The sequence below is a fragment of the Adiantum capillus-veneris genome, chromosome 9, assembly GCF_014529385.1.
Source record: "Adiantum capillus-veneris isolate H3 chromosome 9, ASM1452938v2, whole genome shotgun sequence".
NCBI lineage: Eukaryota > Viridiplantae > Streptophyta > Polypodiopsida > Polypodiales > Pteridaceae > Adiantum > Adiantum capillus-veneris.
Window position 1 is genome coordinate 89542286 of NC_140939.1, and position 72089 is coordinate 89614374.

Genomic DNA, 72089 nt, shown 5'->3' on the forward strand with positions numbered 1-72089 from the left:
TCTGCCAAGTTTTGCGCGGCTATCGGCTGTTCCTGGCTACACACCACTAGCTACTCCTCCGGGAGTCACCCTAGTCGACACTCCTCGCTTCAGGGCCCAGACTCCAGTTGAGACACCAGGCATTCGTACCCCCATCGAGACGCCACTAGAGACACCACTTGAGACCCCTATTGAGACATGCAGGTTCATGAGTCACAAGCGACGGGACTTACCGTACTCGATTGACATCAGCGGCGGCATCATCTTGGATGATGAAGGCAAGAAGGTGATCTTGCACATGCGTGGTCTTTGCTCTCAGGTGTTTTGACACTACATACTAAACACCTGGAGTGAAGTGCCAAATGAATTAAAAGACAGAGTCATTAACATGCTGCATGACGAGTTTCCCATGTCAAGTGAGCATGAGCGCTTCAATGAAGACCTGATGAAGGTTCAAAATGCGTGAATACTGCAAGCACAATCGTTCTAAAGTACAAAAAGCAATAAAGCATGGATCAGATTGTCTGGCCAGAGAAGATTGGAAGAATGCAAAGCGCACAGCACGCGAGAATCTTGACAAGTGGAAGCAACAAAAGGAGGCAGCCAAAGCGCAAGTAGAGGCAGGGAGCTCGCACCACTTGGGGAGCGGCGGGTGGGCATCATTTGATGCCGATTTTGTAAGTGTTTTTGCATTGACCTTTAGGTTTGGTAGTTACACCTATTTGTACTTTTAAATTCTAACATAATGTATTCTTTGTATGTTTTAGACAATGGTCGATGACATGACGTGACCCATCCTGTATGAGCGCGAGTACGAGGGCAGACGGGGCTTAAATGCCCTGATGAACATTCTCAATTCTCGCGGCGGCATGGTTAGTATTTCACTTTACTCTTTTACATTTGCTATATTTTAATGATAACCTAAGATAATATATTTTTTTGTAATTAAATGTTTGTACTTACACAAAGTCTTATTGTTTTTTTCTGTAGAATCCGACAGATACGCCACTTGGACGCGATGAGACGTCTGATTAAATGACATCAGTCTAGCTGTAGCCAGATAGCACTAGTTTTCTTTTGTCATAGCATGTATAATGAGATGACATGTGTCATAATAATCAATATCTAATTCTCCTAAATGATTTTCTCATGTTAAACTGATAATTTAATATGGGGAAGTGCTAGGGGAGAAAAAGCTAGAATATTGGTTAAGCTAGCGGACCGGCCACAATAGGGATCCAAAGGAGGGAAAATAGGGATCCAAAGGGGGGGGCCATCTTCAGAAGAACCATGTGCAACAATGGTCTAAAAAGACCCTAAGGTTCAGCCCATTAAGACTTCCAAAATGCTAAGGTTCCAAAATTCAAAGGTTGTGTCCAAAGGTCAACCTTAAGGGAATTGGATGCTTTGTGTGTGACCAAAAAAGTCTTTGAATATCCCTACATAGGAGGGGGTGAGCCTAGCAAGTAGGGGATGAGAGAGAAGGCCACACACACACACACACACAAGCTCCCTTTACACAAAGGGAATGAGGGACACATGTCAGCTCCCTAGGCCAGATGCCCACAAGGTGTACCCAATTCCTATTGGATGACCCTTGAAGTGGACCAATGAGAATTAGGCTAGAGTAAATTTAGCCTAATTAATTTTAAAACACTTAATAAAAAGAACCAATGAAAATTAAGTCTCCTGGGTGATTATTGGACAGCTCGTGAAGGGGTCCAATAGGAATTGAGCAGCCCAATGGGCTACTTAATTCCTATTGGTCAGAATGGGGAAAGGTCCAATGGGGATTTAATTCATTGAAATCAATTAAGTTTAATTGATTAAGCTCTCACAAAAGGGGAAAGGGGGACACATGTCAGAAGCCTATCACTTATGCTGCTTAATAGCCATTGGCTTGACTTGGGGAGGTCCAATGGGGAGCCTGCAAGAGCAAATAGCAAGAGGGCTCGCCCAAGAGAGAGAGGGGGCTGATTTTTGCAAGGCATCACAATCTCATGTGTGAAGAAAGAGAAGTCTATCTCTTCCCAAGCTTTAATGGAGAGCTCATCACCTACTCCAAGCTTGTGAGATAGAAGCCTACATCGACGCACTCTTGACTTGTGGATGCAAATCCAACCAAGAGCCAAGATTCAATGCATGCTCATCTCCTCTACCAAGCTAATTACTAAGCTAAAGCTATGCTAATATGAGTGATCATGTGAGGATATGTACATCTTTCTCGTAAGATACTCCTTCTTCCTCTCAATCTACTCGCATACCCTGCTAGCTCTCACCATCTTCGAAGGTGTGTGAGGTCTTGGGTCTGAGAACGGGGATAATTAAAGTTGTGTTTACTAAGTGTTTTGCTTAGTGCATGAATCTTTCATCTTCATTGAACTAGATAGTCTTGAAGGAACACAAAGAATCATATTGTACAATGTCTCTCTTGATGGGAGAAACCATAATACAAAGCCTTTTGGAGGGGGGACTGGCTCCATGCAAGCTCCATGAAAATCCGGTCCTCAACTGTTGTCAATAGCTTAATTTCTCTCTCTTTTGAAAGTATTTTTGATGCTATCTAACTAGGTGTTATGCTTTTTGTTGCTCTCTCCACCCAAGCACTCTTGTAATTCTCATTAGGAATCTATTCTAATGAAATGCCCACTATGTTCATGCTAATTTCCACTACACATAAGTTTCTAGGCCATTAAATGTTACATTGGTATCAGAGCACAAGGTTTCTCTTTTCTTGCTCAAGAAGGGAGGTCCTCAAGCTAGCTATAAATGGTTGGTATTATTAATTGCCTTTGAGTAAGTAGAATAGGGATTTTTCAGCCTTGCAGTGCGCCTGCCTTCGTGCAGTTAACGGGGCATCACCATCGAGAGCTATGGTCTTAATAGTGAAGTCCTACGGGGCTTGCCTACGGCTTAACCAACCACTATTGAGCTATTAGAAGCTTGATAGGAGCCGGTGCCGTTTTGGTGTCGAAAGACCCTCTCTTCTATTCCTTGCAATTAATGGTATTCGATCCGTGGGTATAGTATCTTGAGTGCTTTTTCTAAAGGGGTAAAGAGGAGTAGCAACTAGGGCTTGAAGTGCCAAAGTACACCTAAAAAGTTTAGACCTAAAAGTTGTTAGAATGGCTGACAATAGTAAAGAGAGTGAAATTAATGTTGATAACTTTGATTTTGCTCATGAGCAAGCCACTAATTATGCTTCAATGCTTGTTAACTATCTTGTTTCTAGGCTTCAACAAGCCATGGGAAATCCATCTCTCTAAAGTGAAGTGCAACGGCAGCTCCGTGCTCACGGGATTCTCCAAGCTCATCACCATGACGAGAGAACACCTAGGAAGCCTCCTTGTGAGACTCCCAAAAGAGGTCTCTCTCCGATTCGGGAAGAAGAAGAGAATCCGTACGAAGGGCTCAAGAATTTACTTCTTGATGATCATCTCCTTCCCAAAGGAGAACTCAAGAGCCTCCATCGAAGGAACGAGAAAGAAGTGAGTCTCCCGCCACCTCGGCGGAGACGGTTCCACGAAGACAGCGGGCTAAACACTCTCCATCACCACCAAAGCGGAGAAGACCATCACACTCTTCTCCACGCCATAATTCAAAGAGGGATGATAAAAAGCAAGAGAAGAAAAAGGCAAGAAAGAGGACACCCTCTTCTCCATCTTCTTCATCCTCTTCCTCTTATGAAAGTGATGGTGAAGACGACGAAGATCAAGACAAGAAAAAGGCGAGAAAGAGGTCACCCTCTTCCCCACCTTCTTCAAATTCTTCACCTTCTGAAAGAAGTGATGGTGCAACCTTTGAACCATCAAAAAGAAGAGGCCATAGGAAATCCTATGCCACATGGAAGAGGTCGTCCAAGTTGAAGAAATTCAAAGAGGGAGGGAAGAGCATCTCTTTCCTTACCTACGATGGTACCTTTGGTGCTACGGACAAAGTCTTGGCCTTTATCCAACAGTTTGATGCGGCGTTTGGAGATGAGGGCTTCACGGAGTCCTCTAAGATACGCCATGTAGCTATGCACTTTCAAAAGTCCGCCAGGCAATGGTGGTCTAGCCTACCAGCCAATGGTGAAGCTCCACGAACATGGAAAGCTTTAAGAGCTTCCATTATGAAGCAGTTTTTGTCCACCGATGCCAAAGACAAAGTACTCACCGAATGGCGAAGCTTAAAGATTTCTCCCGATGAATCCATCCACAAATATGTAGACAAGTTTTGGGACCTACAACTCAAAGCCACTTTCTTTAAAAAGTTGGATTTTGGAGAGCCAAAGCAACAATTTTGTGCGGGCTTAACCAAAGAAATGGCGGAGTATGTCAACTCCCAAAGGCCACGTACCATATCGGTGTTAATACACCATACTATGGTGGACTCTCGAATCAATTTCCAAACGAGGGCTAAAAGAAATAATAAGCCCCCGGAAAACAAGGGTTCCAACGAGCCTGAGGGGAAGGAAAATGTCCAAAAGTCTCTTAAGGGCAACTCCAACAAAGCTAAAGAGAAGGGAGTTTACAAAGGTAAAACCAAACTCTCTCCTGAAGAGCTTGAGTGTTATCGCAAGAATAACCGGTGTTTCAAGTGCCGCGAACAAGGGCATGCGTACCACGCTTGTCCCCAAAAGAACAACCGCCAAGATCCTCCTAGAGATTCCTTGGTTGAAATCCAAGAGGAGGAGACTCACCAAACTCACCACAAAGGATCTCCTCTATGCCATGCTTGGGGAAAGGTAAGAGAACATGATGCTTTTATTCTCTTTGACCCTGGTTCTACTCACAATTTTATATCTATAGAGTTGGCCACCAAGCTAGGCATACAATCCTACGAGATGGGAGATGTCCTACCCGCAGACAGTGCCTTCAAGGGGCAAGAAGCTTCAGTCACTCCCTTAATCGGGAAATTGAGGCTTCATGTAAAAGGCTATGTGGACAAAGAGTACTTCTTTATCTCTCTTCTCAAGCATGAGGACGTAATCCTAGGGGCACCATGGTTTGACCTTCTGGCTGCCGATGTTAAATTTCTTGAAAGGAGAAGCTCCTTTAAGTTCAAGGAAAAAGACATGTATATAGATGCTAAGGAAATGGGTAACACTATCCCCATTGTACATACACCAGCTTTCAACAAGTCAATAATGAGCTCTATTTTCGTGTACATGATTTTTGTTAAAGATTCTCAAAATGAACCTAATGCTTTAACAAAAGAAAATAAAAGCAACCAAAAGGAATTAGAGTTATCCAATTTTCTCAAGGGGTTTCATGACGTTTTTATTGACGAAATCCCTTGTGAGCTACCTCCTAAACGAGGTAATGATGACCATGCAATTGAACTTCTTCCGGGACGTTCACCACCTAACAAACCTCCTTATAGAGTTTCTCAAGCTCAACAAGAGGAGATTATGCGGCAAGTTCATGAGTTAGTTGAGAAGGGCATGGTTAGGCCTAGCTCATCTCCATATTGCTCACCTGTGCTATTAGTGCAAAAGAAAGACGGAACATATCGTATGTGTGTTGACTATAGAGCACTAAATAGGATCACCATCAAGAATAGGTTTCCCGTTCCACGGGTAGAAGACCTATTTGATAAGCTACAAGGATCGAACTACTTCAGTAGGATTGACCTAAAAAGTGGCTATCATCAAATAAGGATAGTTGATCAAGACATTGTAAAGACCGCATTTCGCACCACATTTGGTCTTTATGAATACATTGTCATGCCTTTTCGCTTGACCAATGCACCAGCCACATTCAACCGCTTGATGGAGAAGCTGTTCCGGCCTCATCGAACCTTCACTGGAGTGTTCTTTGATGATATTATCATCTACTCTAATTCATTAGAAGAACGCAAGCAACACCTCCAGGTAATATTTCAAGTTTTGAGAGAGAATAAACTTTATGAAAAGTGAATTTTTCTTGCAAGAGATTCAGTATTTAGGTCACATTATCTCTCAAGATGGCATCCAAATGGATCCATCAAAGTTAGAGGGTATGTTTGCATACTATAGACGCTTAATAGAAAAGTTCTCACAAATTGCGGGACCATTACATGACCTAACAAAGAAAATCATTAGGTATACATGGTCTGCTAATGAGAACAATGCTTTCGAAAAGCTTATCTCTCAACCTGTGCTTACACTACCGGATCTCTCGAAACCATTTGAGGTCCAATGTGATGCTTGTGGTGATTGCCTTGGAGCTGTTTTGCTCCAAGAAGGGCACGCCATAGGCTATGAGAGTCGAAGGATCGACCCTGTTGAGCAAGCTCTAGGCATATACGAAAAGGAACTCCTTGCAGTTCTACATGCCTTAGACTCATGGAAGCACTATTTATTGGGGACTCCTTTTATTCTGCGAACGGATCACCAAAGTCTTAAGTACTTCATGACGCAGACCAAGCTCTCCGACAAACAAATGAGGTGGGAAAATTTCCTTTCGCAATTTCATTTTCATATTGCTCACATTGCTGGCAAGCATAATCAAGTAGCTGATGCACTCTCAAGACGGCCGAGAGTGAATGTGGTTTCCATAGCAACTCACAATGATCTATCTTCAATGATAGATGAGTATGCTATTGATCCCGATTTTAGAGATGTGATTTCAGCCCTTGCATTAGGGAAGAAAGAAGAACCATTTACTTTACAAGATGGTTATCTTCTCTACGGCAATAGAATATGTGTTACTAACTCACTACGTGAGAAAGTAATGTATGAATCTCATGCTCCACCTTATGCGGGGCATAGAGGGATTCAGTCTACCTTAAAGGGAATTGAAACATATTTCTATTGGCCTACCATGAAAGTGAACATACAAGAGTATGTTTCTAAATATGTGGTATGCCAAAAGACAAAATTTGCTAGAGGGAAGCAACTTGGATTGCTTCAACCCTTGCCAATCCCTAATTCACCATGGAAGAGCATATCCATGGATTTTATCTTTGGATTTCCTAAGTCTATCCATGGGAATACGGGAATATGGATTATAGTAGACAAGTTCAGTAAACAAGCTCATTTTATGCCTGTCAAAAAGACTATCAAAGCCCATCAAATGGCAACCCTCTTCATTTCACAAATTTTCAAGTACCATGGCTTGCCAATGTCCATAGTGTCGGATAGAGATCCTAGAATGACCAGTAATTTCTGGAAGGGTCTCTTTGAGAATTTAGGGACAAGGCTAAACTTCTCTTTGGCCTATCATCCACAAACGGATGGCCAAAGTGAAATAGCTAACCTAACAATTCTCGATCTACTAAAAGTCTATGTAACGGAAGTAGATCAAAGATCCCAATGGGAGAAGTACTTACCCTTAGCGGAGTATGCTTACAATAACACTGTACATACTTCCACGGTAAAAGCACCTTTTGAGGTATTAGAGGGGAGATCAAAAAGTCCCTTGCTACTTAAGGTACATGGGAAGATCTTCGCTGCAAATGAGTATAGCCGAGACCTACAAGAATCTTTTCAAAAGATTAAGGATGCTATCTCTATCTCACAACAAAGGAAAAAGGCTGCTGCTGACAAGTGCAGAAGAGCCCAAACCTTTAAAGAAAATGATAGGGTCTTATTAAAGTTTCCCAAGGCTCAATTAAGGCACACGACGGGCAAGAATCCTACGGGCCACCAAAAGTACTATGCTAAACTAGAAAAAAGGTACTATGGTCCCTTCCAGATTCTTAGGCCAATCAATGAGATGGCCTATCAACTCAAGTTTCCCAATCATTGGCTCATACACAACGCTTTCCATGTGAGCCTATTAAATCCTTACAAAGGAGAGCCACCTCAAGAACCAACTATTGAAGTCCCACCGCAGATCGAGGACCAAGAGGAGGTGCTGCAGGCTGAGTCCATTCTCCGACATGAAGACAAGGTATTAAGAAGCGGTAAGACTATCTGACGATATCTTATTAAGTTTAAGAATTATCCTTTTGAAGATGCTAGATGGATGCAAGGCATACAATTAAAGGATAACCTAAACCTTGTCAATGCTTACAATGCTTCCCAAGAGTAAGCAAATGTAAAAATGTTAAAAATGAACAAAGATTTTGTCTTATAAGACTCTCTTTTTCTTTATTGCGCACAAAAATGAAGTAGTATGCATGCTTAGATCAAGTTTGCGGAGACGACGTCTCCCAAACACCAAGTAGAGCTTGTCACTCTACTATGAAAGATTGATAGTACTAATGTGCAGACATGCTTGCGGTAGCCTCAGGCTCTCAAGCGCCAAATGGACTAGTCATCCATTGTGGAATGATGTCGTAGGGGAACATAGGAATCCTCTACCTGCTAAGAAAAGGACTCATGAATATGCTTTATCTTCTCTACACCATAGTCCAGGATGACTATGATTTCAAGAGAGAGGTAATGTCATAATAATCAATATCTAATTCTCCTAAATGATTTTCTCATGTTAAACTGATCATTTAATATGGGGAAGTTCCAGGGGAGAAAAAGCTAGAATATTGGTTAAGCTAGCAGACCGGCCACAATAGGGATCCAAAGGAGGGAAAATAGGGATCCAAAGGGGGGTGGCCATCTGCAAAAGAACCATGTGCAACAATGTGCTAAAAAGACCCTAAGGTTCAGCCCATTAAGACTTCCAAAATGCTAAGGTTCCAAAATTCAAAGGTTGTGTCCAAAGGTCAACCTTAAGGGAATTGGATGCTTTGTGTGTGACCAAAAAAGTCTTTGAATATCCCTACATAGGAGGGGGCGAGCCTAGCAAGTAGGGGATGAGAGAGAAGGCCGCACACACACACACAAGTTCCCTTTACACAAAGGGAATGAGGGACACATGTCAGCTCCCTAGGCTAGATGCCCACAAGGTGTACCCAATTCCTATTGGATGACCCTTGAAGTGGACCAATGAGAATTAGGCTAGAGTAAATTTAGCCTAATTAATTTTAAAACACTTAATAAAAAGAACCAATGAAAATTAAGTCTCCTGGATGATTATTGGACAGCCTGTGAAGGGGTCCAATAGGAATTGAGGAGCCCAATGGGCTACTTAATTCCTATTGGTCAGAATGGGGAAAGTTCCAATGGGGATTTAATTATTTTAAATCAATTAAGTTTAATTGATTAAGCTTTCACAAAAGGGGAAAGGGGGACACATGCCAGAAGGCTATCACTTATGCTGCTTAATAGCCATTGGCTTGACTTGGGGAGGTCCAATGGGGAGCCTGCAAGAGCAAATAGCAAGAGGGCTTGCCCAAGAGAGAGAGAGGGGGATGATTTTTGCAAGGCATCACAATCTCATGTGTGAAGAAAGAGAAGGCTTTCTCTTCCCAAGCTTTAATGGAGAGCTCATCACCTACTCCAAGCTTGTGAGATAGAAGCCTACATCGACGCACTCTTGACTTGTGGATGCAAATCCAACCAAGAGCCAAGCTTCAATGCATGCTCATCTCCTCTACCAAGCTAATTACTATATAAGCTAAAGCTATGCTAATATGAGTGATTATGTGAGGAGATGTACATCTTTCTCGTAAGATACTCCTTCTTCCTCTCAATCTACTCTCATACCCTGCTAGCTCTCACCATCTTCGAAGGTGTGTGAGGTATTGGGTTTGAGAACGGAGATAATTAAAGTTGTGTTTACTAAGTTTTTTGCTTAGTGCATGAAGCTTTCATCTTCATTGCACTAGCTAGTCTTGAAGGAACACAAAGAATTGTATTGTACAATTTCTCTCTTGATGGGAGAAACCATAATACAAAGCCTTTTGGAGGGGGGACCGGCTCCATGCAAATGCGGTCCTCAACTGTTGTCAATAGCTTAATTTCTCTCTCTTTTGAAAGTATTGTTGATGCTATCTAACCAGGTGTTATGCTTTTTGTTGCTCTCTCCACCCAAGCACTCTTGTAATTCTCATTAGGAATCTATTCTAATGAAATGTCCACTATGTTCATGCTAATTTCCGCTACACATAAGTTTCTAGGCCATTAAATGTTACAACATGTATACGTCTTTTTGTAACTATTGAAAAATGATGTATTTTCTCAAATCAATGACAATTGTGTTGTAACTATTACATTTGCAAAGCTTAACAATCAAGTGATTTTTCCTATGATGTGTATCATTTTTTCATTGATTTACTTTCATCAATTCACTTCTCTCCAGTTACTTTTGTCAGTTTTGTATCATTATTCTGCAAACAATACTATGCGTGATGGAGTTAATGGTTATATTTTCTTGTGGGTGACTACTTTGGATCTATACCTTGCACTTTCTTTCAAAGGTGAATCTGTTTTTATCTTGGATTTATTTAGGTGTACTTTATTCTAGAAACACTCAATATGGTTGATGGGTGGCAAGGCATTCAATGCTCTGTCACCCAAATAATTTGTACTCTTGGGTGTCACTATAAGTGTCTCTATATAAGGTTCTGCAACGTTGCTATGAGCATCACTATAGAAGAACTGCAATCGTTGCTATAGGCGTCGCTATATGCGGCGATGCCTACAGAGACGTACGCCTATAGCGATGTTCTCATAGTGAGGCTTTTAGCAACGTCGGGGAGTAAAAAAACCCAATGTATTTTCGTCACTAAAAGCGTCACAAGTGCACATAACCTCTTGTAGTGTGAAACATTTTTGGTTATTGCTAACTTATGAGAATATCACTCTGAGACATCCTACTAAAGAGATGATCATATCAAGAGAGACACACAAATTTCAATACTTGGCAATGGTTGTTAGAAATCCATCATATCTCTCGTGAGAAATTCGATTCAATAATTGAAACTCTACAAGCGTTAAGTGTAGACAATGAAGATTGTATTAATAGTTAATTTGGGTTATTGATTTATTGAATTTGTTTTTAGTTGGGGTAGAGTCAAAGCAAGCCAACGTATGTAGCTAAGGATGAAGATGAGGAGGACAATCAAGACGTTTAGTATAGATGGATGTTTTTATATACTCCTCTTCTAGAAGTGCAGATGTGGCAGACAAAACCCTCATGTTTTGTAAATAAAACTCATTTGAAAATTTTGGTCTTATTTGTAATTTTATTAAAGTATTTTTCCTTTTCACCTCAATTTATAAAGGTAAGGTATGAGTATGAGTTGTAATTTTAAAGTTTATTATTATATTTATGTACACTTTTCAAAATGCAGTTGATATTTCATATGTTTTATGTAGGTAAAAAATACAAATGCTCATCATTTGGACCACCCAACTTTGGGTGGCCCAAATGAGCATTTTGATTTTTGAAAAAGCCGTATGGCGGTAATATAAGCGGTAATGAGCACGATAATAAGCACGATAACTATTGCAGATATATTACCACAACTATTATCACATATATTATTGATAAACCATTATCGCGTACATTCTTGCACTGCCCACACCAAATTTACTCTTTCTAATTTCCTTTGTTAAATCGTGGCAATGATGGCGGTTCTAGAGTTTTCCTCTTATAGTAAGAGAAATGCTTTTCAAATGGGAAATTGTTTCCTGATGATGTCGCAACATGGGTCCGTGCGCTCATTGGGGCCGGGAGAGCAGGGTCCACTAGTGCTAAGAGTGTGAGGGTCGGCGGGGCAACACTCCACAAAACGATTCCAACTACACAAGAGCAGGTAGGCATAGTTTGCAACAAAGGACAATTTGTTGTGCACAGTTTGATAATGAAAAATCTTCAAGATTGTTGGCGGCTTATGCAGCCAAAACAAGTTTACTGATTGAGATTTTGTGGACGAGCGGATCACAATTAAAACGTCGTAGGTTTTGTTGAGAAAACGACAATAGCAGAGAGAATAATCTGGTTGGATAGAGCACACGATAGCTCACTAGTAGTTGGAAGCGCCCACGCCCCCTTTTCTTTGCTATTCTAATAAAGCAATCCCTATAAACATAAGAAAAGACTCCTGCCTATTTTAGTGAAACAAGATGTCAATTGACCTACCTCCAACAAATGCTTGTTGAGTTGTAAAAGCTTTAAAACCTCCAAATAAGGTGCACACACACACACACACACACACACTAATGTCTTTCTCTTGCTGATTTGTAAAATTCTTTAAATCCTCCAAACAGGATGTGTACACACACACACACTTCGAAATTGAGATAAGGGATTGCAATGAGATCCAACTCTGGTAATGTAATAACTAGAGAACTCTTGGTGAGCACAATAAAAGCATGCATTCAAACAATTGAAATGGACTCTGATTGAACTTAAAATCGGAGATATTTTTGACACACCCACACACAAATGGCAGCACAATGAGTAACTTGATCTCTACTTAATTAAGAAGCTTGAGGGCTTTTGCTTTCAATGAGCGCACACACTTGAGCAGTCAAAATGAGTTCTCAAATTTGCAATAGAGCCAAGCCAAATAGGCACACAAAATATGTAAAATTGATACAGTTATTGATACTCATTATGCACCAATTACATATCATCAAAATGTGAACAATTATTAAATTTTCATTTTAATCAATAGTATGGGTAGTGACACTGATAGTACATATCCCATTACTAAATAGCTTCAAAAGAAGAAAAATAAATATGTGATTAACACAATGTGATTAATGCAATGGATAATTAGAGGAGGTGCAATACAATTTAGCATAGGGGAATTGCACATGCCTAACATCTACTTTGATCAAAAGATCCTAATCTAAATATTAGCTCTGATACCAGTTGAAGACTAAGGTGGAGCCATTCATGGCTGATACATGTAATTAGTAAACCTAATGAGAGTTCATAGGATTGAGGGAAATAGAGAGTGCTAATGCAAAGTAGACTTAATCAATGCTTGGTTCAAATTCTGTGTATAAGGTTGCTCTTAAGTAGAGTCAAACAGGTATCCACACACACACACACACACACACACACACACACACACACACACACACACACACACACACACACACACACACACACACACACACACACACACACACACACACACATACACACACATGGGTGACATCACTAGATGCCTTATCTTACACATATCCTATGACTAGGCTTGTCCACGTCACTATCACATGATTGACACATAGGAATGCTTACATGAATAGGGGCTTCACATAGATGAGGTGCTACAATGCGTGCACCCAACATTACCGGCATATCAAACAATCTATAAGACTACCAATAGTATGACTCCTTTTAGAATGGTTTATGGAGCAAAGGTGCTATTTCCAATCTAAAACTAGCAACTGATCATGGCATGTAATAAAATTCCAATCAGAAAAAGTGATTAGAAGACCTTCTGAATTGGACGAGATGAGATAGAGAGAAATACTATAACAAGAGGTAGTGCAACAGTGGAGGATACACTGGCATGACAATGAGTTCTAGAAAAGAAATTGAGTTATGTTATACAAGTTTAATTTAGGATCAAAGAAACCCAACCTAGAAAAAACATGGTATGGATGTTATGAAACTGATTGGATATTCTCCAATGGAATAATTTGTTTGAAGGATTTATCTGAATTGTTGCTACTAGTGTGGACAATGGGTCTAAGACAAAGTTATACTATTCAACACCAAGTGAACCGCCAACGCAACCTAATATGTTATGAGACATATCTAATTCTGAAGATAACACATCGGACTTGCTTTAGCTCACAGTTGATCTACATCAAGGCATTGAGGATACCTTGGAACTCCATATGATGATGTGTCAACAAGCCACACCCTCTAGCGGACAAATGATCTAGATTTGATTAGGAATATCCAGATGGCATTTAAAGTGACAACTGGCGATTCATCAATGATAGAATCTTGGAAATCAAATCATAATCACTATAAAGATTGACCAATGCATGCTCAACATGTTAATAATGGATCACCCCGATGCATGAAATTAGTGGGTCATTTATGGCTCAAATTATGTTAAAATCACATTCTACGTCCATTTTATTTTCCTCTACACACACAAAACCCTCTGCGTGAATGCCATTACTTGTACACACTCAACATGCACAAGATATTGCAAGATGTTTGTGCACTCTTTTCGTTGCCAAATAGCTCAAGCACGGTCATAATAATCAATATCTAATTCTCCTAAATGATTTTCTCATATTAAACTGATCGTTTAATGTGGGGAGGTACCAGGGGAGAAAAAGCTAGAATATTGGTTAAGCTAGCAGACCGGCCACAGTAGGGATCCAAAGGAGGGAAAATAGGGATCAAAAGGGGGGGGGGACATTTGCAAAAGAGCCATGTGCAACAATGGGCTAAAAAGACCCTAAGGTTCAGCCCATTAAGACTTCCAAAATGCTAAGGTTCCAAAATTCAAAGGTTGTGTCCAAAGGTCAACCCTAGGGAAAATTGGATGCTTAGTGTGTGTACAAAAGTCTTCTTCAAAGCCTACAAAGGAGGGGGCGAGCCCATTTAGTAGGGGATGAGAGAGAAATCCACACACACACACACACAGGCTCCCTTTACACAAAGGGAATTAGGGACACATGTCAGCTCCCTAGGCCAGATGTCCACAAGGTGTGCCCAATTTCTATTGGAAGACCCTTGAAGTGGACCAATGAGAATTAAGCTAGAGTAAATCTAGTTTAATTAATTTAAAAACATTTAATAAAAGAAACCAATGAGAATTAAGTCTCCTAGAAGACTATTGGGCAGTCTCCCAAGGGGTCCAATGAGCATTCAGGAGCCCAATGGCTTGCCTGATTCCTATTGGCCAGGAGGCAAAGGGGTCCAATGAGAGTTTAGTTTAATTATTTAATTACCTAAAGCTCTCACAAAAGGGGAAAGGGGGACACATGTCAGAAGGCTATCACTTATGCTGCTTAACACCCATTGGCGTGACTTGGGGAGGTCCAATGAGGAAAAAGCCAGACAAATTTAGCAGGAAGGGCTCGCCCAAGAGAGAGAGGGGGCTGATTTTTGCAAGGCATTATCACACACACACTCACAGAAGCTCATGTGTGAAGAAAGAATACTCTATCTCCTCCCAAGCTTTAATGGAGATCTCATCACCTACTCCAAGCTTGTGAGATAGAAGCCTACATCAACACTCTCTTGGCATGTGGATGCAAATCCAACCAAGAGCCAAGCTTCAATGCATGCTCATCTTCTCTACCAAGCTAATTACTAAGCTAATCTATGCTAATATGAGTGATTATGTGAGGAGATGTACATCTTTCTAGTAAGATACTCCTTCTTCCTCTCAATCTACTCTCATACCCTGCTAGCTCTCACCATCTTCGAAGGTGTGTGAGGTCTTGGGTCTGAGAACGGGGATAATTCAAGTTGTGTTTGTTAAGTGTTTTGCTTAGTGCATGAAGTTTCCATCTTCATTGCACTAGCTAGTCTTGAAGGAACACAAAGAATTGTATTGTACAATGTCTCTCTTGATGGGAGAAACCATAATACAAAGCCTTTTGGAGGGGGGACCGGCTCCATGAAAATCCGGTCCTCAACTGTTGTCAATAGCTTAATTTCTCTCTCTTTTGAAAGTATTGTTGATGCTATCTAACTAGGTGTTATGCTTTTTGTTGCTCTCTCCACCCAAGCACTCTTGTAATTCTCATTAGGAATCTATTCTGATGAAATGCCCACTATGTTCATGCTAATTTCCGCTACACATAAGTTATTAGGCCATTAAATGCTACAAGCACATTATCATTCTCAACCCAAGGCACGTCCTAGACTATAGATATGGGGAAAACAAAGACCTGTAAAGTAATGTAGGAAGTATTAGAAGCATAACAATTGGAATTGGGATCAATAGAACAAGATGCAACAGAAAAGGAACTACAGACTACTATGTCTCATCAAGCCATAGGTAATTACATGTTCAAGGATGAAGAAAAGGAGTTGATCAACAACCTGGGCATGGTACTAGACACAAAAACACAACATCTCTTCAAAGCCTGGTGTATATCTTCTTGAATGTGCCACTTGGAATGTTTTTCATTCTGGGAAATACACACAGTTGAGGATCCATGATACATATTTCTGATTGAATTTGTGCAGGTAACTGACTCTTGATCAAACTTTGGTTCTCCTCCCCTAGATTATTCACATCTCTCTCTCTCTCTCTCTATCTATCTATCTATCTATCTATCTATCTATCTATCTATCTATCTATCTATATATATATATATATATATATATATATATATATATCTGTTCTCTCTCTCCCACATACTTTCTTAAAAGAGAGATAACACTATGGAGTGTGGGTGGTTTCCTGCCATCGATAGAGTTTTCGCAACATGCCGTAGTGCTACTTCCCCCCCTCCCCCTTCCAAACTCTGCTTCTCCTCCCATAGATCATCCACATTTCTCTCTCTCTCTCTCTCTCTCTCTCTCTCTCTCTCTCTCTCTCTCTCTCTCATACCTACAAGTATTTGTAGCTTCTGAGTTATTGTGAAGGATAGCAAGACCTTCCTCTGAATAGTCTAATGTCACCGAATGAAGTTCTTACCTTCTTTGGGATGGAATTGTGGTCTGTGAGACACTTAATCTCTCTCTCTCTCTCTCTCTCTCTCTCTCTCTCTCTCACACACACACACACACACACACACACACACACTCATTAAGGAAAATTTGGATTCTCAAAGTGGCCCTATAAGGACTTTGACTTTCTCTCTCTTGTCCAACAAGGGTGCACGGGAAGGTTTTTACAATTTTTTTTCAAAACTCGTCGGACCTTTTGGGTTTAGAATGTACTCATTGAGATCTATCCATTGATATATAGCATGCCATCAGATTACTTATATGCTAGAAGATTCTACTTTTTAAGGTGGCAACCTTGTCTTATAAATGGAATCTCTCCCCACATTTTAGCTTCAGTGGGGAGGTCAGTTTTTGAGAGGTTCCTTAAAGAGAAATGAGGACTTTGCAGAGCCCATGGATATTTCCTTGCGAGGATATTATGGAAACTGTCCGGGGTACACAGGTGGTCGTGCGGCTTATTATTACACATATATAGCAATGGCACTCCTTTTAGGGAAACAAAACCCAAATGAACTCTTGGATTATGGAAAACATTTAATGCCCTGGTGATGTGCCAAAAGATATCCCTAAACAATCATCAAGTTGAGACACTTGTGACTTGTACAGGATGTGTTAAATCATTAGGCATCTCTTATACATGTTGTGACCTAAAATCAAATTCTCTTGGTCCATCACATATTCCATTGTCTCTCTCCACTTTCTTTGCCCTTCACGACCACTTGAATGGCTCTGCTCATTTCCTTTTCCTTTTGTTGCAAATGCATAATTGCTTGTGTTGTTGCTGAACTATGCAATACATATTTTTGTTGCAGATGGTGAAGCATTCTATGATAAAACCATTGAAACAACTCTTTAAATTTTTTTTCCTTGTCTCGAGAGCCACCATGCTATGTGTGTTTGAAATATGCATTCTTGGCCATGTAATAAGACTTTTTCCAAGCCTTGGGTGTTCCATATGCCTGGGTCTCTATACTTTTGAATGAAGTATGGAAAGTCATTGAAAATGATGTGCTACAAATAAAACAAGTTGTCAAGCATTTTAAACATCTTCTTAATCCTTTTTATTTAAAGGGGTGCTTTAACAATACCATGTAATGAGTAATTTGAGTTTCAGTCCATGCTGTCTTAAATGCTTTCTTTCTATCCACCAATTTTATAGTGACTAACTCTAGCTTTTTCAGGGTAAATCATGCTCTATACTTAACATCCTCTATTCTGAGATCATAATATTGAAAAATAGATTGCTATATTTCTTCTACCTCAGTGTAGACATTGTTAAACCTGTTGTAAAAAAAAACTTTTGATGGAGACATTGGTATGCCATCATCAACCCACTTGTAGCCACCTAGCAATGTGGAAACATCATTACTTGCCGATTTTCTTGCCATAACCATATTGTACGGTGTAGCAAGTATGGACCGGGTCACTGACCTTGCTACGTAGATGCGATGCAAGTATACATACAATGCCATAGATCCCTTATCACTAAGACTTTCTGATTCACAAACCATAAACATATCAATCGGCTTGATAATGTCTTGGAGGTCCTTTAACAAAAAAATTGAACACTTTGGCGCATCATTACATTTGCAAGACTAGATATCATGTTGATGACATCCTTCTCATGAACAATGTGCTCAAGGATAGAGGCCTGCACTAAATCCTTTGTATCATTGCAACCTAGTATTGCTTCTGCACATTCCCTGCTTTGCAAAGAAAATGGAGTGACATTGAAGTCGATTAACAAATAGTAGCTACAAAATTTGGTTACTTCAAATGCTACATTTATCTTGTTTGTCGTAGACGTCTCTTGTGAGCGTCTCCACATTTGAAAAGGATCCCCATAGCCTTGCGCTTCCATCTTCTTGCATTGTATCCCATGGGCAGGTGAGTGAAGTGATCACCACACCATAAAAGGTTTTGAGTTGAATACCAAAGGCGAACATAACCACAGCTCGATCAATGCTTTCCACACCCTCATCAAGCTTTGCCTTCCTCTCTACAACGTGCTTTGTAAGTCCTTGATTCGCACCATCACTTGTTCCTTTTCTCCCACAAAAGATGCCATGAATTGTTCATTTTCCTTCAAGCTTGATGCCTGAAGCATACCTAGGTTGTGTTGAACTTGATGGAGTTCTTGCAAAAAGAGAGAATGGAGCCTCTCACAATACCCTAAAAATCCATTGAAGCCATCACCCAAGAAGAGTATAACCTGTGTGATGTTTCAAAAATGTGGAGGTGCACCAGTCTATCGATCAAGGGGGTAGATAGTTCCATTCTTCCAAAGATCAATGGCTTTTGTCCCTTGCAATTGTAGCACACCCATGGGAATATATCCTCTGTATCGGTTACTGCACATAGTTGCATACTCATGATCCAAGTCCACATGCAAGCAAAAATTTGAGGGTTTATTGCTGATGTCTTGCAAATCCATTGTATCAAGATATGAAAATGGAGATGGATACGTAGATTGTGATAGAGTTGGAGATGGAGATTGTGATATAGTCGGCGATGGGGATGGAGATGGAGCTTTAGTTTTCTGTGCTTGGCTATGGAGCTTTAGAATGCAGATGAATGTGTAGTTGAGAGTTGAGATGGATATTGAGTTGGAGCTTGAGCTTTCAAGGATTTCTAGATCTGCACCACTACACAGTTTAGGGAAAAGATCTATGGTGAGCTCTTGCATGAGAGAGAGGATGGAGAAAATGAGAGAGCTAAAAGAGCTCCAGGTGTGCAAGCTATGGCTTCTAGAGAGAGAAAAAAAATCCATTACTCACGTATAACCCACTAAACTTATTTGAGAGAGAGGGTGTAGAGAGAGAGAGAGTTAATATTAGCCTATTTTTCTACATAACGTTGGCTCTTCTCTCATTGGAGGAGCTCTTTTTTCTCTCTCTTCTACAATACGACTGTTTCAACCAATTAGAACCCACTTATACTACTATAAATAGGACCCACTAATGTCATGTTACTCTACTCGTATATATCGTGTATGTCATAGCTTAGGAGCAGGGATTTAATATTCTTGTGATCACGTGAAATTTCTTGTAATCACAATGTTTACTATCGTATTCACATAATCACAATAAACGTGATAACAAAAAGTTGATAAGTGGTGATGTGGAAACCCACCAAAACTCCATCCGAGTAGGTCCAGCCAATTTTCCAAAGGAGTTTATTAATAGGAATCTTAAGAGATGCTTCTCTGGCTTTGACAGGAAAAGGCAATACTGATAAACAATCTGTCAACTTACGAAAAGCTACAAAGTTTTAGAGAGCGAAACGAAACGAAAGGCAAAAAGAAAAAAATGTTCCTTTATATCTCATGCTCTTTCCGCGCGCTAGATATTTCTCTCGCACACACACAAGGTGGCAGGGAGTCGATCTCTCTTGCGGGAGCAGGAGGTCAATTTTGTCTCGTCAAAGCTACGGGTGTGCACGCAGGGAGGCATATTGTCAGGTGAGCATGGACTGAGTGAGACAGCTCATAGGTTGGTGGCGCAAATCCATTCAGAGAGAGAGCCCCGTATTTTTTTCAGCAGCTCAATGCAGTTGTTGTGTGTGTGCACAACAATTGCATGAAGCAAATGAGTCTGTGCAATAGAAGGGCCTGTTCAAAAGCAATTCAACTACTTTAGCTGGTTCGGGCATTTCCCTGTTCCTCTCCCTTGCTTGGCCTGCAACGACCTGCCGGTTCGAGCGCGCATCAGCTTGTCGTGCTATCGAGTGGTGTCCTCCACACCCTCTTCTGCTATGCACGCCCTTATGCATGATGTCCCTGCATGGATCAACAAGCGATTGGTGTGGAGGAGGGTAGCAATGTAGCCGATCTAAAAGGGAAAGCAGTACAGGCAGCCGGGCTGGGCCAGGGGTGAGGTGGGGGAGTAACCTGCGAGGAGAGTAGCTCATTGCAGGGCAGGGAGTCGCAGGGCCGCATGGCTTGCGATCAAGAATGGATGGACGCAGGCCGCGAGGCACCAAGGGAAAAGAACATGCCAGCTTTCTTTTTACTTTGGTAAAGTGGGGAACAACATGGGATTCCACTCAATGAAATATGATCACTCAACGTCATTAACATGTTCACGTATTCGTGATCACATTAATCTCCCTCCCAGAACCAAGTCATTCCTAAAGAAGAGTATCTTCCATGTCCTCTACACCCATTTGCAGATTTTCAACAACAAGATCTTGCAAGGAAGTACAATCTTCAAATAGATGTAGTAGATCATCCGAAGTTGCTTTGCACCCAGAGCAAGTGCCTATGTCAATTAGTCCTTAAGCAAGAATATTATCTCGAGTTGGAATAGTCCCCCCTCGACACCTTTAGAGTGATCAATATTTTCATTGAGCTTGACCAATTTACCTCCCTTATTTTGTTTACGTTTTTTAGCCACTTGTCTTTTGATTAATTCACTCTCTCTTTATTGATTGCTGAAGTACTAGGTGTCTCATGCCACCCAATCCTTCGTACATCTGATTTTACTACCGGTGGGCATGTGTGAATCGTGATGCATAAGACAAGCGCCTAGCGGTTGGAGGGTAAGAGCACCTGGAGGGTAGGAGCCGCGTCCTTCACAGCTTCAGAGTACAGAAAAGGCACTTTTAGTAGTAATATGGAGAGATCACAGAAGGAAAAGAGAGGTTTATCTTGCTGTGGCACCCAGCAGGTTATCTTGTACTAGTCTTTTTTTTAAAGCAGATACGGTCTACACGTTGTACACAATGCGCATTGGTAGTTGGCAGTACTCGTAGCCAATACCTGTCATGATGGCGTGAGACGCTGCACAGATGGAGTACGTAGAGAGCGCGGGCTCGATAGTATTGAGCTTGATCAGCCTCCATCTCTCAAGCTGCGAGTGTAAGTGCTTTAAGGTGACCGAAAACAGAGCTCTCTCTCTCTCTCTCTCTCTCTCTCTCTCTCTCTCATGCACAACGCAAGCATGGCTATGGCGGCTGGCTCTGCTGCGCCTAATTCTTCTTCACGTGCGGCAGCTTTAGCTAGCGGCATTATAATGACCACACGGCCTTCACCTCTACACTCTCTTCAGCTGGCAGCTCCCGCAGGTGCACGCATTCAAACTTTAATAAAGACACGAGCAGCAGCGCTGCCTTCTTCATCTGGCATGGATCAGAGAATGGAGCCGACTGCAGCAAATCAGCAAGCGCCGACTGGGCGACATGCAGTTCAGCTTCCTCACGGACTGGATGCGGAGACGATGCCGGGCCACGTGGCATTCATTCTGGACGGGTGGCATCGACGGAATGGTGTTCCCACGCCGACTACCGCCTGCTTGGCTGGCGGAGAGAAGTGGAAGGAGATTGTGAAGGTGTCTGCTGCGTGGGGCATCTCGGCTTTCACCACCTGCTTCGTCTGTACTGAAAATTGGTGTCGTCCTCAGGTAACGATTCTCACGCCACCCTTCATTTGTCCCTTCTACATTAACGACACCATGGAATCCTCGCCATTAGGCTTCGTTCACACTCTATCCATGTCCCAAATGCGTCTGGTGCGCCTTTCCACATAGAAATCAAGTGCTCTACTAGATTGTACACCAGCTACGTTCACACGAACACCTGCCAATGAGTGAAGCGCTCAATAGCACCCACAACCTACAGAGGAACGCGTCTGGTTGGAACTGAATGGTGAGCGTTGTGAGCGTTGTGGGTACATGGAATATTCATGACAGAGGTGGGGCATGCCAAGTAGACAGAGTTAGTGAATGGTCTTTTCCCAGTGTTAACCTTGGGACTAAGTGACACCCATATTGAATGCGGGGTGGAGTAATGGGATCGACGGTGGGGGCTGCGGGGCGGAATCTCGAGGCACACTAAACCTGGCCAGCGGGAAAAACGAGGTGTGCCATCAAAAAGGCGAGGCACATTAAACATGGCCAACGGGAAAAAGGAGGCACGGTGGGACGATTTGAACCCAAGACCTGGGCGTCCGAGTTTAGGGTCACATAGGCTAACCACCTCACCCGCGCACGCATTGTGTACTCACAACCCTTTTTACAACATTATATTATAAAATAAAATGCATTTCCCAGGCTGTCCAAGTTTAGTGCGTGTTCAGGTTTAGCTTTTGATTTGATTTTTGGGGCCGTGATCTTCTCGGCTTTCACGCGTGAGCTTCTCTGCCTTTGATCCCATTGCCTCCCCCTCTTAAATATGGGTGTTACTTAGTCCTAAGGCAGTGTTAATGCCTTCTTCTATGGCGCTTCTTCTCGTTGGTCCACTTACTTAGCTAAAACTTTCGACACTCAAAAGGGTTTCATGAGCATGTTGACTTTCTCTCTCTTTTCCAACATGTGCGCTTAGTAAAATTTTTATAGGTGAATTCAAAAATAGTATAATCTTCTGGAATTATATTGCACTCTTTGAGATCTTTCTATTGATATGTATCACATGTTATGAGGTTCCTCATATTTTAGGAGATTTCATTTTTTGATGTGACAACTCTGTTTTATGAATGGAGAGGCTGTAACTTTTACAAATTAGCTTCAAATTTGTTGGAGTTTTTGAATTTAAAAATTACTTTCTAAGATCTTTCCAATGACCAAACGACTACCATTGCCAAATAACAAATAGCTCATGACCAAGCTCTTTGCTGATGACTCACTACTCTTCTTGAAATCTAGCCCTAAGGTGTTCAAAAAGGCACTAGATATTGTCCAAACAGTTGCCATACCCTCTAGATGTAAGTGCAATGGGAAAAAAACCAAGAATGATCGCTCTTTCAAAATGTGACTCGATAGATCTCTCTCACAATGGTGAGGAGAAAATATTGTTTCAAAAGCCAAGGTCTTTTGTGGCCACTAGCAGTGGGAATATCTTACTAGCAAAGGTTTCAATGGGCCATGCACAAAAATCGCACCAAGATGCAAAGGTGGGAACATGTTCTCCTTCCATTCCACTACAACAAGGTGAAGATGATTAACTCATTTATGATTCCATATTTGTTCTTCATTGGACCTCTCCTCAAAATAACAAAACGTCATTGGAAGGAAGTTATGAAATCTGCAAAAACATTCCGATGAAAAAATTACACCAAAGATACTATATCCTAGCATCGGACTAAATGAGAATGTCTGGATGGGCCAAAGACGCAAGGCGGCATTGGGATACTTGAACTGGTAGTGCAGGGGCTAAAGCTTAGTGCGCTAAATCTCTAGACTTAATTTTTATATAGGATCAGGCATGTGCCATCACATGACATGGGACATGATTGACAAAGTAAAGCTAATATTCGAGGGGGTTGGTAGAAAGAGATCGAGGTTCATGACAAAAAGTTGGCACCTCAATGGGCAAGCCGAAAACTGGGAGGCATCATGGGCAAGCTGGTACAATAATGCACTAAAGCTTCAGAGGCACTCGAATGGGGTGAGACACCTAGATACTTAAAAAACTCTATAACACATTGGTTCCCAGCTTGTCCTTCAAAAGTGGAAAGTCACTAAGTCCGCTCTGTAGAGAGCTTGCCAATAAAGTCAATAACAAAGGACTCATACACTTGACCCAATTCTAGGATGGAGGCAACATGAGGTGGAAAGATGTAGATCAACTAGCTACCAAGTATAACCTCAACATCACAGAACGCTCGGGGGGGGGGGGGGGGGGGGGGGAGATGGGGTCACTATATGTAAAACCTATATATCATGTGCGTTTAAGGAATATTTATGAAACCCTTTATTTGTGAAATTTCCTATTCAATCTATAAAATTTTTTTGGAGATCATTTTTCAATGCCCTTTTGTATGTGAAAATGTGAGAAAATATTGAGTAAAATAATCCCTTCTATTGAACCCATGTGATAGGAAACTTTTTAATGTAGTGACACCCTCGAGGTTGAACAACCACTACTCATTAGAGCAGTTGAAGGCCTTAGTAATGTTCTTATGCATGTCTATGAGGCTGAACCTCGGGGGGTTCACTATGTGTAAAACTACCATATCATGTGCGTTCAAGACATGTTTGTAAAACCCCTTATCTGTGAATTTTGTTAAGAATATAATGCACCCTTTTCTTTTAAAGTCTGTAAGTTTTTTTCATATTGGAAAAAATAATGCTCTTTTCTATATATATTTCTGTAAGTTTCAAGAACTTTAAATACCCTTCTGTTGAACTCACGTGATAAGTTACATTTATATTAGGTGACCTCCCTGGGGGATGAACTTGATTGGAAGGCTTGGCATTGTCCTGTGCATAGAATGTTTACCAAACCACAAACAAAGGCAATCTACTGCAACCTTATGTTCAAAACAGATTTTTTATCTCCATTCAACAAGTAGTGACAGAATCAATGGCTAGCATCCGGACAAACATTGATAGTAAGCAACATCTAGGACCCTCAATGGTCCTCAGCTATGAAAATCTTGTTATGGAAGGTGTTGTAGGGGGTATCCCTAGTGGGGTTAAAATCACAACCAGAGGGATAGGCTCTAATGGATGCTTAGGGTGCAAAGCGGCTAGTGAGGATCCCCTTCACTTATTTAAAAAATGTCCTCCAACAAGAGGTCTTGTGAGAAAATTAGTAAGGATACAAATGACCTAGAAGATAGTGTCCTTCAAGAATGATGTAATCTTGGGAGGGAAGAATTGGAAAAACAAGTTTGTAAATAAATTGTATGTTTACTATTTACTATTTCCAACATGTTTGGGAGTCTAGGAACTAACATACCAAATCCATCAAGGGTTTGGAGTCAACCATTCCATCTCTTGTAACTACCATGCTCATAGTAAACCATGAAGACCTTGTGGGAACAATTGTGAACCGTATATAAAAGCTTGATGATTAGTGACACATGTTAAGCTAATGATGGTAAAAGTTGTTCTTTCTTTTTCTTGTAATAGTGCTTTTTCTATGCAACTCTAGCTTTTGAAATGACATGCTAAAGTGTGACTACATATTTGATTAATTTTCTATGTGTACTAGTATGGCCAGCGGCCTTCGCCCGCCCCCCCCCCCCCCCCCCCCCCCCCCCCCCCCCCCCCCCCCCCCCCCCCCCCCCTCTCTCTCCCCCTCCCCCCTCTAGTTCCATGCTCAATCCCTGTGCGATCGTCGGAGCTGCAAAATACACTGCCAGCTGAAGGAGGGATTGCAACGTGTCCAAGGGAGGGTGCCGGAATCCTTCGCCCTTTTATAATAGTATAGACGCATATAAAGTATTGAAACTTAAGTATTAACTCGACAGAGTAATTTTCACAAAGTTTTCCTTTGCTCTACATAACATACCGCTAAGTGTGGATTTTTCCACCTACCTAGTAGGTGAGACAATTTCATTTTTTTCAGGAGATTCTCTTGAAGATGTTGCTATCGGTTTGGGGGCAAAACAAGGGCATGACATGTTCTCAAAAAGTGGGGTACATTAGGGGAATTAGGTGGAGATACCCCCTTTGTAATGAAGTAGGAAATAAAAAATGGATAAAGTAGGAAATTGAAAGTGGTAGACATGTGTCATGCCAAGCAACAAGTGGACACAAGGGACCTTAGTAGCACACACAAGTAGGGAGTGCATGCAACACAATGTAGAGCAGCCCCTGCATGAGGAGGGAGGAGTTGAGGAAGGAGAAACCAACGCCTTTTTCTTATTAAAAATGCAATGTAGTGGCTAGTTAGCATAGAGGTCTTGGGCCTTGGATGGTTAGCACAAAAGGGCTTGTCAATGCTTGAGAACACAAGAGCTCGATTCTCACCTGCTACAAGCACAACAAGATAGGTGACCCCCTCCCTCTGTGTCACCCAACATGCATTCTTTAGCATTGATTCTTTAGCCTTGTGTGTTTATAGCAAAGGCTTCATTAAACTTATTATGTGCGAGCATTAATTAAGTTAACTTCTTGACTGATTGGGAACTATATTCTGATAGTGCTTCTTTTGTAGGTTGAAATGCAAATCCTTCTCCAAAGCTACACAGCGCTCATGCATAATGTGTGTGAAGAATTCATCAAGTGAGTTAGATACCAAACACAAATGTGTCTCTTTTTTGTTTTGATTGAATGTTCATCTTTATGAGAAGGTTATCATAATTCATCAGAGAAAAATATTACTAACACCATATATATATATATATACACACATATTTATATATATATATATATATATATATATTTTTATTTCCTAATGGCTTTTAAAAAATTAAACTCACGTCAAGACTTAATAGTGCAACTGGTGCAAGGACTCTAGGACTAAATAGTGTGAGTATGTCGGTCTAATTTTGCAAGCAAGTCAAATAGGGCAAGGAAACTCTAAAGAGAACAAAACGCTAAAAGAAATGTATCAATGCACACATTGGAGACCAGACCACCTCCATATATGGGCATGGAAAGTCTTTTGACTTCTCACTTTCATGAGGCTTTTTAATTCCTTATGCATTTAATAAGTTTTGAAAGGATTTTTATTTTTCCAAAGGTTAAGGAACATTTGCTTATGTTACACATTCACAACTTAAACCATTGTTAAACTACAAATTTATGGAACCGAGGCATTCAATTTTCAATGAAAATGCTGAAATGTACAAGTAGCAAAATTCTACAAAGCCCATTTTAGATTGATTATATGTGAATAGGTTAAATATCCAAGCTCGTACAATCGGAGACATCAGTCGTCTACCAACACCATTACAAGATGCCCTTCAAATGCTTGAGCATCGAACAACTCAAAACGATGGTTTGAAGCTCTCACTTGGTATGAATTATGGTGGTCGCAATGAAATTGTTCAAGCATGCCGACGAATTGTAGCCAAAGCAAGGAATGATCAACATCTGCAATTGACTGATATAAGTGAGGAGCTTTTAGATGAGGAGATGTTCACAGGATGGCTACCTGCTCATGAGCGCAGCCCAGATTTTTATATACGTGTAGGTGGAAATCAGAGACTTAGTAATTTTCTACTATGGCAATCTGCATACACAGAGTTTCTCTTTTTGGATTGCCTTATGCTTGATATGGATGAGATTATGTATGCCAAAGCCTTGCTTGCCTACTCAAAGCGCAAGCGCATCTTTGGTAAGTACTAGTATATAACCCATTTCAATCGGCAATGCGACCTAATCCTTTCTTCAAAATTGATTGTGGTTGATTCAAAAAAAAATAAGGGAAGAAATCCATATAAGATATTTTTGGTTACAATGAGAATGATTAAGGGTCTCTTCTATTTAGATCAAAGAAATATCAATGAAATTTTTTATACATCAAAGTTTTGATTTTGAATGCAACCTGCTTCTGAAATTCCATTGATAAAGTTTCTACATCATAATAGTTTTTAATTTTTGGCATTTTGTAAATGTCAAAATGCTTACTTTTTGTGTCCCTTGCCCCCAATCCCCAATCGTACCTAGCTAGGCATGCGGTGCCTCTTGAGCAGAAGCTCATGACATTATTCATAATTTGTATGAAAAACACTGAAAAAGACTCTGTTTTCTTACATGAGAAAATTTCTAAATCTTCTTGTGGTAGTAATTTGGTATGTCATCTCATGATACAAGTTGGATTTTTCACCTCTTAGTTGGTCATTTTGACAAGCGCTAATTCATTAGAAATAAGAATATTAGGCATTGTTTGTACCAAAGCAATAGATTGACTATTCACCAATGACTCAATTTGCTTTTTGAACTCAATGACCACTCTTGAGGATCTAATTAAATGACCACAACAGCTTAGCAACTTTTATGCCTAAATTGAAAAAGTCAAATCTTTGGTAGAATCTTTGTTTTCTGTTTGAGTAGAAAGTAAAATAACACCTTCACAAACAACAACTATCTATTGTATGATTATAACTTATTGTAACAAAATAGATTTTTCACAAATTGCTATCTAAATTTCAAAGATTAAAATGGTCTAAAGTACACCACGAATGTGTTTGCATTTTATTTAACTTGTTTAAATAATGCACCTCAGGGTTACAAGAATAAAAACTTTGTGGTAACCTAATATTTTTATGTGGCCTCTAGCAAAGTAGCTTTTTATAGCATAGATTTTACATCTACAAGGCTCTATAGATCATGAGATTTAAAGGTCACGATTGTTGAGTCCACCTTCAATCGTGTCCTTTGCAAAGATTTTTGAAGCAAACTATGTGCGGAAAACAAATGTTGTTTTTTTGCGTTTGCACTTTCGATCACCTTATACGTATATAACGTGCTTCATAGTGCTAGTAGGCGGGACAAACAACTTTTGAGGTGTGCCAAATTAATTTTGTTGATGTTCTTGATTAGAAGGAATCTCTAGAAATACCCATTTGAGAATTAAAATAATAATGTGACAAAAGAGGAAAGGTGTCATCTCTCATCACTAATTGGCACCTCTCTAGCTTAAAGGACATCTAGAAACATGCCAGAATCTTGTTGTGGACTATGGCCTCCTTCCATTTCCTCCTTTCAAGGTAACCTCTCCTTCACTTATCATATCCCAGGCCATGATGGCCCATTGTTTCTTTTGCTTCGACAGCGAGATAACTAGCTTGGCACCCAATGCTTCTACATGTAGCATGGGGCCCAAGATCCCAATGCTGGCTTGTTTATTTGTCCTTTCTAACCATTCCCATCTTTATTGTTTGCAAGGGTTCGTGGTCTCAGTGTTGCTCTTCCATGAGAATCATTTAACATGCTTCAAAAAATCTTTCCAATTGGATTTCCTCAGCTTAAGGATTGGCGACACGAAAGAAATGTAAGGGATCGTGAAAGCATTAATGATAGTGACACTGCTATGGAAGGGGAGGATTACAGAATTCCATTTTCTCATTTTGTTATTAATCTTGATCAACACCCAATCAAATTGCTGCTTACCCAATAGGACCACCCCTAGTGGGGCACGCAGGTGCCTGAATACAATGCCCTTACCAATAACTTCCCCTTACCAATCCACGCGATCAAACAAGCTGCTTTCAACGATCAAATGAGCAAGGCCTCTAGTAGAAAAAGCTCAAGAGGACACAAACAAGGAGCTAAAAGAATAATTAGAAGAGATCTCCAAAAGTATGCAAAGTGGAAGAGCCTCACAAGAGGAGCACAAAAGATGGCTTGAAGCCAAAGTGAAACTTGCTGAGTTGCAAGCTGAGGAGATGAAAAAGACTCCGATGTTGGCTAGAGAGCTCGCCCTCAAACCTGACCCAGCCAACTAGGCTCATTTATTTAGAGCTTTGAAGGACAAAAGTCGGAAGGGATTCTATTACAACAATCTCTAGCAAGAAGGGAAATGGTGTAAGTGACTAGAGCAATATGACAAAACTCATGCTTGACCATCTTAGTCAAATAATTGGTCAGCCGAAAGTCCTAGGGGGTCCACCTAAAAATATGTAAGTGTAGCATGTGAGTTCACGCGAAGGGGTTTTTTATATACCAAATAATTACAGAATTACATGTACAAGAGGGGTTTAAAAATGGAAAATTGAAAAAAAGTTACAGGTTTATGAAGGAAGAGAAGTCTTGTAATTCATGATGAATGGGGAAGGAAAAGTACCCCGAGAGAGATAGGCTTATAGTCAAATTTTTCAAAGAAATCTGGGAAGATCTAAAAATTCCAATAGTTAAGATTGCGAACAGGGCTCTCCTAGAGGGGCATTTGGATGTCGACCTCAAAAAAGGGCTGGTCAAACCTATTCCCAAATTGGTTTGTTGCTCTCTGCTAAAACACTGGCGCCCTATCTCAATGATGACGGTGTTGTACAAGCTCATTGCCAAGGTTTTGGCATTTAAGATTGGCTCCAATCTTAAACAAAGTCATCACTCTTCATCAACATGGATTCATCAAAGGACGTTCTATTTATGATAACATCTCGACAGACATGGTCAGCATTGAGTACGCGGCTTTTACCAAGCAAGAAACCATTCTCCTTCACCGTGAATTGGATAAGGCCTATGACGTGGTCATACATTGCGATAGTGATGAAGGATTTGGGGTTTAAACCCAAGTTGTGTGTCCTAGTGCATATGCTTGGGGAGGGGAGCTACTCAAAGCTACGTTCCAATAATAGGATAGTGGGTATGGTTAAGGTCAATCAATTGATCAAACAAGTTTGCCCCTTTGCCCCACTGGTCTTTGCTATTGGCTCTCACCCTCTGGTAACCTTGCTCAGGATAGTGCTTCAAAAGGGAAAATTCAAGGTCTACCACTTACTAGAGGTAAACAATTGCTTGTTGTTTGCAGGTGAGTCTCTAATGTTCCTCAAAGCCAAGCCAAAAGTGCTAAGAAGAGCCTTGAGATTGTCCAATGTTAGTAGATGTACCCAATTGGCACCCTCTTAATCGAACACATCGCACAAGACCAAGATCTTTTGTAATCATAGTATCAGGCATTCCCACATGGAATATGCAAAGGGATAATACTTTCCCGTGTGGTAATAGGGAAATTTGTTTCAATATAACTTTCCCAATGTAGGGTAAATATCACACAAACAAAGAACTAATCCCAAGGGGGAAGATGTTATTCCCTTTAAGGGACTCATATCCCCACAACTATCCACTCTAAGGATTTTTAGTACCATGAACAAAATTTCATATTTGCACAAATATTCACCTTGAGGATTTTGAATACCAAGTGTAAAACAATAAGGGAATGTAATGTCCCTTATGGTAATAGTAGGTTGGGAAGCTTTTGGTGGCCCACGAGAGTTGCTTTTACCATCAAGACCCAAAATAGTATGTGGATCTTCTCTCTCTCTCTTAGGCATACAGTGAGATGGAATCTTTCATATGTTGAAAACGTAGGGATTAAAGAAGTTCCAAATCATTGGAGGGGAGATGAGGACATCAGCCACGTTCTCACTCTCAAAGAAGATTAGCGTAATAAGGAGACGTGTTGAAGTTGTTTGAGAAGGCAACCATCATACGTGTCTATTGGGTGATCATCAATTACCAATATCTATTGGTGACTGATGGTCATCAATCACCCCCATATCATCATTGGAACTCTTGCAACTCTCTTGGAGCTCACACAATCTCTCTCTCACACACACAATATTTTCATGGGAGAGCTAATGAAAGTCATTACCTGCTGAGAGAGAGAGAGAGAGAGAGAGAGAGAGAGAGAGAGAGAGAGAGAGAGAGAGAGAGAGAGAGAGAGAGAGAGAGAGAGAGAGAGAAAGATTCTATTATGATCCTCGCATGTCAAATATGTCCTACGGGACCAAAGCTACATGTGATGTAGTATGTGTGTGGCTGATGAGGTATTTTTGATGCTCCAAAATTGTGGTGATCTGAGAGTCACAATGGAGAGCCCAAATTGTGGCTAGGAGAGGAAAGTGTGCAGGTCTAATTCATGGCTATAAATGTGAGGGAAGCAAGTTCAGATGTGACCAAAAGCTGAGCACTCTAGTATTATGTGGTACTCAAACTCTCGAACTTGCACAACATAATGTGCACAATTGATTTGACTCTTCTCCATTGCCCCAATGCCCTATCTCACATCGAAGGGAGTGAGAGCTAAGCTAAATGGCTACGATAGTGCGTATCATTTGAGAAAGGGGATAGTCTCAACCATTTAAGGGTGAGTAAAAATTCCTCTTTCAATGAACAACATGTCTTTGTTGTTGGGGGCAATAAGGGTGGTGTAATTATGAAGCATGAGCATGACCCACCAAGTTCCTCCCAAGCCGTAATACATTGGTGTTGTAGAAAAGATTCATTCACTTGGGAGTCTATTGAGGCATCATGTACCAAGTGTAATGCATCCCATCTCCCAAACCACTTCTTTGTGTCCTTCATCCATCTCGTGCTCAAGATCTTGCTTTTATGCATCTTTTGAACATTTTTTCTTGCTTTCCATGCAATTCTAGGAAGTGTATGTGGGGGGGTTTGACACATCTTTATCATGTGTCCACAATCCTTTCCATGCCCATAACCTCACTTGGAAGAGATTGTGACTCAAGAAGTAGGAGCATATATGGTCTTTGTGTCTCAACTTGGAGAAAGTTTGTAAGAAAACTCTTTTGAACATTCTCAAACTCTTTCCAAGTAGACTTTGCGATGCTCTTGCCCCACAATTCAGCTCTATAAAGAAGAATCGGTTTCACCAATGTGTCAAAAAGGTACTTCTTGAGAATCCAAAACTTGATGTTTCCCGCATTACACATGTTAAAATATAGAGTTTGATAAAGTATGATTGAGAGAGAGAGAGAGAGAGAGAGAGAGAGAGAGAGAGAGAGAGAGAGAGAGAGAGAGAGAGAGAGAGAGAGAGAGAGAGAGAGAGAGAGAGAGGAGCCCTGACTATCTACTCGCATGCATTTGGCTAGAGAGAGAGAGGGAGGGAGAGAGAACTAGCTACTAGAAATGTAGGGAGAGGAAGCAGATTGTTAGGCATAGAGTGAGATGGAAGCTTGCATATGTTGAAAACATAGGGATCAGAGAAGTTCCAAATCATGCCTAGAGTCTAGGAGCGGAGATGATGGCATCGGCCACGTTCTTCTTCTAACAGTCCTTATTACGCTAATCTGCAACCGCAAAGAAGTTGTTTGAGAAGGAAACCAATATAAATGTCTATTTTTTATCATCAGTCACCCCATATTATCATTGCAACTCTCACAAATCCTCTAGTGGAGCTCCCACAATCTCTCTCACACACATGGGAGAGCTAATGGAAGTCATCCCCTACACACACACACACACACACACACACACACACACACACACACACACACACACACACACACACAGAGGAGTCTTGACTATCTCCTACCATGCATATTGTCTAGAGAGAGAGAGAACAAACTATTGAAAATGTAGGGAGAAGAAGGCGATTCTTGGGCATAGAGCAAGATGCAAGCTTGTATATGTTGAAAGGGTAGGGATGAGAGAAGTTCCAAATCATGGCTAGAGTCTAGGAGGGGAGATGATGGTATCAGACACGTTCTTCTTTTGAAAGTCCTTATTGTGCTAATCTGCAACCACAAAGAAGAAGTATTGATTTTTTTTGACAAGGCAACCAGCATATGTGTCTATTGATGATCATTAATGACCCCCATATCATCATTGAGACTCTCACAACTCCTCTCTTGGAACTCCAACAATCTCTCTCACACTTAATATTTTTGTGGGAGAGAGAGAGAGAGAGAGAGAGAGACAGAGAGAGAGAGAGAGAGAGAGAGAGAGAGAGAGAGAGAGAGAGAGAGAGAGAGAGAGAGGGGGGGGGGGGGGGGGGGGGGGGGGGGGGAAGGGGGGTGGGGGGGGAGAGGAGAAGAAGAAAATTTTAAAATCATAGGAAACTATCCCGAGAGAGAGAGAGAGAGAGAGACTTCCCAAGGCTTTGGATGCATGGCACCCATCAAAGGCATGTCTAAATATACATTTCATTGGTTGTCTATGATCTGAGTACTATTCAATTTAGAAACAATTTTATTATTTAAAACATTAGTCTTTACTTACAATTTGGGTGAAATCTACAAGAAAATCTCATTTTCTCTTTTTCCTTCTTACTTTGAAAACTTTAGAGTAGTAGGTGAAGTGCGCGAGCGAGAGTGTGTGTGGGTGTGTGCAGCAAAGGCGAAGAGAGGAGAAGAGGAGACCTTGCGTTTGCAGGGGCTAAAACTCACTCTCTACATGTGAGCCCCCCTTATTCTATTATATACATAATGAATAAGTATAGTGGGCGGGCACCTGGCCTAACCGGCCACATGGGGCTTTACTCCAACAATCTCCCACGTAAAGGCCAATGTGGACGTGAGAGAGAAAACAAAACCGTACAAAACCTGTACAAGGACATCACAAGTATGACCTCAGACAACGCCCATTGGCTCAATCAATCTGTGTGCATCCACCTCTAATTGTAGAGGAAGTATAGAGGGATTAACACCATACTCCTCACCAAAGCCACACACATCCTGCAGGTATCTCACCAAACGCTGCAAAGTGCCCCTATGCTCAAGCCCAATGTCAATCACTGCACGACTAACTGCTCCCACTGCAAATGCACCTACTGCAAATGCAATCTCGGGTCTCGAGATGAGTATCTCGTAGCTTAGAACTCCACTCATGGAAATCACCCTGACACCTGAACTCCGATCCCTGGAATCCATCCTTGTGTCCATTGCATGTCACATGCGTGCCAAGAGCATCTGTCTGTCCTGAACCCTGTGTGGTAAGAGCAACACCTATCTCTAACTCACACGCATCAGCCTCTGGCATAGCCATGAACGATTGAATCACAGGTGAATTCTCAGCAGTCAAGCCAGCCATATCCACAAATGACATGCCTTGTTGCGCAATTGTCTGCACAACTCTCTCAACATGCTCGCAAACTGGAGCATCATGGAACCTATCCGCAAAGGAGACATGCCTCGTCTCTCTACATGGCTGCTTACTCACGAAGACTGTGCTGTCTTGTATGTGACGTACTAGTGTTGCATGAATCTTGCCAACACAAGCACCTCTCGCAATGACTAGCTGTCCATGATGCAATCTAAAATTGTGCTCATCCAGCACTACCTGGCATCCACTGTCTCGTAACTGACTCATAGAGATCAAGCTCTGCGTCAAACCTGGCACATGGCGTACATTTCGCAACACATATGATGCACCACTCGGCAACAATAGTCTGACATCTCCTGCACCAACTATGTCATGCACTGAACCACCACTAGACACATATGTCCAAGCATACCACTAGCATATGTGCTAAACCACTCATGACTCGGCGTGTCATGAAATCTAGCATTCACATCTAGTATCCAATGCAAAGGTAATGTGTCGTCAAAAACCGGCATAAGAAAGTCAAGAGTAAACATGGAAGCAAGGGCGACATCTCCGTCATGTGTAACGACATACGCTACATCTGCTCCAACATCATCCAAAGTGATAGCATCCCTCCTGTGATGTCTCCTATGCTGTCTCATCTGCCAAAAACAACGCCTACGTACATGCCTTGTATGACCACAATGCCAACACACAACATCTCTATGTCTCCAAGATCGTCCTTTGACTGTAGACATCTCTCTAGACACATTTGTGCCAAAAGCATTGCACAATATTTGCCATAACTCTCTAGCTATACATGCATCCAAACCAATGTGATAGACAGACTCACCAAGGTGTAATATGATCGTCAAACGTGCAAGCTCATCCAAGTCCTCCCACTCATCGTCAGTCATAGACTCTAGCCTAGCATCCATGCTCTGTAGTGGCAACACTTGGCCCAACTGAGTCAATGCATCATGCATACCTACTTTCCAATGCTCAAAATTTGAACCATCAAACTCTAACAATGATGTACAAACCCTAACAATGATCTACATGCCAAATCCATGGCAATAACCTGTGACAAGATCAAGCACAAGTCGATCCATTGACAATAGCCAAAGCCTGGCTAACTCATACACCAAGTACTGTCAAAATAAAACATAAGCTTGCATAAGATGTCTAAGAGAAGTATCAGCAAATATGTTGATCAATGTAACAAACAAGTGAGCAAAATTGCTCAAATGATGCCAAAACACAGGCTCTAATCCAAGAGCACTATGTGATAATCGAGGAAACTAGCATCAACACAATCTCCCACCTGAAGAGGTTACCACATGTATGTCAAATGACATAGTCCGGTGAGCAAACACTCTCACAATGTGATGCAAACACACTATGGCAAAGCAACCACTGAGTGCCAAATGCAATCAAAACACGATTGCAAACCATGCACATAAACAAATAAACTCGCAAGAAAAATCCGGCAGAGTTTTGGCGGTATTTGTCTATCTAACCATAATAACCATACATGCCATAAACATGCTCAAAGCCATGAGAAAAATCCGCACTCAAGCATACATGAGCTGCCCCAAAGTCTCAATGCTTTAAACTTGGAAAACAATCCTGTAATCCGAAACACAAAGTGCATCAACCGCACTCTACAAGCGACACATATACTAGCATAAACTTGGATGCAAAGCAACCAAAATATGGCACAAATTGATGCTCAAAACAATTGAAAATCAGTCCACATATGCCATTGCAAGGCAAAGAATGCCATCCGCCGAAGAAGCGCACATCATGTGCATCTACATGGCAATATAAACGAGCATCAAACATGTACCAAATGTGTAGCAAATGAGCATCCAGATTAGCTGAAAATTCAGCTCACAATCATGTTAGAAATGCTTGTAAAAGTCTCTACAAATCTATGCACCACACTTTTTGAAATCTGCTCAATTGCATAAGTCAATGCACATAACTCGTGATGAAGCCACTCGAATCCTGATACATCCACAGAGTGTTCTCAAGGTATTCGCATTAATGTGTTGAAAACATCAACCCACACTCTCTTCACTGAGAGGAGAACATCAATGCTCAAAACAAGAGAATGACAAAAGCTCAATTTGTGCTCTCCGAATGTAGCAAATCACCACAATAGGCATAATAATCTTCAACTTTTTGAATACCCTACAGCCTGTCAGCCCATATCTTCAAAACCGTTCAGAATTTGCAGAAACTTCCTTCTACAAAGTTGTAGACCACGCGAAAACAATTGGGGTAGTTAGTAATGGACCTAAAATGTGATGTTTCTATAGGTCGAAACAGATTTGTAAAAATCTGCAGCTGTGTATCCTAGACGTGCAGGGAGTCTGAGTGACGTATCTTAAAATTGGTGACGATTTTGAGAAAACTTTCTTCTCCAAAGTCGAAGAAGACATAAAATCAATCAGGATTCACAGGAATCGGCTTGAATGAAGATGTTTTAGTAGGCCAAAATAGATCTGCAAAAATGTGTTGTAGTTTTTGTTGCTTCTCTGTCTGCCTCCCCGCTGAGCTCCAATGGTGCTCCCAATCCCTGAGCTCTGATACCAGTTGAAGTGCGCGAGCGAGAGCATGTGTGAGTGTGTGCACAAGCGAGAGCATGTGTGAGTGTGTGCAGCAATGGAGAAAAGAGGAGAAGAGGAGACCTTGTGTTTGCAGGGGCTAAAACTCACTCTCTACATGTGAGCCCCATTATTCTATTATGTACATAATGAATAAGTATAGTGGGCAGGCACCTGGCCTAACTGGCCACATGGGGATTTACCCAAACAATATGTTTTTGAAGTGTAAAAATTTAAGATAAGTTTTATTAGCCTATGCCTGTATTATAATGGGCATCATTGATTTTGTGGAAAAAAATAAAAACATCGCACCCTTCTTAGACTCTAGCGAGGATGGCTGATCTCTTTGACATGCTAACTGAGACAATACTAGCTGGCAATCAATCTGGAAGTGGTACTTAGCAAGAAAAAATACCACATTATCCAACATGGTGTGACTCAAATCAAAGTTTGTTCACAACCACTAGCTCATTGCCGATGTTCTATGCAACGTCAATAATAAAATGGGCCTCATGCTCTTCAAGACCCACGAAATGAAAAGAGGAAACAATATATGATGATGCATTAAGGTTTTTCTAGGATGAAGGGGGCGATGGGTGGCTGCTCTATGGATGGACGGCATGTCAAAGCAATATTCACAAGGCACCCCTCCAATCCTTGAAGACCCAAGTTGATTCTTCATCATTGTTTTGAGCAAGAGCTCCTTGCCAAGGGAGGCTCATTGTTGAGCTTCAGATCTCTCTTTCTCTCTCTCTCTCTCTCTCTCTCTCTCTCTCTCTCTCTCTCTCTCTCTCTCTCTCATTTTATTGGCCCAAGAGTTATAACGTGTTTGTTTTAACAGAAGATGTGGTGGATGACAAGGGCAATAGACAGATGAATACAAGTATGGGGATCCAATGCAACACATGTCAGGATCCCTCATAGAGGTGGGTGTATGCATGATGAGGCGTACCCTCTTTTTGAAGTTTCACCCCAAGCGTGACCTCCGCCATAAAGATAACTCGGTGAGATACACTTTCTCCTTGAGGCACCACTGCTTGCCATGTGGCCTTTCCCTAGACTTGCCAAGCTACACGTTGAAGCCACCATGTAACTAGATGAGTTAGGTGCAAACTCCATGTGGCCCGTGTCACTTGCTACCTCGGCTATTCACACATGCTGGTACAACCTAAAAGTGTCGATGCAAGAAAGTGTGGAAATCTATGTCTAAGTGTGCTTACATATGTGTGCCCGAATGTCAAAGCATGTGTGAAGACTCAATGGATAAAAGAATTCATGGTGTGTATGACTTATGTGGATACATTGATCAAGGTAGATGCTTTAAAGAAGGTTCCTCATGTGAAGCGGCCATTAGGATATGCAAGGCAAGTTGAGAAGTGAAGGCCATGTGGTTTGTGATAAAAAAGAAGTGGGTGTGTGATTTAACTTTCCTGCATGAGAAGAGCCAAAAACTCATGTCTGTAAAGAAAAACTTGTTTTTGATTAAAAAAAATAGTCCACCAAGCTTAAATCAAGGACCGTTCCAAAAGTTTTTGCATCTCACGCATATAGGTCAACTATACACTGTTTGGAAGATATTTTAGGTTGCATAACATCTCTGGGGGTGCACTATGTTATCATGTTAATGTATAATGTGAGTTCGAAAGGAGGGGTTTTAAAATGCAAAAAATTTAGGCAATTTAACAGAGATACATTAAAATAAGGGGTTTTTTAATTCAATTTTTCCTAAAATAAGGGGTCAGTTTATTCATTCAGACATGTTAAAAGAGGGATTTTTTTAATACCCCGCGAACACACGTTATATAGGGGGGTACTGAATGGTGAACCCCCCGAGCATAACATGCTTCTTTTTTAGGTTGTGCGTAGGATAGAGATACTCTTTTAGATGAAATGGGAAAATCCCACAACTTTGGGATTGATTTCAATGCCTATGGATTCCTATTTCCCATTTGATTTGGAAAAATTTCATTTAATTTGGGAATGTTACAGATAAGTATTTTTTTTTAGTACTTGTGTTACATTAGACAAAGAGATAGATTCTCAAGAAAATGGTGGTGTTGAGAAACACCTTTTTTTGTCCCATCTAGAAGTTTATTTTCATGTTGGTGCTAAATAATACTTTGTAAAAGCATACATGGATAGGGATAACAAGAAAAACATATATGAAAATGAAATGCTATTTAGTTTCTCCTATTAAGCTAGTTTGTGCTTTCTCCACAACATTGGATGGGATTTTAATTGCTTCTTCAAGTCTTCCACCCCATGGAGTCCATGACCACACAACTGCACCAGCACACTTCCAACGCTTTGGGTCAGCAAGATTACAACGTCACCAATTCTTTTTCCAACAATCCTCAAAATGTTATTGGATTCTGGGACTTTTTTTTGTATGTTTGGTGCCCAATATTGAATGAAAAATTTCTTGTAGTTAGGAGACGAGTTGTCTACATCAACATTTGAGTTTGCAACTCCTGGCCATATAGGATATGCTGGAGTTGTGGGCCTCACAAGAACATTTTTCCCTTTCCTTACATCAACTTGAGGCCTAAAAGCTTCTAGCCATATCGAATATTCTGAACAAAATCCCATTTCCTTACATTAATTTGAGGCCTAAAATCTTCTTGCGGCCTTGCTCTTTGAGGACCAACATAGTGATCATTCAATTCTTTGTATTGAAACTCATTTTTGTCTTCCTTTATCTGTTGCGCTCGATGACTCCCTATAGTCTTTGGCCAAAATGATGTATATTCACCAGTTTGTTTATTGGTTGGTTGTTCAAGCTCACTAATCATGTTTTGCCAATAAATAGTAATTGGCTCGATGTATTTTGTAGAATCATGGTCCTTTTCCTTTCGTAGAGTCCATCTTTTCTAGAATTCAAGATATGTCTTAATCCCTTGAATAACAAGCGAACTATCCCTCACATAGTATGCTATGGTAGTACCACATCTGGACAGCCTACTAGAAATTTTTGTTTCCCTTGATGATATTTTTTCCACAACTTGATTACTTACTCCCTCGTCATCCAACCAGATGATTTGGGGTGAATTTTGTACTGCATTATTGGGATTTCACCTTGCATAAAGAAAAGAAGCTGAAGTGGCTTAGAGTGTCCAACAAGAGCATCTTGTCCATCACACATGTACCCTTTACCAAAGGATTTGAAGTCAGGAACTTGCATCATCAGAAATGGTGTTGGAGCTGAGCTTTCACATTTCTAAAAATGTTTCATAAAATGTGGAAAATTGAATGTCATTTCTATTCGCAATCTCTCTGCGAACCTACTAAACATTGCATCTATGTCCTCATGTGTATGAACCACCATTAATAATTCCAAATGCACGTTTTGAAAACACCTTTTGCTACTAGCAAGAAGGATAAGTATGCAAATAAAGATTGATTCTTATTCTCTCCTACAGGGTTTTGAAAAAAAACATTTTTCTACTAGCAAGAAGGATAAGTATGCACATAAAGATCGATTCTTATTCTCTCCTACACAATTATCTAGCTATAGAAAAAGATTCTCAAGCAATTTTTGAAATACAGGAGTGGACATGGTATCCACAACACATTGAGAGGAGGAGGATTGCAAGTTAGCAATCTCTTCATTACATCCTTCAATGGCCAACGGTGGTGTTATTGTTGATGCATTCCTCTCATGCTCTTGCCTCATCTTGTTTTGGTGGTCTAGAGCCATCCTTGAGTTCAATGCATTGAATAATGTTTCATTGTTGTGTGGAATAATTTCATGGCGTAAATCTCCTAGTCTATAGTTATCTGTTCTTTCCAAATTTTGTAAGCATAATTAAAGAGAACCAATTGTAGCATTGGGATCTAAAGGCCATAAATGATTAAGTGAGAAATGACCATACATCCCATGACCATGTCCATGTTTATCATACTTGTTAATGATACATGTAGTTGATATGCATTCGCATAGTCTTTTGAGTTCACATGCAATCTAGGTATTGTTGTCTTTTTTTGGTCCATTTTATCATGCATAATGCATATATACTTATCCTTTTGCAATTGCAAGAACTTACACCATGTGTAATTCACATTCCTACAACTTTGTTGTTGCATCATGTGAATTCTTTGTTCATCCTTCAAACGTGTAATCAGGTCATCATCCTTTGTTGACTCTAATTGAGACTTTTTTTCGACTACACATAACACATTTGGAGAACTCACTTGTTTTTTACAAGGTCACATTAGCGAGCTCTATATTCCAAACCCTATTGAATGTAGTGCCAGACATGGGTTTGAGACTCGTACTCTTGAGTGCTTTATTGACATCATGCAACATGTCTATGTACTTGTACGTGTTCGGTATTTCAAGCAAGGTTTCCCTAGTACCATCTTCCATAGTTCTACTCTTATGTGGAATTCTCTCTGAGTTTTTCTCAACAAAAGAGCGTATCAATGCCTTCCCATTTTTGTATGGTCTCTTCCTTTTCTTATGACACCATCATTACCATGCACTAAGCGTCGAGCTCCATTCATAGGTGTTTCTTGGCGGGTACATGTACATGCTATGGCCTTTGGGCCATAGGATGATAGCAATTGTGTTTTGTGGAGGGTACATGTACATGCTATGGACTTTGGGCCATAGGGTGCTAGCTATAGGTGTTTCGTGGCGGGTACATGTACACCCTATGACCTTGGATCCATAGGGTGCTAGCAATATGTGTCTCATGGAGGAAAGATGTACATCCTATGGCCGGTGCTATATAGGTATTTCATGATGAGTATATCTACACTCTGTGGCCTTAGGCTAATATGCGTCATATAACCATGACCCTAGGTTTATAGGAGGCCAAGAAGGATTGAGACAAAATGCTCTTTGTCAGACTCTTAGGTAAATGTGTTTGTGTTGCATGTGCAAATATTTTTTTTTGGCTGTATCTGTGATTCAAATCTAAACGAAATCCCAGTAAATCAAAATTCCAAAAAGAAAATTAATTTATTTAAAATATTAGATTTTTAAAAAATTCTAATTACTTTTGGAAAATTTAAATTTTTTTAGGGCTACCTCAAACTTTGCTATAATGGGGTTTCAAGCCCATTTATTGATATCGAGCAAAAAAAATGCACATATTTTTTGAGGAAAAATTTATGGATTTTGGCTATTTTCAGTGTATTTTTAACTATGCAAATTTTGTCCCAGGGTCCGGATTTGCTTCATGGGTGTCATTCCACTTGTATCACCAATGTAAGGACACTAGCAAGACCTTTTGCCAACATTTTTGAAGATTTAAACTCTTTTATTTTTGAAAAGCTATCGGAGTTTTGGAGCCGATGAGCTATGTCCCACTACGAGCAAGTGCCTAGATCTCAAGTAGTTTTAATTATAGTAGACCGAGGCATGGCTCAAGAGTGTGGACAGCCACTACTTTCAAAATTTGAAATTTGAAAGTAGACCTGACCTAACCTTATCTCTCTCACTCTCTCTCTCTTCCACAAGTTTTGGGCGTTTTTCCTCTCTCTTTATCTCTCCTGTTTTCTTGCACAGAACTCGCTGCACACATAGAGCTCCGTCGGCCTCTCTCTCTTCTTGCACACACAATGCCGCCTTGCTGCATCTCTCTCTCTCTCTCTCTCTCTCTCTCTCTCTCTCTTCCTATAGCGCCATTGTCGCCACCCATCGTCGTGGATCTATGCACAGATTGCTGGTTTTGGCAGCGTGGCCGTCGTTGACGTCCCACAAATTTCTAGGCACAGATTTTCCACGACCATCATTGTCGTCATCGTCGTCATCGTCATTGTCACCGCAAACTATCTGTTGTTGTCTCCCTACAAAACTTCTCTCTTCTACTTCTGCAAATCCCTCTCCCGTGCTTCACCGAACCTCCTCTCCATCGCTCGTCCATTCCCAATTCGGCACTCAAGCTAACATGTAATCACATTCCTAACTACAGTCTAGTTGCTTTCTAATTACATTTTGATCACATTTTCATTACTTTCTAATTAAGTCCTAATTAGATTCATATTGTCCTCCCTCTAAACACAAAAAAGAGAAAAAACAAAAAACTCTGATTAAGTTCTAATGGAAGTCAAATTCACAATTCCTTGAACACAAAGACAAGACAAAATGAAAAACTTCACAATTAGAAAAACAAGAAAAATAGCTATGCTGTACGTGTAATCACTAGATGTTGGGGTTGTAGGAGGACGTGGTGCGGACGACATTGTACAAGGATAGGAAGAGGGTACAACAATAGAGTTGGAAAGAAAGAATGACAAAGTGGAAAGGGAAAAAAAACTATGACTTAAGCCCCATAGGGGCAATTAAGTTCCGGAGAAACCTATAGAGCAAGAGAGACAAATTGGCTACATTGTGGCCCTCCCTATGGACTTTGGACTATAGGGTACCAAGAAAGGAGCCTCATAGGGGCACCTAGGCCCCAAAGGGACCTCTAGACCATGATGGACACATTGGTTGCACTATGGTCCTAGGGCCATAGGGTGCCAAGAAAGGATCCCCACAGGGGCACCTAAGCCCCCAAGGGACCTATAGACCATGAGAGACACATTGGTTGCACTGTGGCCACAAGGCACCTACATATGCACTAGTAGAGTCCTATGGCCCTATATCCACATCATCTCTCATTGGAATAGAGGGCAACAACTTAATGCCCTTGAGCTTATACATTGGTACACTATGGCCCTAAATCCATAGGATCTCACATCATACCTCCATCATACTAGAGAGGAAGCTATCAACCTAGGGGCAGAAGATGGTCTCGAGGTCAATGCTGAAGTGCTCAAAGAGAATTTGGGCCATTCAAGAGCACCAAAATCTGCACTATGGCAGCCCTATGGCCATAAGGCCATAGGATCTCTCATTGGAATAGAGGAAAACAATTTATGGCCCTTGTCCATATACATTTGCACCTTATGGATCTAAGTCCAGAGGATCTAACATCATACTAGAGGGCACCTATGGACCTAGGGCCATAGGGTGTCCTAGGTGTCAATATGGTAGCTCTCAAAAAGCATGTGTACCAATAAAGTATACCTACATATGCACCACTATAGTACTATGGCCCTAGGGCCATGGGATCTCTAATTGGAATAGAGAGAAACCTTTGGAACCGTGGGGCCCTCGGGCCATAGGATCTCTCATTGAAATAGAGGGAAACAACCTATGGCCCTTGTCCTTACACATTTTCACTTTATGGACCTAGGACCATAGTGTGGACTAGGTGTCAATGTAGAAGCTCTCAAAGAGTACTTGGGTGGCTGAAGGGTACCTACATATGCACCATTGGAGCGTTATGGCCCTGGGACCATAGAATCTCTCATTGAAATAGAGAGAAACCTTTGTCCCTTGAGATACATTGGCACCCTATGGCCCTAGGGCCATAGGATCTCTCATTGAAATAGGGTCTTAAGGCTAGAGGATGGTCTATGGGTCAATGTATAATCTCTGAAAGAGCATTTGGGCCATTCAAGGGAACCTACATATGCACTATGTAGCTCACAATAAGCATTTGGTCCATTCAAGGGCACCAACATATGCACTATATTAGCCATATGGCCCTAGGACCATAAGATCTCTATTTTCAATAGAGAGAAGCTTATGGCCCTTGAGCTTAAGCATTGGCACCCAATTGTGGCCCTAGGTCCATAGGATCTCTCATTGCAATAGAGGGAAACAACCTATGGCCCTTGACATTATACATTGGAGCATTATATCCCTAAGTTGGCATAGAATCTCACATCATACTAAAGGGAAATATATGGCCCTAGGGCAATAGGGTGGACCATGTGTCAATATAGAATCTCAAAAAGAGAATTTTGGCCCTTGAGCTTATACATTGGTACCCTATGGCCTTAGGGCCATAGGGTCTAACATCATACTAGAGAGGAAACTATGGCCTTAAGGCTAGACGATGGCCTAGGGGTCAATGTAGAATCTCTCAAAGAGAATTTAAGCCATTCAAGTGTGCCAAAATATGCACTATGGTAGCTCTCAATAATCATTTGGGCCATTCATGCACTATGGTAGCCCTATGTCCCTATGACCATAGGATCTCTTTTTGCAATAGAGACCAAGCTATGGCCTTTGAGCTTATGCATTGGAACCTTGCGGCCCTAGTTCCATAGGATCTCTCATTAGAATAGAGGAAAGCAAACCATGTCCCTTGACCTTATACTTTGGCAACTGATGGCCATAAGTCCACAGGATCTCACATCATACCAAAGGGCACTCATGGCCCTAGGGTGGACTAGGTGTCAATGTAGAAGCTCTCAAAGAGCCGTTGTGCCCTTGATCTTATACATTGGTACCACATGTCCCTAAGGACATAGGATCTCACATCAAACTAGAGAGGAGCCTATGGATTTAAGGCTAGAGGATGGCTTGTGGGTCAATGTAGAAGCTCTCATAGAGCATTTGGGCCATTGAAGTGCCCCCAAATATGCACTATGGTAGCTCTCAATAATCATTTGGTTCATTCAAGGGCACCAACATATGCACTATGGTATCCCTAGGACCATAGGATATATCGTTGCAATGGAGAGCAACCTATGGCCCTTGAGCTTATGCATTGGTATCCTATGGCCTTGGGTCCATAGGATCTCTCACTGGAATAGAGGGAAACAACCTATGGACCTTGAGATTATGCATTGGCACCTTGTGTCCCTAGGTCCATAGCATCTCTCATTGGATTAGAGGGAAACAACCTATCACTCTTGACCTTATACATTGACATCCTATGGCCGTAAATCCCTAGGATCTTACATCATACTAAAGGGCTCTCTATGGCCCTAGGTCCATAGGGTGGACTATGTGTCAATGTAGAAGCTCTCAAAGAGACTTTGGACCCTTGAGATTATACATTGGTACCCTATGGCCATAAGGCCATAGGATCTCACATCATACTAGAGAGGAACCTATGGCCTTAAGGCTAGAGGATGATGTAGGGCTCAATGTAGAAGATCTCAATGGGCCATTCAAGGGCACCAACATATGAAGTATAGTAGGCCTATGTCGCTAGGATCATAGGATCTCTATTTGCAATAGAGAGTAGCATATGGCCCTTAAGCTTATGCATTGGCACCTTGTGGACCTAGGTCCATAGGATCTCTCATTGGAATAGAGGGAAACAACATATGGATCTTGACCTTATACATTGTCACCCTATGGCCCTAAGTCCATAGGATATCACATCATACTAAATTAGCACTAAACTGGTAACAGGACACTTTTATGTCGTTGGACACTTTTGTGTCCTATTAAGTTACCATTTTGCTTGAATTATTTGAAGAGTATGAAAATGAATTTCTAGGTGCTATATATCCACAAATTTTCCTTATGAGTCGAAAAAAACTTGATTTTTTTTTTTGGAATATTGTGTGTGTGTGTGTGTGTGTGTGTGTGTGAGAGAGAGAGAGAGAGAGAGAGAGAGAGAGAGAGAGAAAGAGAGAGAGGAGACTTCTTGGCTCATCATACCTCACCATTAGTTATAGGTACAATTGAAAATTCATTTTCTCTTACTTATTACTTTGTTACACCCACTACTCTTGCTCATTAACGAGCACACTTAATACCAATTATTTCAAATATAATTACAAATTTTGATCTTGCACTAAATCTAATTTTTTATGAGAAACATTCAATATTATGACTCTTGTAGCTATGCTCAGACTTTCCTAGTATGTTCACATCCTTGAAAAATCCTATCCTAATCACTTTCATTAATCTACTAATATTTCATAAACTATTCCGTCATAGTGTAAGCCTTTTATTTCAATCTATGATATGGTAGATGATGAAGCTACCATTGAGTGGACCATTGGAAAACTGCATCTAAGCCGCCAGATACATGTCATTGGTGGAAAGGATTTTCTAACTATCTGCTACTTGCAATCTCTACTTCCACTATCTGTGAAGTTCAAATCTCTAAATGCCATTGTATTACTAGGAGTAGAGAACATGCATGTAAGCATACCAGCTTAACGGGACATTGAAGGTGAACAATATTTCACATTAGACACCTCACTGTCTTGATGCTATGTTATTGAGGGCAATGATATATCCTTCTATATATCTGATAGTGAGGAAGATGAGGTACATGCCACTCATCAAATGTCTCCAAGGCAATCAGCTGATACAAAGAACATTACTAAAGATTTCCACAATTCTTCAAAGGTAGCAACAATACTTGATATAGATTCCATCAATAGGGACCTTAATTTTGAAACTCCATCATCAAACATTGTGCCATTGGTTCTTGCAAGTAGTGGTGCACATGCTCTAAAACAATTCCTTCAAAAATCCATTGGCCCTATCCTAGTAGACGAGATACCAATGGAGTACAATGGTGACATTGCCTCTTGTGCATGGAGAAGAATCAAAGATGAAAGGAATGGAGAAAAGACTTGATGGTCATGTTTAGACAAGGCCACATACTACCAACATGACACTTGCTTGCACTGTCAACATAAGCTATTGTTTAGGCAGCTGGCAATGTCCCATGATAACTTGCATATATTTTCTCATTAATGGAAGGTTTAATGAGTGCTACTTTCATGGGTATCTTGATAAGAAAATTAAAAAAGGACTTTTGTGTGATGAAGAAAAGACAAAGATTGTCTGTCATTAGTGTAAACAATGTGTTGATTGTATAGACACATGTAACAACATGGTGTACAATATAATGCCACTGGAAGACAACATGACAAGATTAATGGTTCATGTGGGTTTTCATTGTCACTATGTTCATCTAGGTACCTCCAGAGCTAGAATAGAAAAGGTTTGATAGCTAGTTCAAAATGCTCTCAACATGAATGGAAACTATGGTCCTCGACAAAGTTCAAATGAGTGTAGCTCAACAATTACTAATGGATTCTCAAAAAGTTCAAATGAGTGTAGCTCGACAATTACTAATGAATTCTCTTGTTTTTCACGATGAGGCTGATGACAACAAATCTTTTGGGGAAGCAGAACTTACAAAAAATTATGAGGAGATTATGCCAATTGTGCAAGATCAAAGGTTTGCATTTGCGACAAGAAATTTAATAAATCTTTAACCATACATGGAATTTATATGTAACATCTTTGACCAATAGGTTCAAGACTATTGTGAGTATCAGAAAGAAAAAAGGGACATCCTCATGTGGTGATGGAGTGGAAATTATCTTGCAATTGAAAAGGAGATGCAAGTTTCTTTTTTTCTATGGGAGTCGCTTTCCTGGTCAAGGGGGACTTGATGACAAATACTTCTTATTCAAGATGTCAACAAAGGGTCTTGGTTGTGGGGTTGATCTTGTGAATCATATGCGTCAAACAAAACGAGGAGATCTTTGCAATGCTTGGGCTCATTTTGATCATAATCATCGCATTGATGGGTGGGCTACAATGTCTTGCAGTGTGTATGATCATAGGTATATGTTTTTTTGGTTTTTACTTTGGTAGAATTTACGTTCCAAAAGAAATTTCTTATAATATTGCATGGTTTTGAGTGTGAAGGGTTTAATGGTTATTGCTGAATCCCAAATAATATTTTGGGAGAATCTCAATTCTATCATGCTTCAATCTGGACATTCAAAAGTTGACCTTGTTGACTTCATGGAGGATGAGGCAGGTGCAAAGTGGATAGCACTTATAAGAAGTGTATTCAATGGTGGATCAAACAATGTCATGGAGGGTTGGGAATGCTAAACAAAGTTTACAAAGGCATACAAAGAAGTTCGTCCCAAAAGAAAAAATATCTTGCCATATTGAGTTGTGTGAGCAATGGAGATCATGTGAAACGCGAGATATTTCAAACAACTATGCAATGAAAATAAGGAAGTGGAGGAAAGACGACAATTTCCTTTAAAAAAACTTACAAGAAATAGAGAAATGGTTCTCTTGGTGGGAGAAAAGAATATACCACTAGTGTGGTAAAGATGCAAATGTATGTGCACATTAATAACTTTTTTGTTGTTTCTATGATAAATTTCTAATTTGTATATAATGTGTTTCAGCCAAGCACAAGCCCTTGGGACAGAGCGCATGTTCCACTCACTTATTTATCTAAAAGTATACATGCAAACTGGCTTGTTGGAGAAGTCTACAAACAAAAAATCTCTCTACATATGATGCTTGTCTCATGGATGTAATAAAATCATACATATAATTCACAAACCAATACGAATTTTTGACAGGTAGAGGTCCCAATATGGAGAAACTTGTTCGAAGGGCATAAGTGGGTTGTACTCCTGCTCTAACAAGTGTCGCACATGTTATGCAAGATGCGGTAGCAGGAACTATGTAGATCGAGAAACAGTACAAAAAAAGAGGAGGTCCGTATTTGCTAATAGTTCTCACAAACCTGGATATGTGATGGAATCTAAGCAACAAAAACAATAAGGATGATTAAGAAAGATAAGCTTTGACTATGCAACAAAGGTGCAAGGTGAGGTTAGAGCAACCGACTGCAATGATCATGACATGTCAAGTATTGTGGTTTTGGAGGAAGAAGTGGTCCCAACTTTGTGGAAGACCATATTAGGTATTTTGGTAAAAATCTCACATTATGGGAATCTCCAAATCGACCGAATTCATGTAATTTGGGAATTTTCCACTTAAAGTGGGAAAAATTGAGGTGTGTGGCTAGTAAATAAAGTGAAAATCTCATAGGATTGTGGTGTTGATAAACACCAAAAGTCAAGAGGATGTACAACACATGGATTTGAATAATAACTATAAATTACATAAAACAAAGGAAGATACAAAAAAGATTTTGTTTACAAATTGACTAGTATAGTCACAATAGAAGCTCCACATAATTCTACTCCACATTTGATACCATATCTGAACTTTGATCCAAGTGTGGCTGATGTGCACGAGTGAGGCCTTCTTTGGCTTTTAGAGCATGTCTTTCTGGAATCTTTATTCTAGAAAATGGTCCTTCTTTGTTGGGTCTCCAGGACCAAACAATTGCATCTATAGTTTCCCACACTTGTGGGTCCTTATAGTTGACAGCCCAATAACCCTTCCAACAATTACTATAAGCTTGAGTATCTGTCATCCCACTTTTTCTCGCGCAAGGTGCCCAATATTGAATCAAGAGTTTTCTGTAGTTTGGTGATGTAGGCTCATTATCAATGTCAGATAAAGCCATTGCAAGCCACACTGGATAGATTTCTGTGTCACTCGGAACAAGCATAAGAAAGTCACCTTGGTGCACATCAGACATAGGGTCAAACTCTTCCCTTGGCCTATCTCGTTGAGGCCCACAAAAATGATCATTCAACTCTTCAAGGCCTAGGAATCTTTCTGCTCCTTGTTGCAAATTCATTGTAGTGCTTTGTAGATGAGAATATTCTTGAGTTTTTGGCCAAAACATTTCATACAAGACTCCCTCTGATATGATTGCTTTTCCAATCTCTTCAATTACCTTACTCCAATAATCTATCACGGGTCTATAATATCGCGGAATACTTGAACCATTCCCTAAATTTTTCCAAAATTTTATATAGTTCTTTAGCCCCAAAATGACTTCTTCGTGGGCCTTGACATACTCCGCCATTTGTACTAGAGGTGGATCTCCATGTGGTAACATTGGCTTGCCTTCTGTGTCTGTTTTCCAAAGGCGAATACTTCCACTCCAACTTGATACACCTACATGTGCCTTATATTGCATCATTGGTGTCTCATCTTGCATAAAGAACCTGAACTGAAGCGGTTTGGAATGTCCAACAAGTATGTCTTGTCCATCACAAAGATAGCCATCACAATATTGCTTGAAATCAGGGATCTTTGTGAGAAAAAATGGAGCTGGAGATGAAGATGAGCTGTTTCGTAATGTATCCATCAAATGTGGCAAAGTATAGGTTTGTGTAACTCTCAACTTCTCTGAAAACCTACTAAACATGGCGTCTATGTCCTCATGTGTATGCCCAACCATTAAAAATCCCAGCTGGATGGTTTTGAAAACACCCCTTGCAACAAGCATTGACAAATAGGCAAATAAGTATCGATTTTTGTTTTCCCCTGCACAATTATCCAATTGTAGCAACAAGTTCTCTGGCAATCTGCGAAATGTTGACCCCAATTCCTCTTCTGCAATTTCTGACGACTGCACAATGGGCTCTTTTCCATCACTCAAGTTATGGTAGTCCAAAGCATCCCTTGAGTTCAAAGCATGTAGTAGTGAAATATTGCTCCTTGGAAGTCCATTTGTTACTAGATCACCAAGAGGATGCTTATCTATCCTCTCGAGGTTATGTAAACAATTAGCAATTGAGCCAATTATAAGATTTGGATCAGCTGGCCACAAACCATTCAAGACAAAGTGTCCGTAATGACCTTCTCCATGTCCATGAGTGATCATGCCAATCAATGCCACCTGCAGATTATATCCTGAATCCACACCCTTGGGAACAATGCGTAATCTAGGAATGGCAGTCTTCTTTTGATCCATCTTATCATGGATTATGCATACATATTTTTGTGGTTGAGTTTCTGAATACGTGCGCCATGCATAATATAGGCTTCTGCAACTCTTTTGTTGTGCCATGTGAACTTCTCTCTCCCTCAAGAGAAGAGCTCTCTCTTCAAGAGAAGGTTTAGCTTCTAACCTTGCCTTGATTGAGCTACAAATATTGCACTTAGAGAACTCACTCGTCTTTGTTAAAGTGACATGTGGGTACTCTTTGTTCCAAATTCTACCAAAAGAAGATTGGGATAGCTTCTTCTCATAGCCCATTTGGTCAAGTGTCGTGTTGATTTCACATAAAATATCCACTTGTTTGTATGTTGATGGAATCACCAATTGAGTCTCTCTTGAGCCATCTAGCAGTGTTCTACTCCTATGTGGCATTTTCTCAGAGTTATTTTCCACAAACTCGTTTAGTAGTGCTCTTGCTAAACTAGTATGTTGAAGTCCCCTTCTCAATGTACATGTGTTCCCATGTACATATTGGCGCACACCATTTTCAAAGTTCTCCTTGTATCGATAAAATGATGTCTTTGGTATTCCATGTAGCTCATACCATGCTCTACAACAAACAATAGAGCCATTTAGCCTGAATTGGTATCGTGACTTCTCATCTTTCTGATAACATATAGAAAGAACATCATAAACATAATTAGTGCGTGATTTTTGAGACTCTCCCCAAAATTGTTGTCGTAACCTTGTCACCATATCACGATCTGCAAATTGGCAGCATTTTTGTGCACAACAATCAATGCATGATACCCTTTGAATTGATTTGTTTGAAAGGTAAAAAGTCGAAGCTGGTGCTGCTTTTGATTTTTGAGTCCTGTTCATGAAAGTGTATCGTCTCTTCCTTGACAACTGGACAACATTACTCCCATCAAGTTTTTTTCCAACATTGCCATCGTTGGATACATCCTCATATGTAGCATGCATGCCATCAACAGGAACAAAGCGTTGTAATGGGCTCCCATTCAACATTGTTGTCTGCTTGATGGGCCACTTTAGCAAAGTGATGCTACCCACTTCAACCACATCATGAATGCTTGCATTTTCTCTTTCAATACCCACACCCACACAATCAGGACCAAGTTCCTGAAAGTTGACATAATCATGTGGAAATACATATAAGATGGTCCCTTCATTCATGGTTTGCATCATTGTGTCATCTTTTAAAAGGACCCTCTGATTTCTCCAAGACTCTCGAATCATTGCTTCAAATTCTGGGCTTGTCATAGGTATTGCATCTGTAACTAGAGGATCAGAATGATCATGTTCTTCATCACCATTGTAGCTTTCGTGTGGATCAATTAAGTTCCCATTTAATACAAAAGATTGCAAAAGAAGCTTTGACCATCGAACAGCACTCCATAATGAGCCTTGGAGAGATGAAGTATCCATTGTAGGAAAAGGTAGGACCACATCCTTCAAGCATTCCTCCACTAGTATGGAGACATTTCCCAGCCCTATCTTTGTACCACCACAAGTGGAATCTGGATCTGTTCTACACACACAACCAATACCAACGATTTCATTGTCAAGTATCATATGTACTTTCTCCCCAGATTCAAAGTCCATCCTGTAAGTAAAAAGATTACATTGTTAAATCCATAGTTATAGAAAAATACTCTTCAAACCAAAAATCATGCTACAACATGAAAAAGGTTTGCATAGGTTGGACAAGTGGTGAACCTTGAGACCAAATCCTCCTTGCTATATTAATGGAAGCAAGGTTGGACAAGTGGTGGACCTTGAAACCAAAGCCTCTTTGCTATATGAGAGCATAGGTTGGACAAGTGGTGGACCTAGTTGTAATACCCACTGCCACCTATGAACTACTATAGGACTATGCTTTCCAATGTCCAAGTATCCCTTGAGTCTTTCAAGGTTGAACACGTGGTGGACCTTGAAACAAAAATCCCCTTTCTATATCAGAGCATAGCTTGGACAAGTGGTGGACCTAGTTATAATGCCCAATATCCAAGGTGAAATACCTTAGAACCTTGCTACCTTGCTTGCCAATGTTTACGTAGCCCCTCATTTCTTTAATGGAAGTAAGGTTGGACAAGTGGTGGACCTTGAAACCAAAGCCTCTTTGCTATATAAGAGCATAGGTTGGACCTAGTTTTAATACCCACTGCCACCTATCAACTACTATAAGACTATGCTTTCCAATGTCCAAGTATCCCTTGAGTCTTTCAAGGTTGAACACGTGGTGGACCTTGAAACAAAAATCCCCTTTCTATATTAGAAAGGTTGAACACATGGTGGACCTTTAAACGAAAATCCCCTTTCTTTATCAGAGCATAGCTTGGACAAGTGGTGGACCTAGTTATAATGCCCAATATCCAAGGTGAAACACCTTAGAACCTTGCTACCTTGCTTGCCAATGTTTACGTAGCCCCTCATTTCTTTAATGGAAGCAAGGTTGGACAAGTGGTGGACCTTGAAAGCAAAGCCTCTTTGCGATATGAGAGCATAGGTTGGACCTAGTTGTAATACCCACTGCCACCTATCAACTACTATAGGACTATGCTTTCCAATGTCCAAGTATCCCTTGAGTCTTGCAAGGTTGAACACGTGGTGGACCTTGAAACCAAAATCCCTTTCTATATTAGAAAGGTTGAACACATGGTGGACCTTTAAACGAAAATCCCCTTTCTTTATCAGAGCATAGCTTGGACAAGTGGTGGACCTAGTTATAATGCCCAATATCCAAGGTGAAACACCTTAGAACCTTGCTACCTTGCTTGCCAATGTTTACGTAGCCCCTCATTTCTTTAATGGAAGCAAGGTTGGACAAGTGGTGGACCTTGAAAGCAAAGCCTCTTTGCGATATGAGAGCATAGGTTGGACCTAGTTGTAATACCCACTGCCACCTATCAACTACTATAGGACTATGCTTTCCAATGTCCAAGTATCCCTTGAGTCTTGCAAGGTTGAACACGTGGTGGACCTTGAAACCAAAATCCCCTTTCTATATTAGAAAGGTTGAACACATGGTGGACCTTTAAACGAAAATCCCCTTTCTTTATCAGAGCATAGCTTGGACAAGTGGTGGACCTAGTTATAATGCCCAATATCCAAGGTGAAACACCTTAGAACCTTGCTACCTTGCTTGCCAATGTTTACGTAGCCCCTCATTTCTTTAATGGAAGCAAGGTTGGACAAGTGGTGGACCTTGAAAGCAAAGCCTCTTTGCGATATGAGAGCATAGGTTGGACCTAGTTGTAATACCCACTGCCACCTATCAACTACTATAGGACTATGCTTTCCAATGTCCAAGTATCCCTTGAGTCTTGCAAGGTTGAACACGTGGTGGACCTTGAAACCAAAATCCCCTTTCTATATTAGAAAGGTTGAACACATGGTGGACCTTTAAACGAAAATCCCCTTTCTTTATCAGAGCATAGCTTGGACAAGTGGTGGACCTAGTTATAATGCCCAATATCCAAGGTGAAACACCTTAGAACCTTGCTACCTTGCTTGCCAATGTTTACGTAGCCCCTCATTTCTTTAATGGAAGCAAGGTTGGACAAGTGGTGGACCTTGAAAGCAAAGCCTCTTTGCGATATGAGAGCATAGGTTGGACCTAGTTGTAATACCCACTGCCACCTATCAACTACTATAGGACTATGCTTTCCAATGTCCAAGTATCCCTTGAGTCTTGCAAGGTTGAACACGTGGTGGACCTTGAAACCAAAATCCCCTTTCTATATTAGAAAGGTTGAACACATGGTGGACCTTTAAACGAAAATCCCTTTCTTTATCAGAGCATAGCTTGGACAAGTGGTGGACCTAGTTATAATGCCCAATATCCAAGGTGAAACACCTTAGAACCTTGCTACCTTGCTTGCCAATGTTTACGTAGCCCCTCATTTCTTTAATGGAAGCAAGGTTGGACAAGTGGTGGACCTTGAAAAAAGCCTCTTTGCGATATGAGAGCATAGGTTGGACCTAGTTGTAATACCCACTGCCACCTATCAACTACTATAGGACTATGCTTTCCAATGTCCAAGTATCCCTTGAGTCTTGCAAGGTTGAACACGTGGTGGACCTTGAAACCAAAATCCCCTTTCTATATTAGAAAGGTTGAACACATGGTGGACCTTTAAACGAAAATCCCCTTTCTTTATCAGAGCATAGCTTGGACAAGTGGTGGACCTAGTTATAATGCCCAATATCCAAGGTGAAACACCTTAGAACCTTGCTACCTTGCTTGCCAATGTTTACGTAGCCCCTCATTTCTTTAATGGAAGCAAGGTTGGACAAGTGGTGGACCTTGAAAGCAAAGCCTCTTTGCGATATGAGAGCATAGGTTGGACCTAGTTGTAATACCCACTGCCACCTATCAACTACTATAGGACTATGCTTTCCAATGTCCAAGTATCCCTTGAGTCTTGCAAGGTTGAACACGTGGTGGACCTTGAAACCAAAATCCCCTTTCTATATTAGAAAGGTTGAACACATGGTGGACCTTTAAACGAAAATCCCCTTTCTTTATCAGAGCATAGCTTGGACAAGTGGTGGACCTAGTTATAATGCCCAATATCCAAGGTGAAACACCTTAGAACCTTGCTACCTTGCTTGCCAATGTTTACGTAGCCCCTCATTTCTTTAATGGAAGCAAGGTTGGACAAGTGGTGGACCTTGAAAGAAAAGCCTCTTTGCGATATGAGAGCATAGGTTGGACCTAGTTGTAATACCCACTGCCACCTATCAACTACTATAGGACTATGCTTTCCAATGTCCAAGTATCCCTTGAGTCTTGCAAGGTTGAACACGTGGTGGACCTTGAAACCAAAATCCCCTTTCCATATCAGAGCATAGCTTGGACAAGTGGTGGACCTAGTTATAAAGCCCCTCCTTTCTTTAATGAAGAAAGGTTGGAAAAGTGGTGAATCTTGAAACCCAAACCCTTTGGCTATATATAGAGGATATCTTGGACAAGTGGTGGGCTTAGTTGTAGTATCCAATGTCCAAGGTCCAAGGTGAACTATGTAAAGACCTTACTTCCAAAAACAGAGTCGTACAAGTGGTTCTCCTTGAAACCAAAACCTCCTTAGTGTATTAGAACATAGCTTGGAGAAGTGGTGGACTTAGTTGTAATGGTGAATGTCCAAAGCAAACTATTATAGGACCTTGCTTCCCAAATCAAGTTTGGACAAGTGGTGGATCTTGAAACCAAAACCCCCTTACTCTATTAGAGCATAGCTTAGATAAGTGGTGGACCTAGCTGCCATGGAAAATGTTCAATCTGAACTGCTGCAAGACCTTGCTATTAAATGTCTAAGTAGAGCTAGCTTCTTTAATGGAATCAAGGTTGGGAAAGTGGTGCATCTTGAAACCAAAAGCCCTTTATTGTATTAGAGCATAGCTTGGACAAGTGAGGGACCTAGTTTTAATGTGTGATGTCCAAAGAAAAGTATTACAAGACCTTGCTTTCCAATATTTGAATTGGTCAAGTGGTTAAAACTAAGTATAAAACTTTGACCATTTTCTTCTCGAATTGCCAAAAAGCTAGTTTTAGACACCCCTAAATGAAAATGGTTTAGGGTGGCCTTAAACAATGTTTTTTCAAAGACTTGAACAAAAGGGTTGTTGAAGAGTAATGACAATTTATTGTGGCTTGAAGTGCCTGAGTATGTGAAAACAAGCCTAGGTTTTCCACGAGGCAAAAGGTGACATAATAAGAACATTGGAAAGTTAGGATTGACCATGTGGCCTAAACTTTGGCAAGTGAAGTGGTGGCCAAGTTTTGTGGCACAGTGTGCACTTGGTCCTATATGTGTTGACCACTTGGCTAAATCTAGGACCATAAGGCCAAACCTTTGGCACCTTAAATATAGTATGGGACATAATCTAGAACTGCTATAGTAAATTAGTAGTATAGCTAATATGTTAATATTTGTATTATATTTAAGTATATGCTAATATAATTTATGTTCAAAATTTCACTAATGAAGAATGTTCCCATTTAGCACTCCAGATGCGGGGTCTTAGGGCAATGCCACAATGGGGTGACAAGGCAGCGCTTCCACGTGAGGTTTGGGGGTAGCGCTCTTGATGGGATGTGGAATATAGCGCTCTCGATGGCGGGGCTTGGGAGGTTGATTTTGGGATATTGTTCTGAGCGGGGTCCTGGGGTAGCGCCCCAGGCGGGGTCCGGGGCAGCGCCCGGGCGGGGTCAAGGGGCGGCAGTGTGAATTGGTTAATTTTTTATATTGCTTTTGTTTTTTTAATCCTATGATAAAACATGGACTTGTAGCATACGTGGCATTCTAATAAACCCTATCAAGATTAGGCACACAGAGAGCGCACGAGAAACGCACACAGAGAAAGCAGGCGAGCAGCAAAAACACAGAAAGCGCACACGGATCGCACACAGTTGGAGTATACGCGCGCGTAGAGGAGCAAGCTCGGCATCGTACACAACACACAGGTGGAGTGCACAGGATTGAAAGTTCGCGCACAAGACAAAGAAACAGCAGCGTACACAACGCTTTCCAGAAGGGCAGGATCGGGCAGTCTTCTCAGGAGACATTGCACACCTCACGAATAGAGAAAAAACAGGTATTTCTCTCTCTCTCACTCTCTGTCTTTCTCCATATAGAGAAGATGGTTCTCTGTAACTCTTCTTGCACACACACTCTCTCGTCAAAAGACAGAGATACATAGTTTAAACGTATCCCCGCACACATACACATATTCCCACACATCGTCTTCCTCTCTTCCACATACATAACCACAGTGAAATCTGTTATCTTGCTGTCTCTCTCTTGAAAATACATGCACATATTCCCACACATCGTCTTCCTCACTTCCACATACATAACCACAATGAAATCTGTTATCTTGTTGTCTCTCTCTTGAAAATACGTGCACATATTCCCATACATCGTCTTCCTCTCTTCCACATACATAAACACAGTGAAATCTGTTATCTTTCTCTCTCCTCTCTCTAAAAAACAGTTATTTATCTCTCTCTCTCTATCTATCTATCTATCTCTGTATTTGCTATCTCTCTCTTGAAAATACATGCTCATGTATGTGTGCGTCTGTGTTATCTATGTGTATGTATGTATATTTGTGTTATTTCATTGTAATACTCATACATAATGCAGATACACAATTACACTTAATTACGATATGCACACATAGTATATATACATACATAAATATCACAAATAACTAACACATTGTAATACTAGTAAAATTGAATGGAAGACTTACTTGCGTGATCTGTTAAAGTCGATTCTTGTAGCGAGTTCTGGATGTATGCTGAGCTGATTTTCCTCTAATCCATTTGTAGATATGATTGTAACTTCTGTTTCTCAAAAATAGTAGTGTTGTTTAGTGATACACCTAATGGACATAAATGGTTTAAACTAGGACATGTAGACCAAAAATACGTGTATTTCTTTGGATGAATATATACACTTTTTGGTGACCCTTACCACAAGTGGTGGACCTTAAGACCAATGGACTATAAGGACCTCCAAACAATACCTTGTACACTCAATCCTTCTTGGTATCTAGGTTGGACAAGTGGTGGACCTTGTTCAAATTCTCTAACCACTCTCTCTAACATGGTGACATAATTTAGGTGTGATAAATTCATATCTATGCAAACTAATATCAGTTTAGGCTTGTTAATTTGAATTTGTTTGAATTTATGTACAATATAATGATTTGAGGTTTGCATATTTGAATTTAGGTGGTATAATGATATCTTTTTGTGGTAAACTTGAATTTAAAATCAATTTTGCGTAGAATATTTTAAATTTAAGTAAAAATTTAAATTTTTATAAAAAAGTTTGAATTTTAAAATTTGGGCGGGATAGTTTAAAATTTAGGCGGGATATTTAAGATTTGGGAGGGATATTTTAAATTTAGGCGGGAAGGTTTTGAATTTATAGCGAGATCTCCCTTACATAAGAGAGTATAGGTTGGACAAGTGGTGGACCTTCAAGCTAGAGCATCCATGCTACTGGACATGATAGGTAGGGAATCTAGTTGAATATTGTATGTATAATATATATGTAATAGATCTAGCTTGGACAAGTGGTGGACCTTGGAATAAAACCCCATGTAAAACATATCATGCACATTCCAAGTGGTCAAAAAAAATATCATTTAGAATATAGCCTTATAGGTTGGACAAGTGGTGGACCTTAACACCCAGATATTCTTCATATAATGACATAGCGTGGAAAACTGGTGAATCTTGAGACCAAACCATGCTACTAGCGATAATAGCTTGGACAAGTGGTGGACCTTGAAAGTAAACCCCCCATCTACGAAATATCGTGGGTTTAAGGTATTTCGATGGAGCCTAGCATCTTGGAGACATCGTGCATCTTGCTTCTCTTCATGTTTCAATGGAGCCTATCTTGGACAAATGGTGGAGCATCCTTCTCTCCATGTTTCAATGGACCCTAGCTTGGACAAGTGGTGGACCTTTACTTCTCTCTATTATTCAATAGAGTTAGCTTGGACAAGTGGTGGACCTTGGAACCAAACCCCCATTTAAAACCTATCATGGTCACTCCAAGTGGTGAGAAAGAATAACCTTTAAGATATAGCCTTATAGGTTGGACAAGTGGTGGACCTTAACACGCGCATATTCTTAATTTAATGACATAGAGTGGAAAAGTGGTGAATCTTGAGACCAAACCACTCAGGCTACTAGCAATAATAGCTTGGACAAGTGGTGGACCTTGACTGTAAACCCCTCATCTACGACATATCGTGGGTTTAATGTTTTTCGATGGAGCCTAGCATCTTGGAGACATGGTGCACCTTGATTCTCCTCATGTTTCAATGGAGCCTACCTTGCACAAATGGTGGAGCGTCCTTCTCTCCATGTTTCAATGGACCCTAGCTTAGACAAGGGGTGGACCTTTGCTTCTCTCTATGTTTCAATAGAGTTAGCTTGGACAAGTGGTGGACCTTGGAACCAAACCCCCATGTAAAACCTATCATGGTCACTCCAAGTAGTAAGAAAGAATAACCTTTAAGATGTAGCCTTATAGGTTGGACAAGTGGTGGACCTTAACACCCACATATTCTTAATAAAAGTGGTGAATCTTGAGACCAAACCACTCAGGCTACTAGCAATAATAGCTTGGACAAGTGGTGGACCTTGAATGTAAACCCCTCATCTACGAAATATCGTGGGTTTAATGTATTTTGATGGAGCCTAGCATCTTGGAGACATGGTGCAGCTTGCTTCTCGTCATGTTTCAATGGAGCCTATCTTGGACAAATGGTGGAGCATCCTTCTCTCCATGTTTCAATGGACCCTAGCTTGGACAAGTGGTGGACCTTTACTTCTCTCTATTTTCAATAGAGTTAGCTTGGACAAGTGGTGGACCTTGGAACCAAACCCCCATTAAAACCTATCATGGTCACTCCAAGTGGTGAGAAAGAATAACCTTTAAGATATAGCCTTATAGGTTGGACAAGTGGTGGACCTTAACACGCGCATATTCTTAATTTAATGACATAGAGTGGAAAAGTGGTGAATCTTGAGACCAAACCACTCAGGCTACTAGCAATAATAGCTTGGACAAGTGGTGGACCTTGAATGTAAACCCCTCATCTACGACATATCGTGGGTTTAATGTTTTTCGATGGAGCCTAGCATCTTGGAGACATGGTGCACCTTGATTCTCCTCATGTTTCAATGGAGCCTACCTTGGACAAATGGTGGAGCATCCTTCTCTCCATGTTTCAATGGACCCTAGCTTAGACAAGGGGTGGACCTTTGCTTCTCTCTATGTTTCAATAGAGTTAGCTTGGACAAGTGGTGGACCTTGGAACCAAACCCCCATGTAAAACCTATCATGGTCACTCCAAGTGGTGAGAAAGAATAACCTTTAAGATATAGCCTTATAGGTTGGACAAGTGGTGGACCTTAACACGCGCATATTCTTAATTTAATGACATAGAGTGGAAAAGTGGTGAATCTTGAGACCAAACCACTCAGGCTACTAGCAATAATAGCTTGGACAAGTGGTGGACCTTGAATGTAAACCCCTCATCTACGACATATCGTGGGTTTAATGTTTTTCGATGGAGCCTAGCATCTTGGAGACATGGTGCACCTTGCTTCTCCTCATGTTTCAATGGAGCCTACCTTGGACAAATGGTGGAGCATCCTTCTCTCCATGTTTCAATGGACCCTAGCTTAGACAAGGGGTGGACCTTTGCTTCTCTCTATGTTTCAATAGAGTTAGCTTGGACAAGTGGTGGACCTTGGAACCAAACCCCCATGTAAAACCTATCATGGTCACTCCAAGTAGTAAGAAAGAATAACCTTTAAGATGTAGCCTTATAGGTTGGACAAGTGGTGGACCTTAACACCCACATATTCTTAATAAAAGTGGTGAATCTTGAGACCAAACCACTCAGGCTACTAGCAATAATAGCTTGGACAAGTGGTGGACCTTGAATGTAAACCCCTCATCTACGAAATATCGTGGGTTTAATGTTTTTGATGGAGCCTAGCATCTTGGAGACATGGTGCAGCTTGCTTCTCGTCATGTTTCAATGGAGCCTATCTTGGACAAATGGTGGAGCATCCTTCTCTCCATGTTTCAATGGACCCTAGCTTGGACAAGTGGTGGACCTTTGCTTCTCTCTATGTTTCAATAGAGTTAGCTTGGACAAGTGGTGGACCTTGGAACCAAACCCCCATGTAAAACCTATCATGGTCACTCCAAGTGGTGAGAAAGAATAACCTTTAAGATGTAGCCTTATAGGTTGGACAAGTGGTGGACCTTAACACGCCATATTCTTAATTTAATGACATAGAGTGGAAAAGTGGTGAATCTTGAGACCAAACCACTCAGGCTACTAGCAATAATAGCTTGGACAAGTGGTGGACCTTGAATGTAAACCCCTCATCTACGAATATCGTGGGTTTAATGTTTTTCGATGGAGCCTAGCATCTTGGAGACATGGTGCACCTTGATTCTCCTCATGTTTCAATGGAGCCTACCTTGGACAAATGGTGGAGCATCCTTCTCTCCATGTTTCAATGGACCCTAGCTTAGACAAGGGGTGGACCTTTGCTTCTCTCTATGTTTCAATAGAGTTAGCTTGGACAAGTGGTGGACCTTGGAACCAAACCCCCATGTAAAACCTATCATGGTCACTCCAAGTGGTAAGAAAGAATAACCTTTAAGATATAGCCTTATAGGTTGGACAAGTGGTGGACCTTAACACGCGCATATTCTTAATATAATGACATAGAGTGGAAAAGTGGTGAATCTTGAGACCAAACCACTCAGGCTACTAGCAATAATAGCTTGGACAAGTGGTGGACCTTGACTGTAAACCCCTCATCTACGACATATCGTGGGTTTAATGTTTTTCGATGGAGCCTAGCATCTTGGAGACATGGTGCACCTTGCTTCTCCTCATGTTTCAATGGAGCCTACCTTGGACAAATGGTGGAGCATCCTTCTCTCCATGTTTCAATGGACCCTAGCTTAGACAAGGGTGGACCTTTGCTTCTCTCTATGTTTCAATAGAGTTAGCTTGGACAAGTGGTGGACCTTGGAACCAAACCCCCATGTAAAACCTATCATGGTCACTCCAAGTAGTAAGAAAGAATAACCTTTAAGATGTAGCCTTATAGGTGGACAAGTGGTGGACCTTAACACCCACATATTCTTAATAAAAGTGGTGAATCTTGAGACCAAACCACTCAGGCTACTAGCAATAATAGCTTGGACAAGTGGTGGACCTTGAATGTAAACCCTCATCTACGAAATATCGTGGGTTTAATGTATTTCGATGGAGCCTAGCATCTTGGAGACATGGTGCAGCTTGCTTCTCGTCATGTTTCAATGGAGCCTATCTTGGACAAATGGTGGAGCATCCTTCTCTCCATGTTTCAATGGACCCTAGCTTGGACAAGTGGTGGACCTTTGTTTCTCTCTATGTTTCAATAGAGTTAGCTTGGACAAGTGGTGGACCTTGGAACCAAACCCCCATGTAAAACCTATCATGGTCACTCCAAGTGGTAATAAAGAATAACCTTAAAGATGTAGCCTTATAGGTTGGACAAGTGGTGGACCTTAACACGCGCATATTCTTAATATAATGACATAGAGTGGAAAAGTGGTGAATCTTGAGACCAAACCACTCAGGCTACTAGCAATAATAGCTTGGACAAGTGGTGGACCTTGAATGTACACCCCTCATCTACGACATATCGTGGGTTTAATGTTTTTCAATGGAGCTTAGCATCTTGGAGACATGGTGCACCTTGCTTCTCCTCATGTTTGAATGGAGCCTACCTTGGACAAATGGTGGAGCATCCTTCTCTCCATGTTTCAATGGACCCTAGCTTAGACAAGGGGTGGACCTTTGCTTCTCTCTATGTTTCAATAGAGTTAGCTTGGACAAGTGGTGGACCTTGGAACCAAACCCCCATGTAAAACCTATCATGGTCACTCCAAGTAGTAAGAAAGAATAACCTTTAAGATGTAGCCTTATAGGTTGGACAAGTGGTGGACCTTAACACCCACATATTCTTAATAAAAGTGGTGAATCTTGAGACCAAACCACTCAGGCTACTAGCAATAATAGCTTGGACAAGTGGTGGACCTTGAATGTAAACCCCTCATCTACGAAATATCGTGGGTTTAATGTATTTCGATGGAGCCTAGCATCTTGGAGACATGGTGCAGCTTGCTTCTCGTCATGTTTCAATGGAGCCTATCTTGGACAAATGGTGGAGCATCCTTCTCTCCATGTTTCAATGGACCCTAGCTTGGACAAGTGGTGGACCTTTGTTTCTCTCTATGTTTCAATAGAGTTAGCTTGGACAAGTGGTGGACCTTGGAACCAAACCCCATGTAAAACCTATCATGGTCACTCCAAGTGGTAATAAAGAATAACCTTTAAGATGTAGCCTTATAGGTTGGACAAGTGGTGGACCTTAACACGCGCATATTCTTAATATAATGACATAGAGTGGAAAAGTGGTGAATCTTGAGACCAAACCACTCAGGCTACTAGCAATAATAGCTTGGACAAGTGTTGGACCTGAATGTAAACCCCTCATCTACGACATATCGTGGGTTTAATGTTTTTCAATGGAGCTTAGCATCTTGGAGACATGGTGCACCTTGCTTCTCCTCATGTTTGAATGAGACCTACCTTGGACAAATGGTGGAGCATCCTTCTCTCCATGTTTCAATGGACCCTAGCTTAGACAAGGGTGGACCTTTGCTTCTCTCTATGTTTCAATAGAGTTAGCTTGGACAAGTGGTGGACCTTGGAACCAAACCCCCATGTAAAACCTATCATGGTCACTCCAAGTAGTAAGAAAGAATAACCTTTAAGATGTAGCCTTATAGGTTGGACAAGTGGTGGACCTTAACACCCACATATTCTTAATAAAAGTGGTGAATCTTGAGACCAAACCACTCAGGCTACTAGCAATAATAGCTTGGACAAGTGGTGGACCTTGAATGTAAACCCCTCATCTACGAAATATCGTGGTTTAATGTATTTCGATGGAGCCTAGCATCTTGGAGACATGGTGCAGCTTGCTTCTCGTCATGTTTCAATGGAGCCTATCTTGGACAAATGGTGGAGCATCCTTCTCTCCATGTTTCAATGGACCCTAGCTTGGACAAGTGGTGGACCTTTGTTTCTCTCTATGTTTCAATAGAGTTAGCTTGGACAAGTGGTGGACCTTGGAACCAAACCCCCATGTAAAACCTATCATGGTCACTCCAAGTGGTAATAAAGAATAACCTTTAAGATGTAGCCTTATAGGTTGGACAAGTGGTGGACCTTAACACGCGCATATTCTTAATATAATGACATAGAGTGGAAAAGTGGTGAATCTTGAGACCAAACCACTCAGGCTACTAGCAATAATAGCTTGGACAAGTGTGGACCTTGAATGTAAACCCCTCATCTACGACATATCGTGGGTTTAATGTTTTTCGATGGAGCCTAGCATCTTGGAGACATGGTGCACCTTGCTTCTCCTCATGTTTCAATGGAGCCAACTTGGACAAATGGTGGAGCATCCTTCTCTCCATGTTTCAATGGACCCTAGCTTAGACAAGGGGTGGACCTTTGCTTCTCTCTATGTTTCAATAGAGTTAGCTTGGACAAGTGGTGGACCTTGGAACCAAACCCCCATGTAAAACCTATCATGGTCACTCCAAGTAGTAAGAAAGAATAACCTTTAAGATGTAGCCTTATAGGTTGGACAAGTGGTGGACCTTAACACCCACATATTCTTAATAAAAGTGGTGAATCTTGAGACCAAACCACTCAGGCTACTAGCAATAATAGCTTGGACAAGTGGTGGACCTTGAATGTAAACCCTCATCTACGAAATATCGTGGGTTTAATGTATTTCGATGGAGCCTAGCATCTTGGAGACATGGTGCAGCTTGCTTCTCGTCATGTTTCAATGGAGCCTATCTTGGACAAATGGTGGAGCATCCTTCTCTCCATGTTTCAATGGACCCTAGCTTGGACAAGTGGTGGACCTTTGTTTCTCTCTATGTTTCAATAGAGTTAGCTTGGACAAGTGGTGGACCTTGGAACCAAACCCCCATGTAAAACCTATCATGGTCACTCCAAGTGGTAATAAAAATAACCTTTAAGATGTAGCCTTATAGGTTGGACAAGTGGTGGACCTTAACACGCGCATATTCTTAATATAATGACATAGAGTGGAAAAATGGTGAATCTTGAGACCAAACCACTCAGGCTACTACCAATAATAGCTTGGACAAGTGTTGGACCTTGAATGTAAACCCCTCATCTACGACATATCATGGGTTTAATGTTTTTCGATGGAGCCTAGCATCTTGGAGTCATGGTGCACCTTGATTCTCCTCATGTTTCAATGGAGCCTACCTTGGACAAATGGTGGAGCATCCTTCTCTCCATGTTTCAATGGACCCTAGCTTAGACAAGGGGTGGACCTTTGCTTCTCTCTATGTTTCAATAGAGTAGCTTGGACAAGTGGTGGACCTTGGAACCAAACCCCCATGTAAAACCTATCATGGTCACTCCAAGTAGTAAGAAAGAATAACCTTTAAGATGTAGCCTTATAGGTTGGACAAGTGGTGGACCTTAACACCCACATATTCTTAATAAAAGTGGTGAATCTTGAGACCAAACCACTCACGCTACTAGCAATAATAGCTAGGGATAACCATTAAGATATAGTCTTTCAAGGGTGAGAAAGAATAACCATTAAGATATAGTCTTATAGGTTGGACAAGTGGTGGACCTTAACACCCAAATATTCTTAATATAATGATAGAGAGTGGAAAAGTGGTGAATCTTGAGAGCAAACCACTCATGCTACTAGCGATAATAGGTTGGACAAATTGTTGATCTTGAATGTAAACTCCCCATGTACAAAATAACGTGGGTTTAAGGTATTTCGATGGAGTCTAGAATCTTGGAGATATGGTGCAGCTTGCTTCTCTTCATGTTTCAATGGAGTCTATCTTGGACAAATGGTGGAGCATCCTTCTCTCCATGTTTCAATAGACCCTAGCTTAGACAAGTGGTGGACCTTTGCTTCTCTCTATGTTTGAATAGAGTTAGCTTGGACAAGTGGTGGACCTTGGAACCAAACCCCCATGTAAAACCTTTCATGGTCACTCCAAGTGGTCAGAAAGAATAACCATTAAGATATAGTCTTATAGGTTGGACAAGTGGTGGACCTTAATACCCAAATATTCTTAATATAATAACACAGAGTGAAAAAGTGGTGAATCTTGAGACCAAACCCCTCATGCTACTAGCGTTAATAGGTTGGACAACTGGTGGACCTTGAATGTAAACCTTCCATGTTTCAATAGAGTTAGCTTCGACAAATGGTGGAGCATCCTTCTCTCCATGTTTCAATGGAGCCTAGCTTGGACAAGTGGTGGACCTTTTGCTTCTCTCTATGAGAAGAATAAAGTTAGCTTGGATAAGTGGTGGACCTTGGAACTAAACCCCTATGTAAAACATATCATGGACATTTCAAGTGGTGAGAAAGAATACCCTTTAAGATATACGCTTATAGGTTGGACAAGTGGTCGACCTTAACACCTAGATCTTCTTTATATAATGACATAGAGTGGAAAAGTGGTGAATCTTGAGACCAAACCACTCATGCTACTAGGGATAATAGCTTGGAAAAGTGACTGACCTTGACGTTAAACCCCACATGTAAACAATATCGTGGGTTTAAGGTATTTCAATGGATGCTAGAATCTTGGAGACATGGTGCAACTTGCTTCTTTTCATGTTTCAATGAAGCCTATCTTCCACCAATGGGGGATCATCCTTCTCTAAATGTCTCAGTGGAGCCTAGCTTGGACAAGTGGTGGACCTTTGCTTCTCTCTATGTTTCCATAGAGTTAGCTTGGACAAGTGGTGGACCTTGAAACCAAACCCCCATGTAAAACATATCATGGTCATTCCAAGTGGTGAGAAATAATACCCTTTAAGATCTAGCCTTATAGGTTGGACAAGTGGTCGACCTTAGAACCTAGATCTTCATAATATAACGACATAGAGTGGAAAAGTGGTAAATCTTGAGACCCAACCACTAGTGCTACTAGGGATAATAGCTTGGAAAAGTGACTGACCTTGACGTTAAACCCCACATGTAAACAATATCGTGGGTTTAAGGTATTTCAATGGATCCTAGAATCTTGGAGACATGGTGCAGATTGCTTCCCTTCATGTTTCAATGGAGCCTATCTTGGACAAATGGTGGAGCATCCTTCTCTCCATGCTTCAATGGAGCCTAGCTTGGACAAGTGGTGGACCTTTGCTTCTCTCTATGTTTCAATAGAGTTAGCTTGGACAAGTGGTGGGCCTTGGAACCAAACTCCCATGTAAAACCTATCTTGGTAACTCCAAGTGGTGAGAAAGAATAAAGTTTAAGATATGGCCTTATAGGTTGGACAAGTGGTGGACCTTAGCACCCATATATTCTTAATAGAATGACATAGAGTGGAAAAATGGTGAATCTTGAGACCAAACCACTCATGCTACTAGAGATAATAGGTTGGACAAGTGGTGGACCTTGAATGTAAACCCCCCATGTACAAAATATCATGGGTTTGAGGTATTTCAATGGAGCCTAGCATCTTGGAGACATGGTGTAGCTTGCTTCTCTTCATGTTTCAATGGAGTGTATCTTGGACAAATGGTGGAGCATCCTTCTCTCCATGTTTCAATGGACCCTAGCTTGGACAAGTGGTGGACCTTTGATTCTCTCTATGTTTCAATAGAGTTAGCTTGGACAAGTGGTGGACCTTGAAACAAAACCCCCATGTAAAACCTATGCTGGTCACTCCAAGTGGTGAGAAAGAATAACCCTTAAGATATAGCCTTATAGGTTGGACAAGTGGTGGACCTTAACACCCAAATATTCTTAATATAATGACAGAGTGAAAAAGTGGTGAATCTTGAGACCAAACCACTCATGCTACTAGCGTTAATAGGTTGGACAAGTGGTGGACCTTGAATGTAAACCCCCCATGTTTCAATAGAGTTAGCTTCGACAAATGGTAGAGGATCCTTCTCTCCATGTTTCAATGGAGCCTAGCTTGGACAAGTGGTGGACCTTTGTTTCTCTCTATGTTTCAATAGAGTTAGCTTGGAGAGTGGTGGACCTTGGAGCCAAACCCCCATGTAAAACATATCATGGACATGTGGTGGAGCCAAACCCCCATGTAAAACATATCATGGACATTTCAAGTGGTGAGAAAGAATACCCTTTAAGATATACCCTTATAGGTTGGACAAGTGGTCGACCTTAACACCCAGATCTTCTTAACGTAATGACATAGAGTGGAAAAGTGGTGAATCTTGAGACCAAACCACTCATGCTACTAGAGATAATAGGTTGGACAAGTGGTGGACCTTGAATGTAAACTCCCCATGTACAAAATATCGTGGGTTTAAGGTATTTCAATGGATCTTAGCATCTTGGAGACATGGTGCAGCTTGCTTCTCTTCATGTTTCAATGGAGCCTATCTTGGACAAATGGTGGAGCATCCTTCTCTCCATGTTTCAATGGACCCTAGCTTAGACAAGTGGTGGACCTTTGCTTCTCTCTATGTTTCAATAGAGTTAGCTTGGACAAGTGGTGGAACTTGGAACCAAACCCCCATGTAAAACCTATCATGGTCATTCCAAGTGGTGAGAAAGAATACCCTTTAAGATATAGCCTTATAGGTTGGACAAGTGGTGGACCTTAACACCCAGATCTTCTTAATATAATGACATAGAGTGGAAAAGTGGTGAATCTTGACATCAAACCACTCATGCTACTAGTGATAATAGGTTGGACAAGTGGTGGACCTTGAATGTAAACCCCCCATGTACGAAATATCATGGGTTTAAGATATTTCAATGGAGCCTAGCATTTTGGAGACATGGTGCAGCTTGCTTCTCTTCATGTTTCAATCAAACCTGGCTTGGACAAATGGTGGAGCATCCTTCTCTCCATGTTTCAATGGAGCCTAGCTTGGACAAGTGGTGGACCTTTGATTCTCTCTATGTTTCAATAGAGTTAGCTTGGACAAGTGGTGGACCTTGGAACCATACCCCTATGTAAAACCCATCATGTGCATTCCAAGTGGTGGTAAATAATACCATTTAAGATATAGCCTTATAGGTTGGACAAGTGGTGGACCTTAACACCCAGATCTTCTTAATATAATGACATAGAGTGGAAAAGTGGTGAATCTTGAGACCAAACCACTCATGCTACTAGGGATAATAGGTTGGACAAGTGGTGGACCTTGAATTTAAACCCCACATATACAAAATATCATGGGTTTAAGGTATTTCAATGGAGCCTAGCATCTCAAAGACATGGTGCATCTTGCTTCTCTTCATGTTTCAATGGAGCCTATTTTGGACAAATGGTGGAGCATCCTTCTCTCCATGTTTCAATGGACCCTAGATTGGACAAGTGGTGGACCTTTGCTTCTCTCTATGTTTCAATATAGTTAGCCTATATTAGACAATTAGTAGACCTCGAATCTCTCCATGTTGTCTAGAGCTGAGCTTGGACAAGTGGTGGACCTTACTTCTCCCTTCCCTTAGTTTACTAGCTTAAATGATCAGTATGTATACTTGCTTAGATCTAGCTTGAACAAGTGGTGGAACTTGTATTCACACAAACTTAATCCATTACAAAAAAGTATATGTTAAAATAACATTTGGTTTTTTTTGTTTCAGGAAAGATGGCTCCAAAAAAACAGGTTGCAAGGGTTGTTGTCTCAGTTGACTATACTTGCAATGATCTTAGGAAATGGTATTTGGACATACATGGTATAGAGGGTAAGGTGCATCTATTTATTGCCAAAAAGGAGAATGACAGCTTGTTTGAAGATGTTGGACAAGTTGTGGAAGCATCTGTCTCTGTAGTTGATAGTCATCCAGAGGTGGAATGCATTGACATTCTAGTTCCAATGAATCTAGAATTTCAACTATCTCCAGGAGCATATGCATTGGAGCGCATGTCTAGAAACAAAGAAGAGACAATGTTTTCTCGAGGATGGAAGTTTGCAGAATCAAATCCAAATATCACAGCAGATCAACTTCAAAGCTCCATCATTGCCACACTACAACGAAAAAAGGTGAAAGCTTCACGACCACCATCCACAAAGAAGCAAGCAAAAGTGCAGAAAGTAGAAGCTAAGCGAACTAGTTCCATTTTGGATGTAGACAAGGCATCTTTGGCATCCTCATCAACAGAGGGTTCAATGTCAAAGATGAGAATTGTGGATCCAGATGTTTTAGAAGCTGAGGCCATGAAAGGACAAGAAAAAGATACAGGTGGAATGAATAAGTACATAAATTATTTTCCTTTCCAATATAGGGAATTTGATATCCCTATTCAAAATTGTTGGCTTGCTCCTGATCACTATAATGCACGTATTATGGATAAAAAACACGCTGAAAGTGTGTTATTTGGATTTTCACGGAGTACGACCAAGCCTGCAGCATGTGCATATTTGATGCCTGTTCGAAATGCAAAATCAAAGAAGGGGACTCCTTTGGCAGTAGAAGAGGTAGAGGAGCAAAAAATTAAAGATTATCATTATTGGATTCTTGATGGGCAGCATTCAATCTATGCTGCAAAAGTTTTGCTTCACAATGAACAAAACAACAAAGAGATCTTTGAAAGACTGATTAGCGTGTATAAATTTAGAAAGGCTCGCATTGTTGTGAATGCTCCTCCATTTGTTGCAACTGCTATATCTGCCATTGCAAATGAGGAGGCTCAGGCATTGTATGTCAAGCAACCTTACAGCCAAATATTGAGACATTTACGGAGTCAATGGATCTTCTCAGGACGACCACCAAAGGCAGCAAGTGGAATTGCAGAGGGACATGCATCTCGTGCCGGATGGGATGTAAGTTATTTTCTTTGTCTTTTTGATAGTGTTTAATTAACAAATCTTGCTCAATAG

General features: G+C 40.9%; 1 protein-coding gene across 1 annotated transcript; it reads left to right on the forward strand.

Moving 5' to 3' along the window:
* The first annotated feature begins 21201 nt into the window (after window positions 1-21201).
* Window positions 21202-27524, forward strand: LOC147450784 (uncharacterized). Its single transcript, XM_086519822.1, has 3 exons — window positions 21202-21796; window positions 26277-26344; window positions 26962-27524. Exons 1-3 carry the CDS (start codon window positions 21323-21325, stop codon window positions 27410-27412), a joined length of 993 nt encoding a protein of 330 aa, XP_086375948.1. The 5' UTR covers window positions 21202-21322; the 3' UTR covers window positions 27413-27524.
* Window positions 27525-72089: the final 44565 nt, after the last annotated feature.

Excerpts from the sequence above, each read along its gene's own strand:
- LOC147450784 (XM_086519822.1), top strand. The coding sequence starts at position 21,323 with ATGCACAACGCAAGCATGGCTATGGCGGCTGGCTCTGCTGCGCCTAAT. Across the intron at positions 21,797-26,276 it reads AAAATTGGTGTCGTCCTCAG|GTTGAAATGCAAATCCTTCT; the intron begins GTAACGATTCTC and ends CTTCTTTTGTAG. Across the intron at positions 26,345-26,961 it reads GTGTGTGAAGAATTCATCAA|GTTAAATATCCAAGCTCGTA; the intron begins GTGAGTTAGATA and ends ATATGTGAATAG.